This window comes from Centroberyx gerrardi, chromosome 6 (assembly GCF_048128805.1).
Source record: "Centroberyx gerrardi isolate f3 chromosome 6, fCenGer3.hap1.cur.20231027, whole genome shotgun sequence".
Classification (NCBI taxonomy): domain Eukaryota; kingdom Metazoa; phylum Chordata; class Actinopteri; order Beryciformes; family Berycidae; genus Centroberyx; species Centroberyx gerrardi.
This window is the reverse complement of record NC_136002.1, coordinates 19,496,533-19,568,621: the sequence shown is the minus strand read 5'-3', so window position 1 is coordinate 19,568,621 and position 72,089 is coordinate 19,496,533. Positions and strand designations below refer to the sequence as shown.

General features: G+C 42.2%; 5 protein-coding genes and 1 long non-coding RNA gene across 6 annotated transcripts in view; 2 read left to right on the top strand and 4 right to left on the bottom strand.

The window, feature by feature from the left end:
- The window catches only part of dscaml1 (Down syndrome cell adhesion molecule like 1), an 86,826-nt gene extending 75,536 nt beyond the window's left edge, over positions 1-11,290 (bottom strand). Inside the window, exons 1-2 of the mRNA XM_071912151.2 lie at positions 11,248-11,290; positions 1,056-1,376 (exon numbers count right to left, since the gene is read on the bottom strand). Of these exons, the coding sequence (XP_071768252.1) occupies positions 1,056-1,376; positions 11,248-11,290 (364 nt within the window). The remainder of the gene's footprint in view (positions 1-1,055; positions 1,377-11,247) is intronic.
- Positions 11,291-26,336: 15,046 nt separating this feature from the next.
- On the bottom strand, positions 26,337-28,650 carry fxyd6 (FXYD domain containing ion transport regulator 6). The gene is made up of 7 exons (XM_071912163.1): positions 28,602-28,650; positions 27,863-27,886; positions 27,392-27,427; positions 27,160-27,234; positions 26,850-26,886; positions 26,691-26,740; positions 26,337-26,374 (listed from the first exon to the last, which is right to left on the bottom strand). The coding sequence occupies exons 1-7, from the start codon at positions 28,648-28,650 to the stop codon at positions 26,337-26,339; spliced, it is 309 nt and encodes a 102-aa protein (XP_071768264.1).
- A 7,700-nt stretch (positions 28,651-36,350) lies between these two features.
- On the bottom strand, positions 36,351-46,997 carry tmprss13a (transmembrane serine protease 13a). The gene is made up of 13 exons (XM_071912143.2): positions 46,837-46,997; positions 43,842-44,016; positions 43,572-43,682; positions 42,513-42,689; positions 41,776-41,902; positions 41,182-41,277; positions 40,872-40,915; positions 40,352-40,514; positions 39,913-40,091; positions 38,765-38,863; positions 38,245-38,387; positions 37,333-37,488; positions 36,351-37,160 (listed from the first exon to the last, which is right to left on the bottom strand). Exons 1-13 carry the CDS (start codon positions 46,852-46,854, stop codon positions 37,146-37,148), a joined length of 1,503 nt encoding a protein of 500 aa, XP_071768244.1. The 5' UTR covers positions 46,855-46,997; the 3' UTR covers positions 36,351-37,145.
- A 3,655-nt stretch (positions 46,998-50,652) lies between these two features.
- On the top strand, positions 50,653-55,001 carry il10ra (interleukin 10 receptor, alpha). Its single transcript, XM_071912157.2, has 7 exons — positions 50,653-50,966; positions 51,614-51,734; positions 52,039-52,211; positions 52,815-52,960; positions 53,202-53,370; positions 53,538-53,656; positions 53,915-55,001. The coding sequence occupies exons 1-7, from the start codon at positions 50,810-50,812 to the stop codon at positions 54,872-54,874; spliced, it is 1,845 nt and encodes a 614-aa protein (XP_071768258.2). The 5' UTR covers positions 50,653-50,809; the 3' UTR covers positions 54,875-55,001.
- A 3,308-nt stretch (positions 55,002-58,309) lies between these two features.
- On the bottom strand, positions 58,310-61,166 carry LOC144539377 (uncharacterized). The gene is made up of 5 exons (XR_013504920.1): positions 60,921-61,166; positions 59,710-59,844; positions 59,489-59,516; positions 59,264-59,375; positions 58,310-59,185 (listed from the first exon to the last, which is right to left on the bottom strand). It is a non-coding gene; the product is annotated as an uncharacterized LOC144539377 (long non-coding RNA).
- A 10,190-nt stretch (positions 61,167-71,356) lies between these two features.
- LOC139921810 (transmembrane protease serine 4-like) overlaps positions 71,357-72,089 on the top strand; it is a 9,528-nt gene continuing 8,795 nt past the window's right edge. Inside the window, exon 1 of the mRNA XM_078284213.1 lies at positions 71,357-71,525. The gene's annotated coding sequence lies outside the window, so the exon portion shown is untranslated. The remainder of the gene's footprint in view (positions 71,526-72,089) is intronic.

Sequence of the window (72,089 nt, the reverse complement as noted above, 5' to 3'; positions counted from 1 at the left end):
AGCATGTCTTCCACAGAAATGACCTGAAAATCCACTTTTTTTTCAAGATTCGGTTCACATCTTCCCATGTCTGTAGCTGACTCTCCAAAATCCTTCCTGCCAAACACCCTGACAAAGAGCTGGCAACTAAACACCAAGAGCCAGCTTGACGAAAATGGCTCTGTGTGTGTGCGCGCATGTGTGTTTTTTTGTCTGTGTGTGTGTCTGTGTGTGCCTCTGTATATGTGTGTCTGCGTCTGTGTGTGTGTGTGTGTGTGTGTGTGTGTGTGTGTGTGTAGTTAGGGGACTTTCCAGTCCATGGACAGATGGAGAGACTGGGAGACAGGAGGCTTGCTGGCATGAGCTAAGCACAGGCTGGTGTGCATGTAAGTGTGTGTGCGTGTGTGTGTGTGTATGTGTGTGTGTTTGTGCATGCGTGCGTGCATGCATGTACATGCATATGCATGTGCACGTGTGTCCGTGTGTGTGTTGTACACTTGTATCCAGTGTGTGTCAGTATGTGTATATTAGGTCACATGTGTGTGTTTTCGATGTGTTTATGTGGGTGTGAGACAGAGTGGTAATACCTTCCTTCAGTGTGTTCAGCGCCACTCTCCAGCAGTGACCTTGGCAGGGAGTGCGGAGGGGGGGGGGGGGGGGGGGGTCACCACACCAACTGTCTGTGTGGCTGTGTGTCTGTCTTCTAGTGGATTTTTAATACACAGGGTCAAGACGCAGCGCTTTGAGACACTTCACCCCCACTGAGAGGTGTTGTTGGGTTTAGGATGCCAATATGACTGCCGTTTGGGTTAGCGTAGTTACAGATGCTTATGTTGTAGCTAGGTATTGCTGATGCGACCGTTTCATTGTGTGGGTCTGGTGCCAAAGTAAACTGCTCCCAGCTGGGCATTCAGAGTCGTTTTTGGAAAGGACCATGTGAATGAAGTACTTTGGGAAGGGCTAGAAGGTAAGGGGGTATCGTTTTAAGCACAACCAAAGTGCTGTAAAAGATTTTGGTGTGTGCCAATCTTAAAATGCCTGAATAACTTTGGGGCAATAACTCAGTTAACCCTCACCTGCTTTGACATGGATGCTGGGGCTTCGGATCTTGCCGGCCTGGTTCTCAGCAGTACAGAAGTACTCGTTGTCGTGGATGATGCTGTTATAGGCGGAGGGGGAGAAGGGGTAGAGCTGGAGGGTGCCGTTGGCATGCACGTGGCGGATATGGGGCACGTCGTAAATGTCGTCTCCGGCGGCCAGGTACCAGCGCAGGACGGCATGGGGGGCGCCGCCCGCAGGGCAGGGCAGGGACACCCCCACCGAGCTGGAGAAGGTCACCCGCTGCAGGGAGGCGTTCACAAAGTACAGCCGCGTAGAGACAACATCCTCGCTGTTGACTGGTAGGGTGAGAGCAAGAAAGAGAGACAGAGGGGGTTAGTTTGTACATGTACACATTCATACGGACGAACAGACAACACCCTCTCAGTAGACAGGTAGGGAGAGAGGGAGGAGGTAGGATAAGACAGACAGACAGCCAAAGTGCATCGCTGAGTAGCAGATAACATGCTGATCATATGAACACATAACTGCTCCCTGCTCAGAGGACGCTGATAATGAGATGAATTGCTAAAGAAGAAAAAAACAATAGCAAAAATGGGAAAAAATGGAAACACTTTCCAATGGCTCTCCAAAGTTTTGAACGTACACATTAATACTTACGGTGCAGGGATAATCTGCCTAATACATAATGTATTTACAAGCATGTAACAACACAATGTAAGTACAAAGCGTACAAACATTATATACAAGAATAATTACTTACAAAAAGGAGCTCCTGCACTTGGCATAAGTATTGTTCAGTGATGTTTCAATGTTTCCTGCTCTTTGCTTTACTGAAATGATGTTATGTTGTGTCTCATTGAGTGCCAAGGTGATATAACATGAGGTGATATGTTATATTATTTGCCAGCAGAATATCAGTTGGACCAAGTGTTTCAGTGCTATTATTTTCCCAAGTTATCCTGGCACATCAAGTGTGTGATAAAATTTTGGACACTTGCCAACTGGTTGCCCAATATTATTCATCATTCAAGAGTGCTGGAAGTACTTACTTTAGTACATCATATTTGGGACCAAGCGCCATGAACCCGGGCTGATTTAGCTTTACAGAAGACTCATTTTACATCTGAAAAGGTTTGATCAAAATGCACTTATTTATTCAGTAATTGTTAAGTCAATTATAACAATTTCTCGGCCCCTATCATGTAATATACCATCTGAAAGTGCTGAATGCAAATATTACTAAAAAATGAACAAAAAAACTCCCACAATGTTTCCGCTTTGTCCTTACTGTACATTGTATTGTTACATCTGTGTAAGTACAATATGTATTAGGAAGATCTACTTACAATACTTTAACATTGGTTAATTCACAGGTTATTACACTCGAAAATGACTATTATAAAATTGCTGTTGCTGAAAAATCTACATGATCCAATGCATTAACTTGTGCACACACATGCATATACAAACTGGGTCTATGGGTGTCCAGGTCACTTCAACCCAAACAAGTCCCTAGCTGTGTGCCAAACTGCAGCCATCCATCTCATCCCATATGCATTATCCTAATATCTCTAATCTAATATATGCATCTAGAGAGCCTTTTGGAAATCTGCCTCTCAATAGGAGGGAAAATGGGTCACCTAACTCGACCCCCCCCCCCCCCCCCCCCCCCCCGCTCCCCAAACCACCCCTCTTTCTGTTGATATCCTCAGCCATCCAGGAAAACAAACTATTTGAGGAGGTTGTTAGAAAAATAACTGCTGCACAGTTCAGCCATGCTCAAGTCCATCATCGCTATGAAGACTTATCCACAGCCGTATGAGCCTGAGGAGCTGGAGCTGGCCGGCCACCACAGATGTTTGCTCTCAGACAATGGTGCTGCGGCACAGATGAAGAGCTGTTGCCTGATAAGTTGTCTTAAGGGAGATAGACCACCATATATCCTCTCTCTCAAAATCCCCTCCTCCAGGCTTGAGTGGGGTAGGTGAGGTATCTTTTAAGCTCTGTGTGTGTGTGTGTGTGTGGGTGGGGGGTGGGGGGGTGGGGGGGGGTTGGGGGAGTGTAAAGAAGTGCTGAGCTCAGCTTGGCTGGAGGCCAGGCGAAGACGCTGTGCCCCCGAGCCAGAGAATTTTCTTCTCAGACAATGATACTTAATTAATCCCTTTTCCTGGATTGTGTCAACAATGCCTGGATTAGCCCTATCGCTTTAATTCTCACTGTGCTGGGAGAAAATGGGGTGTTGGCTAAGACACATTAATGGAGATATAAAGACACTATCAGATGTCATTTAGACAGTAATTTCTATAGATCCTCTAGCTCAATAGATATTATCAATGAGCAACATTAATGAACCAGCTATAAAATGGAAGACAAAAGCCCACTGGCTTTTTTTTTTCCCATAATTTTGTGACTGAGCCCTTAATACATGGAAAAGAACATGGAATGAATGGCTGGTACAAAAGACTATTTCGATATCTGTTCTGCCTGGTATAAATAGTAACAAGCAATTACATAATGACATTAATAGAATGACATCAACAGGATAAAAAACATGAGAGAAGGCAGAAAAGAGAAAGGCAGAGATTAGGGATAAAACCCACACTGACACAAGGTGATTTTCACTCTCTCCTCCATTGTCTGTCCTTTCATGCATCTATCTCCATCCATCTATCTTATCTTTCTGCGAGTCTCTCGCCCTGCTCTTTCTGTCACCCATCTGCCACCATTCTCTCACCCTTACATACGCAGACACACACACACTTACTCTTTCTTTTCTTGCAACACTAGGGACAGGCTATGTTATGTGATTGGACTTTGTATGCCAGACGCAGAGAGTTAAATCCACATAATCTCCTTTCACATTTAACACACACACAGTCTATCCACTCGGTAATCGCACCGCCGTGGGAGGCCGATCTTCCACTCCCCTGGTTCGCATGCGTGTGTGTGGGTGTGGATCGGAAGGAGAGACCGGGGGGCCACACAGGAGCGCGAGATTGTAGACAGGACACAGGTGGCTGGTTGGGGTAAGGTGCAAAGGTGCAAAGGTGTTCGGATGCAACCAAGTGTGTGTGTGTGCGTGTGTGTGCGCGTGTGTTTGTGTGTTTGCGGCATGTGTTTTTTTGTTTTTCTATAATATGTGGTAAGGCCAAAGGGATAGTGGGGTTAATGTTAAATGACCGGATAAGCTTTTGGTGTCAAACAAAGCCAATAGCAGAGGCTGTGGGGTAATGCAAGACAAATGTGTGATCACTGCTTGTGTGCATGTGCAGGGCATGTGATTGTGTGTGCATGTGTGTGTGTTTGAGAGCGAGATGGGAGAGATAGAGAGAGTCATTGTTCCCCTGCCTACCAACTCAAATTGGAGCAGATCCTCTGTGTTCAAAAATCTGAATTCAGGTCAAGTTCAATCCATCCTGCCATTCGGATCCATGTCAGTCACTCTCACTGGCTGCTAATCTGACTGATCTACACTTTCAGCACCAAGGATAGAGCCACCATGTATTTCCAGGATGAGGAACACATGAGCAAGTAAGTAAGAAACTATTACCAGATAGTGATAGTGATCTGCTACTCTACGAGGACAAATGCTATTTTTAAAGAAATAATACTTTATGACAAAAACAACTTGGATATAAAAGCATTAAAAAAGAATTAAATATCACCGTATCAACCATAAACATTCAGATTATCATCCCTAAACACCGTCACTCAATAATGTTATCCTGTTATCCAAAAGAAAAACAAAACATGCTCTGAAACAAGATAATCTACTCAAAAGTAAACAAACCTAAAACCTTCCTGTGATGTCATCAAAAAGGGCCCCTAACAAAATCAAAACAGCTTGGATGTAACGGCTCAAAGTCAGTGGGAAAAGCTCTAAAAAGCCACGGCTTATGATGCGATGGCTAATCGCTTTGTCCTATGTTATGAATTCAGGTCACTGAGTTCACAAACACACATGCATGTGCTCACAGACACACGGAAGCAAGCCCCAGTCCAGTCCATACAGCGCAGATTACGGCCTCCAGCAGAAAAGACCATCATAGAGATGCTGGCCATATGTATAATATAAAGGTTTTAGAGGGTGACGGACAGCAAGAGGAAAGAGGAAGGGCAAGTGGGAGAGAGTGGGAAAGAGAGGTTAAGTAGGTGGAGCATCTGCCTGAAAACTGTCAACATTTGGCATTTGGCATTAGGGGTTCCCAGGCTGCAGCTGAGGTTCCCCGGAGCCCTGACCTCCTTAATGTTGAGGTGTGTTCATGGGACAGCAGGCAGAGGGACGTTTTAGATGAAAATGTAGTCAGCTGCATCAAGTAGGGTGTAAGGTACAGATGGTTGGCCCAACCCAGACCTACCATGAGTAAAGGAATGAGAACTAAAGGTGATCAAAGGAAAACTAAGGAGACAACGCTATGATTAATAAAATAAGATAATCCACAGTGAACATGTCATGCAAAGCAACATATAAGAACATGGCGTACAATAACCCAGTTTTTTCTTCTTTGTTTGGGCAACATCTAACCTCAGATGGTTAACAGAGTCCTTTCATAGCCCCAGGCTCCCATTCCACCCTTTCCCCGGCAGAGGAGGAAAGGAGCGAAGGAGCACCACTCATCCGTACATTAACTGTATTTTGATTCCCTTCTTCAAGCCTGGATGCATTGATTACAATGAAGAAGGTCAAAGTGATTTGGGTGAAATACCCCGAAACATCATTCCTGTCGGGTGAACCCTACGCACACTTTTTATTATTCTTTCCCTTTTTCCTCTTTTTTTTCTTCCTTTCACTTTCCTCTTCCCTCCGTTTCCTTTTCTGTGTTCCTTTTTACTCAAATCTTTCTTTGCTCTACACTCAAACACATTTGCACTTTTTTTTTCAGTTTTTGCAGTGGGTATGAAAATGGAGTATGAATATGTATGCTGGAGAAGCAAGGATATTGCCTATGGTGAACCGCTATGCATAATGCAGCTTTTTCTGTCTCATCTACATTCATTCAGATACACACACACACACACACACGCACACACACACACACTGAGATTCATACCATCACGTGCATAGAAAAACAGGGCTATAAATCCGTCTCTTTCTCTCTCTCTCTCTCATGCGCTCTCTCTCTCCCTCAATCACACACACACACGCGCACGCACGCACACACACACACACATTTACACACACAGAGTCACACAAATACATTTTATATTGCACATATACATTCATAAGGGCAAATAGATTTGTATGTGCTGAACCATATAGCACTACAGATAACAGCACACCAAACACATTCAGGCCAAATAACAGTCAGTGCATTGAAGTCAGTGGCAATACAATCTTTGTAATGATGCTACAAAAAGCGACACAGCATAAAGAGCAAAAGATATGATCATGTTTGATAGGGGGTGCTACTCATTTACTATACAATGACTCCAGAAAGAGATATGCATTAGCCTGCATGGCACGACAATGGGACTCTGCTTTTGTGCAAAGTCAGAAAGGAAATAATTTCTAACATGATGTCGTCTCATTGGGCGGAACACTGTAGTCAAGAAAGAAAAACAGCATGGCACGGTATTAGGAATGTGAATACACCGACATGTGCACACACCCATATGCATAGGCACACACACGCGTGCACACACACACACACACATACCTACACACACACTGAGAGTAAACAACCCCTATACCCAGTTTATGCAGTGTCAGTAGAATATTAGGCAGCCATTTCAGCATTTGAGAATTCACACTCTCCCACTTCAAAAGGATGATTTCCGCTGTTGAAGTGAGTGTCAGATTTGTAGTGATGTTTTTTTGTTTTTTTTTCTATTCTCCCTCAGAGACAGGGCCATAAATTGTTTGATAGTAAGCAGAACAGGAGAAAGAGGCGGAGTGAAAGAGAGAGTTGATTGTGTGATGTTGAAGTGTGATTGTTTTGTTTTCTTGTTTGTTTTTTCGTCATTCAAGCCATGTCAATCAATCTTTGTCTGTGCGTAATGGAGAGGACCGCAATAAGCTGCTGGTCACCACCGTTCTGCGTCATACCTGTTGAGTGAACGGTCAAATACTTCCTTTTGTAACAACCTGATGCAGTAGCGAATAATATTAAAGCTCACTGCAAGGATATCCCTCTTAACTCAAGTACTGTTGACTTTTAAAATCGTATTTTTCTTAAAACAAGTGAAAAACTGTCAATCAAATTTTCTGTTTTGGTACAAGTGGAGAGATCTGCCCTATCGCGCCTTGTTTAAAGAATGAAACCACATTGGAAGCAATTGAAATTATCTCACCCCACCGGCAGAATTGTTCACTTGTTCTAAGACGAATAAGACTTTCAGACTGAATATGAGACTAAATGACTTGTTAAGATGGACGTGTTTGCACTGCACTATTCAATTGCCAAACGCAGGGCGCAAACACTTGACAATGAAAACAGGCTTTGCTCGCCGGAGCACAACGAGGGAGGCGAGTTAACCTGAGAGTGACATGTAGCTATTATACTGTGGCGCTGTCTCTCTCCAAGAAAACTGACAAGTTGTGCAGGCGCCAGGGGAATAATACATATGATAATGCCGAGAGAGAGACCTTGGCTTTTGAATGATTTGCTTTAATGTTCTCAGTTTTGAAATGAATTGTGCTTTATTCTAGAAATTTGTACATGATTTCCAAACCAAATAATTATTCATCTCAGTATGATTTGAATGTGTAAACTGTTTGTTTTCATGTTGTTTTTTTAAATTGTACGTTTTGTATAGGCTACTGCTCTGTTTTTGGTAAACAGTCATGACAAGTAAATCAATTGAAATTGAATTTGGAGAGAGAGCGAGAGAGAGAGAGAGAGAGAGAGAGAGAGAGAGAGAGAGAGAGAGAGAGAGAGAGAGAGAGTCACTCGAATTGCTGTCATACAACTTCAATCAACCACTAGTAAGGCTCAGTTGTCCAATCCAAACGCAACACCTCTGAGTGTAGCGTGCGTGCGCGCGTGTGTGTAGCCTAGTAGCCACCAGAGTCTGACTCATACCGCAATTACTAGGCACCCCGTCCAACCCACTTCTCCTCTAACAGTCTGCATCTCTGTTGATTCCAAATTTACACACCGCCCATGGTCTGCAACACCGCGACCATGGGCTCAGGCCCGTCTCGAGACTACACGTTACAGGGAGGAAACGGCCCCTTGTAACGGAATGAGGAAATACAGTAAGTTGCTATAATACAATCAAACCAGCCCACATAGTACAGAAATCTGTTGAAAAGATGCTGAAATTCTCGCTTCTGTAGGTTTGGTGAATCCCACTGAAATCAGGAAAACTTGAAAATCATAAAATGGCATGAAATTATATCATTGACAACATTTCATCCCATCAGGTTATATATTCACACACACACACACACACACACACACACACACACACACACACACACACACACGCACACACACACACAGACACTCACACACACTTACTCACACACAGAGACACGCACACTACGGGTCTAAATAAAATTAAAAAACGTCGTGGTCCATCAATTGCTCAAATAAAAAACAAAATGCACGCATAATACAGACGCGTAAATAGCCTATGTGTCATTTAATCCATGCACTCTGCAGGTTCATCCGTTAGTTGCCATGTACAACATAGTCAATATGACTCAGTTTAATGTCGAGTGTGTAGCTATGTGTTGCAGCAGGCCTCTCGACCAAAACTGGCTAAAACCGGAATCACATTAATTGATGAAATAATTATAGCATCTCTCTCTTAGAGCTCTCAGTCTCGATCTCTTCACAGCATTTTTCTTTGAAATCTGTGTAATTGGTGATTTGACTTCCTCAAATTCCAAACTAAAATGATCATCCTTATTTTAAAATTCAATTGAAAATATATTAATTTCAATAATGAATGAAATCTTTATCAGTTCTTCAGGCCCTGCGTTCTGGCCTTATAGGCCTAAAGCCACAGATTTCCACCCAGTCCCCAGCTGATTTTTGTCTCATTACATTTCCATAAAATGACAAGCAACCTCCCAAATCATGACAAAGAAGAATGAGTGTATTCTTCCTCCCTCCTCTCCCTCTATCTCTCCATCTATCCATCCCTCTCCTCTCCCCCTCCTTTACCCCAGTCATGGGTGCAGGTGTGCTGGTATGCAGCCAAACTTAAGAAGCAAATGGTCAATAATAATTGAATGAATGTCGAATTAATGACAGAAAAACGATCAAGAAAAACGTGTCTTTAAATATATAGGCTACGATTTGAAGGATTTTTATCGTACTGATTTAAAAACAAGCAGAGAATTGTGTGCCATTCTGCGAGGCGCGGCCGAGCCAGGAAAATACGCAGTACTAATGCATATGCATGTATGATAATTGGCCCACATTTCCCCCTTAAAATAAAGTTTATAAACAGTGATACATGTCTAAAATATACACCAGACACATAAAACAATAAAACACGATTAATTAGTGCAAAACGAATGGAACATCGCTTTAAAAGACAACGGGAAATGGAAGTTTGTTTTCCACTGCGTTATCTACATCTCTCCCATCTCAAGCACTCTTTCCGCTCCAGTGGCTGCTTGCAACCCCCAACTCTCCCTCCCCTCACCATGAACACACACACACACACACACACACACACACACACACACTAGTGCATCTCGTTCAGTCACGGGACAGGGCGATGTGCAGTGTGTATAATCGAAATAGACCCTGTAATCCAATTACATACAACAAAAACAGCACAGAAGTCCTCGCCGCAGCGGCAGCATGGCAGAGGGCACTGCCAAGGCCAAGGATGGAGACCAGGTCGTTTAAATACATGCTCCATCCGTAATAATAAACAAATAATAAAGATTATTCCAAAAACGTTTTTCTAATAAGGATTATAATAGGGCATCAGTAGAGCTCCGTGTGGAGAAAAAAATGGGAGAAAAGGTTGTCCAAAATTAAAATGTTGGGTCGTGTTTGTCATAATTTGGATGTTGCGAAGTGATGGTAATATATTATAAGTATATGTCATTAAAAAGGGCAGAACATTTTATATTCAAAAGCACACTGAATCATTCTCTCCCATCTCCAGCATTTAGAGCGAAGCCAATCAGTAGAATCTGGTGCCACAGAAAATGGTGGATGAATAATTAGACCAGGGATGATAACAACTGAGTCTGCATACACTGACTCTCCTCTCTCTCCTATTTAAAAAAAAATACAACAACTATGATGTATGGCCGCATCTTTGTCGCTTTGGGAAACGAGGTAAAATATCCAACAGGGGACACATTATCTACAAATAAAAGGCCAACGCTCAATACCTCTAGCATCAGTTCACACGTCTCTCATAAAATGTATTGACCCTTGCTGCTACACACACACACACACACACACACACACACACACACACACACTTTAATGGACGCAATGCAATATTTCACCCCCCCCCCCCCCACCCCCACCCCCCTCCTCTTCCTCTCCAAAATGAGCTGATAGAAGGATACTTCTACACACACACACACACACACACACACACACACACACACACACACACACACCCAACACCTTATTTGTGATGGGACAGGAGAGAAGTCGGCAAATACATTAAAAGTCCTCTACCCCTTTGGACTTTTCCGAGTAAACACCCTACAGCTGTGGGCAGCATCACTGTTCGAGGTCGCCCGTCTATCCGTCTGCGCGCCTGCAGATCCTTATCAGCCTCTCCTCTTATTCAACAGCCTCCATATTCATGACACCTCCACATATTCATCATGCAAAATGCAAATCCCGTTATCTTTTCCATCTTAACGAGCACAGACTGCATTTTAGGGGGCATTGTGGTTGGTAATGCTCATCCAAATAAAGTAAACACTGGTTTTACGCGCATATATTTGCTAATTTTTATCATTATTATCAGCTCATCTAAATAAGACATTGAGAGAGCGTGAGAGGAATCCAAACACCCATTCAGCAGGAAAATGAAGGCTGAGCAGGAAAACATCCTTTCAGAACACCAACAAAAAGTTATCAATCTCCTTCCAAACGTTTTTTAGAAATACATTTGACACCTCTGCCCCTATTCTGTAAATTAAACCAATTCAATCCAACACCATTAATCAAAATGATAAGCTAATAAACATGCACAGGCAACTTCAGCATTGCAATGGAGAGGAGACTGCACACAGTAAGCAACACTTGAAGAGACACATTCCCCACGTACCTTCTTGCAAAGAATACAGCAGAAGTAAAGTTACAAGCCACATGCCATTAATAGCAGTTATATTTCACAGGAATGTTGTGCAGTCCCGAAGAAGAGTGCACGGCGCAGCGGTCGGCCAGGCGAGGCTCCGTGCTGGACTGGTGCTGCTGATGCTCCCCGGCGGTCTCTCCAGCCCTGGTCCCACACTCTCCAGCGCCGCGAAACGAGCCACGGAGAAGGTACCGCCTCCCCTCCCCGTTCCCTCCTCCCCTTACCGGGACAGGCTGCTGTGGCCCCACCCCCGGTATCCTAATGATGCGCCGTGATGGAGAGGTGAGCCACTGCACTATAAGGGGGGGACCGAACGGAAACCACCGGGACCTCCGTTTAGGTGGGACAATTACGCGCGCTGGATAGACACTTTTACCGGAGAGACTGGGCTGGGTAACGGAGTTCCGATGGTACACTGTCGAAATGTCCATCAAACAAGTCATTTAATCTCATATTCAGCCTGAAAATGTTTTTTCTTTACACAAGTGAAAAAAACTGCCAATGGGATGAAATAATTTAACTTTTTTCATGAATCAAGCGTCATTTTCTTGACACTAACGGTCCTTAGTGAAAGTGAAAGTGAAATTCTCTCACCCCATTGGTAGAATTTGTTTTCAAGAAAACAAGATTTTTAGACTCAATACTACAAATAACTTGTTAACGTGAACATTTTACAGTGCGCAGTCGAGCTAAATGAAGGAGCAAATTAACAGCTGCAGCCTCTCTTTCATTCAACGGGAATGTGGGATCGTGCGCTGCGCGCTGCATGCGCACTTGCAGACCGAGTCACTATCAGCACTCCTGGCGCTCAACACACCTCTCCCTAGAGCACGTGTGCTTTTCAATGTTCTCATATAGCTTTACAATGTTGAAACGCACCAGTTGCGTGTTATCTATCAACAGAAAATAAGTTGTGTTGATGCTGTGAATCGAGATCATCGATAAATTCACCTATAGCTTCCTCTCTTTCTGCCCCCCCATCTCTCTCTCTCTCTCTCACACACACACACACACACACACACACACACACACACACACACACACACACACACACACAGCAGAGAGAGAGAGTTCAAAGACGCACTACACAATCAGGGGTCGACCTGCCAGTGTTACCTTGTGCGAAAGACAAAATAAGGGAATGAATGATATGAGACTTGTGTCACTGGTTTCAGCCTCTATGTTTCTGAATTATATATTACTACCAGTAAGCCCATTTCATCAATTCTTTTAATGGTACACTATGGCCTGTTTACACATGGCACTGATCCCAAAGTAAATAAAAGATGTATTAAGACTGTGTCTGGAGAGGACTAACAGAGGTGTGAAGAAGAATTGGAAATTGGAATCAGATTGTTCTAAAGTACTAGCATAGAAAGGTTTTGGAATTACACCTGTCCTTTTAGGTGTCTACACTGGTGTTAAACGCAGCCTGATCAGTATTAGGGTTATTAAAATAGAAGCAAAATGGTGGATGGTTTTTATCCAAAAAAACAGTTTTTAGTAATATAAATTCTTACATTTTAGCATGGGTAGCCCCAGTGGGAGTGGAAGCCCTAACTCTACCCATTGAGCTGAAAAGACCATGGTTGTAATGGAAAGTGTGAATGGTGTCTATATTTCAGCCTCTGTGCATATCTTACAACTGTAATAATTCTTCCCAAACCTACCATCAGCTGCATGATAAACTCATAATAAAATAAATACCAAAGGATGACTGACTGTTGGTCTTCCTTTCCAGACAACCAAAGAAGCTCTACACTTCTGTCCACTCAGACCCGCCGTTTATCTGACATCCATCACCTGCTATTTTTTCCCTTCTAACCGTCTCTCTTGCTCTCTCTGTCTATCCCATTGTTGTGGTATAATATTGTGGTGTTTAAGAGGGAGGAGTGTAGTAACCAAAAGGAGTCCTGGTTGTGGAAGCTGAATCTGAGGCAAGCTGTGGTCTCTCTCACTCCCACTGAAGAGCCCCTGTGGTGCGTCCAGCAAGGCAGTGCACTCTGCCTCCACTCTCTGTTATGTAACAGGTGGAGACACGCACGCCCATGCACTCTCAGAAACACACACACACATACACACACACATACACACACTCATAATCGCCATACAACGAACATGACAGGGACACATACAGAGTGCATGCCCAATCACTTCCATGTATGTGATACACATACTTCCAGATGTGTACTTTTAAATTCTTTCATGCAGTAGATGCACACACTCACACATTTGCAGCATTATGTGCCAAAGCCCATGGTCCACAGCTCTAAAATCAAGAAACAGGAGTGGAGCCTGCAGTGGTGAGAGAGATGGGCACTCTTGTTTTTAAATCTGACAGCCCTGGGAGAATAATCTGTCTCTGCTCCATGTGTACTGCACCTCAACTGTCTTCCTCCTCTCCCCGTGACAAACTGTTCCTACAAACAGGATCTAGACCCTAGATCTTGACACTCAAACCAAGACTCTCGGACACAGAAGCTCCACCCAACAACTGAAGCCCTGCATGGTAACACGTAAAGTCTCTGTCAGGACATCAAAAGGCAGCGTGGCAAGCTGGTTAAGGGGCTGATGTGAGTCGTCCTGACAGCGCCAAGCAGGTTGTACTGTATGTCAGCCAGTGATCATCATGGGGGCTGACAGGCTGAGCCGGGCCAGCCAGGCCAGAGAAAAGGCAAGCAGCTCCCAGACAGCTATAGGGACTGTCACTGTGGACAGGACCCAGGACAGACTGTCACCACCGCCGCCACACCACTAAAAACCACCGTGTCATGTGACTCATCTCCATCACTCTCCCCATCACTCTGCTCCATCGTTGCCTGGAGATAGGGAGGGAGAAAGGAAGGGAGGGAGGGAAGAGAGGAGGAGAGTGAGAGGAAGGGAGTTTGTTGATTGAGGAAGAAAAAGAGTGAGGGCTGGAAAAGGGGGAGCAGGGAGAGAGAAAAAGAGAATGACAAGGAAAAAGAAGGAAAGAGAGAGAGAGAGAGAGAGAGAGACAGAGAGAGAAACAGAGAAAGCAGAGGGAGGGTGGGGGGCAGACAGAGAGAGTGATGAGGCGGGTAAGTTAATGTGGATGTTAATGTTAATGCTCAGACAATCAGAGCTCCCCTCAGGCCCTGACTACATGCTAGGATCATATTAGCGCTAATGTATCTAGTATTAATGCACAGCCCCCAGCCCACTGAAACCTCAGCAAGGTCAGAATTAGGAGGGGGAGAGGGCACACTGCAATACTGCTTAGTTCTTTGCAAGGTTACAGTAATCTAAATGAGGATGGGGAGCGAGCTGCAGGAATAGGGGCGATGGTGGGGTGTGGGGTGTGGGGTCGGATGGGATGGTGGTTGGAGGAGTTGGAGGGGGTGAAAAGGAGGCACATTACACACTAGTGGATCAGCTGGATCTGTGGGGCCTGTGGGGGTTTAAAACTACAACATGGCATTGAAAATGAACATTCGAGGCCTTCACAACCCCAAAGCCCCGTCCTCATGTTCAGTGTCAGTCCCAGCCGTGGTCGATGTGCTGCAGCGCCCCTCTTCCTCAGAGGGGCTCAGTGCGGCCGCCTAGCTGGCTCTGCATGCTGCCGTGTACGGAGGAGCCTCATCTGCATTAGGCTAATATGAATCACACACCACTGTGCTGCAGTACATTAAGAGCAAGGCGCCAACCAATGGTGTGTGTTTGCCTTTAACCAAGCATGCGTGAGTGTTGTGGCAGATGTGTGAGAGTGTATCAGCACATCAGAGGATGTGTGTGCGTGTGTGCATGTGTTTACATGGCAGCAAAGCACAGGACAGATATTTCTGGCTGCTCTCCTACCCTACAGCCAAGTGTGTGTGCACATGTATTTGTGTGTGTGCCTGTGTGTGTTTGCTCGAGTGTGTATGCGCATGTGTATGTGTGTCTTTGCGTGAGTGTGTGTGCGCGTGCGCACGAGACATCAAGGGGTGTTAATTTATTCAAATGAGCTGGGGAGGATAACGAGAGGATGGGGGTGAGGGGCGAAGGAGGTGTGTGTGTGTGGGGGGGTACCTTCTTCTGCTGGATGTTCATCTCTCCATTTCTCTCTCGTTTTCCTCCACTCGTTTTTTCTACATTTGCAAATGAGACAATCTGCATGGCTGAGAAGGAGGGAGGCAAGGGAGATGGGGGAGGCGATGAGATTGAAAAGGCAAAAGGAAAAGCAAGAGATGGGGAATGATGCACATCTGAAGCAGACAGAATGCCCGCAGACAAAAACATACTGTGCCAGGGCGATACCACCACTTCCAAGATGGCTGCCGCTAAAGGCGTCCTCTATGGGACCAACCTAGAGACCCGACGCTCTCGCTCCGCAGTGGGTGACACACAAACACACTTTCTGACTTCAACTATGTCCCTCAACCATAAATAGGAGAGTGGAATTTAAAAAGCTCGGTAGAGGATTAATGTTTATAATCTGAATTTGAATATGGTAAAAACTGAGTCACAGGAATATGGTTATGGCTTGTACAGAGATATTGATCAGAGATATCTAGTGACACCCAGTGGTCACAATTAAAGATGTTATCATTATAAGATAACATCACACTGCTTACTGTATGAGAGGAAAGTCCACATACTGTAGATCTTTGCTGAATTTTCAGAAGGACAAGGTAAAGCTACAGTTGGTGACCTCTGCTCCAGGTCTTAATAGAAGAAGTGGCCATAATGGAGCCTGCAGGCCAAATCTGTCCCTCTCCAAAAGAAATGTGGCTATCCAAAGGGTTCCAGACTTTAAACAGTGCAAATATTCTGGTGTTTTTAAAATATCTACATACATTTTGATTCAATTAAATGATATCAAAGAAGTTCTGTTGACAAAATTGTCTCATTACAAGACATATTAATAATCACTGTGATCTATGAATCTATGAAGCCACTTTTTACTAGTTACATCTCTCAATAATCAGTGTCTAATAGGATTGGCTGCAACTTACTGTTGAATTTTAGGCCTTGGCCCTCCGAACCAAAATTTTTTGGGCCCCACTGTCTTACATGATATCGCACAGTACTTATCCCCAGGTCAGTTAAGAGACTATAGTTGATAAATAAGGGATAAATAAACAAAGATAGCTACTGTTTACACTCAAATCCTTCCAGTTCTGGTCCGTTACATGAGATGAAGTCAACTATAAACCAAGGCAATATCTCTGTTATGACTTCTTCATGCTTCATGCCTCTAACTTTTACCAGTCTATAATTGAATGTTTGTGTAACCGATAAAATGTGCACAACAGATATAGAGAGATGGAAACAGAGAGAGAAAAAGAGAGAGAGAGAGAGAGAGAGAGAGAGAGAGAGAGAGAGCAGGCGTGAGAGGACATGGAGAGCTTTGCTGAGAGTGGACTTTCCATCTTGACCTCTTGTGCTTTGATCTTATCACTTTCCCACGCTTTAACACTGCTGTACCTCTGTTTTACTGGTTAACCTGCTCTATTCCCTACACACACACACACACACATGCACAGAGAGAGAGAGAGAGAGAGAGAGAGAGAGAGAGAGAGAGAGAGAGATAAGAGAGAGAGAAAGAGTGAGAGAGAGAGAGAGAGAGAGAGAGAGAGAGAGATAAGAGAGAGAGAAAGAGTGAGAGAGAGAGAGAGAGAGAGAGAGAGAGAGAGAGAGAGTCAAAACAGTAAATAAGGAGCTTTACTGTCTTGGCATGTTAGTTACCCTCAGCATTTAACTGACAATAGAGAGGAAAATATTTACTTTCCATCTCTCGGCATGCTTTGCTCTTAGATCTTGATGCTGATTTTACTTTGTGAATCTACTGTGCAGTGCAGCCTATTTTGCCTCCGATACTATGTGTGATTTACACAGTAAAAGAACATAAAGATGTTGGAAAAGAACACACACACACACACACACACACACACACATAATGACACAACATAAAAGGTGCTGATGTTGCTCCACCACAGAGAAAAGCTTAATTGTGCCTCAGATTCCTAATAGTTTATAACTGCAATAATCTCAACTTGTAATGAAGGGATGCATCACCGTTCTTCCACAAGAAATTTTGTGTTTTGCTGGTCCGGTGACTATGACAGCTGATGATTTATATTGTTTCCATGCTCATCGAACCATTCAGTGACCAAAGATAACTTAGAAGAGGCCACTCCCACTCTTTTCTGTAATTATCTTTTTGGCATGGAGAGGTTTACAGTAGAGACAAACAGGAAGGATGGGAGAGAGGATGAGTGGATCCAAACCACGCCAGGAAAACACATTCCACCCACTCTCCATATTTCTGTTTGCCTCATTCGCCCAGGTGCTTTTTTTTTTTTACTGGCAGTTACCAGTAGGTTGTTTCTTTCCTCTCTGGCTATGGGAACAGTAACTGATCAGCCCTCTCACACCTGTCCAGCATTCTGTGTGTGTGTGTGTGTGTGTGTGTGTGTGTGTGTGTGTGTGTGTGTGTGTGTGTTGTTCTCCAGACCTCCTCGTGGTGCTGTGATGTTATCAGGGCCAGAGAACTGTGTGATAAATGGCTTCTCATGCTTACCTCAACTGAAGCCCTTATGCAAAACAGCTGATCTGGGCCCTCGGGGATCCAACCGGTAAAACCGCCTGCTTCACCAACCGCACTGTTGGAGTGGGCCTGGCAGTATGGGCTATGTTCACTTTTAGTCAGCACAGTCCCTCATTTTTCCACAAGTTCAGGTGGAAAAACGAGAGAGAGAGAGAGAGAGAGAGAGAGAGAGAGAGAGAGAGAGAGAGAGAGAGAGAGAGAGAGAGAGAGAGAGAGAGAGCAGGGGGTCCTTGGGACTTACCCAGTTGACAGCTCCTGTCTCTGCCTGTAACGACTTATTTATTCAGGGATAATTAATCAGGCGCAGTTTTCTGGCGGTATGATTAATGCGCTTTGTCATCCTGCTGCAGCGGTGGAAATACAGTAGCCTGCGATGCCACTCCTCGGGCTGGCTCTTGTGTAGCTGCAACGACGTGAGCTGTCCTATCTAAAGTATAGTCACAGTCTTCACACGCAAAAAGAAAACTTTCCTTTACTGCGTGACAGGATGTCCTGTAATGTTGAGGGTTTAGCGTGATATATGGCTGCCCTCTATCCAAAAAAAAAAAATCACATTATTCCTACAGTATTCCTATTTATTGTGTGCCTGTACTCAATAGTGATTTTTTTTTAGTAAGCCAATATCGTGTTTTGTTTTTTTGTTTTTTATCTCCTATTATATCTATTCCCTGTAATAGCCTATCCCGGTATAGGGACGTGTTTCTGGGGCTCAATAGTGAATTTCTAGTGAACTTATCCCTACTTTGTAATAGCCTAGAATTTTAGATTGGGCCAATTGTTTACAGTTTTGCTGTGATATTTGTATAGTATCCTGCTAAATGTATTACAGGATTACCAGTTGATTTTTTAGCCTACTTCTTCTGTCCTACAGTATTTGCAACAACTATGGAATCAATTGATTTCCCTGATGGACAGTCTCTTAATTAAGCGGCTGCCACTGTTTTCTTAACATATAAGTTTCCTGAATTTCCCCAAGGGGATCAATAAAGTGCTACCTTATCTTATCTTATCGGACCTTATCTTAAGTTCATAGACTAAGTTTGCCATTGTGGGTCTTCCTGTGGCCATGTTGGTCTTATGATGCCACCCTGTGTTCATGTTTGTTACTGCACATCCAGGGAAGATTCGTTCTTGGATTTTGCATCCGAGTTTTTATTATCTTTTATATATATATATATATATATATTTTTGCGTCCCTTGTTTTTTGTAAAGCACGTGGTGACAAATATGTGTGTTATGTTCTACAAATAGACTTTACTTGACTTAAAAAGGCAGCCTCACCATCTCCCAAATACGCTTATGAAAACGGCATACTGTATAGTAATAAACTGTGGAAGGATACTATACAGATATCACAGCAGAACTATCAGTTATTATAGGAAAATAATAGAATTATGATAGTGCTTGAAAGAGCAGAGCAAAGCACTCCTGACAAAAGCATGACCTTTCTTCTGCTATGATGAAATGAATAACAGGCTCATGAATACATCACACACATGTGATTACTTTGATAAATCACTTTAGGTAGGCTAAATTACGGGCCAGTCCGGAGTTGCCCTTACAAAAAAGAACTATAGTAAGACTATAATAACTGGCAGAAGGATCTTATACAAATATCACAGCAAAACTGTAAGCGCCTGAGGGAATATTATGTATGAATATTATAGTGATGCCACAGGGGATACAAAATAATACCATAAAGTATGATAAGGTCGCTATAAATCCACTATTGAATATTACAGTGATTATTTTGTTAGGGTGGAGTGTAGCGCCACCTGCTGTACAATAGCTTCAGCCCGCCTGTCTTTGATTTAGATGGATTAAAGACTTTGTTTTTCAATCTCAAATTCATTGACAGAAGTCTACCTACAATAAATTAAAGTAGGAACTGTGACAGGTAATTAGGTTGAGTTATAGTGTGATTAAGTAGTTGCAAAGAGATTACTTTCCATCAGCAAGTGCTAACCTTCAAGAATTCATATGTGTAGGACTAAATGATAAAATATCCATAGAAACTTTCTGTTTACTGTCACTGTTTATCATATAGGTCTGTAATACTCCAAAGTGCAGGGAGGGATTTTTTTCTAATCTGTTCATCCATTTTTATAGTATTTTCTAACAATGTTCTAAAATCCAGGTGGGCTTTTAACATCAAACAAACATTAACAGAACATAATCACTGTTGGTCCACACAGTCGACACTTTATTAATACAAAATCATTGTATTCTTACACATAATATAGTCAATAACATCATAGTGCTCAGTTTGGTCTCGCGGGTGTTCTGCTCAGTTAGTCTTCCTCTACGTGCCTTTTCTGAAGAAAAAAAAAAAGAAAGGAGTTGTCATTTTCATCTGCGAATTATAGCTTTTCATCATTTCTCATTTTATCTCACTTTAGCATCAGCTGTGAAAGAATAACCTGACAGGAGTTGTATCACATTTAAAGGGGTCAGAAACACTAAAACATGTTTTTTGAGATGTTAATTGACATCTAGGTGGTGTTTGAGATAGAAGACAATAATACCAGGCATTACCTCCACATATAGATAAAAAAAAAAATCAAAATCAAAAGTAGCTGAACATCACTGGATGTTTTGTAGTGTCTTAGTTAGACTTCAGATAGACTCTCCATAATCAAATTGATTTGATAGCCAACTAGTGGGGTAGGTGAAGAAGGACTGAAAACTGGGGGCGCCACATCACCCTTTAACTTGGTGTGTGGAAATTGAATCCATGACCTTTTTGACATTTTACATATTTAGTTTTGTCCCGTGATCGCCAGCAGATGTCACTAAAGCCATGTTTTACCTCCTATTGGCAAACCACTCCTTTTTAATAGCTGTAGGGAATGGTAGCCTCTACACGGATATCCCAAGTTCAATTCAGTTGCTACATACAGACTCTCTCTCTCTCTCACCTTGGTTTTGCCACAGTTGCGGATCTTGTTGCCTTTAGAGGAAAAAGAGATTGAGTGATTATTGCGAGCACCCAGCTTCCCAGAGCTCAGTGCTATTCTCCATTAACTCAACAAGGCAGCGCTGATAACAACAGCAATTGAAAGAGAGGTGTAAGATGGGAGCAAGAGATACCTTTCAGCCCCCTTCACTCAATGGAAATGCGTTTTTTTTTATCATTATTATCATTTTTCACAGGCATCTTTCTACACATTCAACCAATCTTTCTTGCGGCATATGATAGAAGTTCAACCACATTCTACACACCACACAAATTCACACGCACCTTTCACACCTCACCTTACTTCTCTCTCAGCCTCTCTCTCTTGCTCTGCTCTGGCTTCTTTCTCTCTCTCATACACACATGCAAGCACACACACACACATATGCACACACACACACACACACACACACACACGCAGGATGTGGCTGTTGACTTACCAGCCAGTAGGATGACAGACAGGAACACAATGACCCCAGCGAAGGCCAGACCTCCAACACGTAGTGTGTAGTAGTCTGTAAGTTACACACGTAGGACATTGTCACCACACCACTGTCACCCATGGCAACTGCATTCTCTCTCTCTCTCTCTCTCTCTCTCTCTCTCTCACACATTTTCTTACTGTCTTCCTCTCTCTTTCCCCTCACACCTTTACGCTGTCTTTCTCTGGTTTTCCCTCTCCATGTCTCCGACTGTCTTACCTTTTTTTCTTCCTATGATGTGACTTCTATTAGTCCTCTGTTTTTGTAGTGTGGTGCAGACTGACTACACTAAGGCTATAATCATTCTGTCTCTCTTTCTCTCTCCGTCTGCACCTTCCCACCCTCTTTGCCCTTCTAACTTTTAGCTGTGCTGGCCTTTTCTTTCTTTCTTTGTATTTTTGTAGAAACTCCATTTCTCTTATGTGAACTTTCTACATTCTCTTCCTTTCTTCCTTTCTCTTCCTTTCTGAGCGCTGGCAGAGGTGAAACAAAGTTAAAATAGTCCATCCTAGCAGTTATAATTCTAAGCTGTAGTCACTTACCATATACAAAGTCTGCATCAAGGTCAACACTAGCACCTGGGGAGAGACAGAGGAGGAAGAGCGGTAAAAACCCATTAGAAAACCCCAGTTTCCCTAGGGAGCCCTTACACTTTAGTTGTTAGAGGCTCCAGACATAACCGCTGCAGTCTCAGGCCAGCAGCACACTCATGATCAATGTTCAAAAAATTGTTTTGCTTTCTCTGTGGGTCATGGAGCCCGTAATGGCTGAGATGTCACAGTTTACACAACATTTACACCAATAAACAGTGTTATTAACAAAGTGAGTGTGGTGTCTGCTTTTTATGGTCTTCTGAGTATTTATTGATTTCACCTCTGCTCCTGTTTTTATTTCTTCTTGTGTTAACATTCCACATTACAGTTCAATTCATTGCAATTCAGTGATATCCATCCATAAATCCTACTTTACTGCCTCCTATAATATTGCACTATGCACAATTTAAATGCACCCACCCTGTTTATAGATATCTTGAGGGTTTTAGGAATGACTGAATGATTCCCTGTCTGTGAAAATTAAGAAACTAGGACATAATCAATGTTGGCCCATTCCCTATAGATGTGTTTCAATCAGTCATGATGCTATTTTGGGGAAGTCTGGGAAAATGGTGACAGGTTGGCGATCAGATTTACAACTACAAGGCAATGCAGATGTTATGATATCATTGTTCCTACAAACAATGATACTGTAATGTGTTATTATTCCCCAGTATGGAAACTCTCTCTTTGCTTTCTTGAACGCAGGGTGCTCAACTTGTTGGGTAGTCTCCCTATACTCACTATGGCACCCTACTGCCAGACACTATATTCAGCAATATAGATTTAGTGAACATGATAGGCAGGGGCAGAATGCTGAAAATGTGAGTCGGTTGAGCCAGCGCTGTGAGGCTCCATGACTCCCTGTGGTTTTTGCCCTTTGTCTAGCTAACAGAGGACACTCTCCATGGCCTATATTAAGCCACATGTTGCTATTCATCACCGCCTGGCATTGTCTGCCTAAATTACTTTCGTTAAACAGTTAATCAGTCTACCTTGCTTTAACCCGGAGCACGATTTCCATGTTGTTGTTAGTGTTTCTGACTTTGAATCAGACAGCAAGAATATGCCAATGTTCATTGAAATGGTGCATCGATCAAATGGTTTCATGTTAAAGCGGCTTTTCCAGTCTTCTGTTTGTAGATAGAAATTCAGCTGCTGTGTAACTTACCTCCGGCAGAAGACATGTTGCCTCGTCTGTGTGTGACTGTTCTGATGACAAAACTGTGAGAGAAATGAATAAAGAAAATAAACAAGAAGTCTATGAAAACAGCAGCTGGCAGTTGGTGATCTGCTGCTTTTAGTTTCATCAAAAATTCTTTTGTCTTGACTTTTTGTTTGACAGGTACACCCTGTTTACATCAGCGATGTAACAATGAGAAAAGCATTCACCATCAGGTTTGGTATCTGAAAAACATTGTTTGCTGGGTAAAGAATTTGCATGGATTTAGTTTCAATAATCTCTCCATTTTAATAAAGTTGGAGACTTGTTTGAATCGGCTATTCAGTTTAAATGAGAGGTGGTTGAAAGGCTCGGAAACTCTATACGTCCTGACTAATTGCTTCAGTGGTTTCCCCGCTGCAGTCTTAATAGCAAACTGATTGCCTTGATCTCCATTGAGAACTTTAAGAGGTTAATGGCGATATTGATCCACTTTCCCCCACCCTTCTCTCACCATCTTTTACACACACACACACACACACACACACACATGCACAAGCGTCTCTTCTGATCTAAATCTCCTGACCTACAATCATTAACCAACACAGATTAACAGACTGAAAATTTCCTCTCGCCATTTTGTTCAGGCATGTCAGTGTGAGTTGTGGACTTATGTGCTCTCATCCATTATGTGTCGGGACCTCTCCAGTGCGCCACTGAGCATGAAAGCATACCAGACTGAAAAGACAGTTACTCATTAATATATTACAACTTCCATATTCATTAACCTTGAACCTTCTAGAGTCCAATATAGGATATAGATTGGGTAAGAGTAGCTGTGATGAATAACTGCTTAATAACGTGGAATATAAATATAACCGTACTTTCCCAGAACTGCAGTGCCTTAATATTATTAGGTTTGCTCCATGGGATGACAATTAATATGAACATAGACAACAGAGTGCACTGCCTGTCCTCTAAACATGTCCTCTAAACCCACTTTAAAAACTCACATTAGTTAAGCCCTGTGTGGTTTTTTCCTCATTAAATAGTGGAGCAACTTCATTAGAAAAAGTGTAGCTTTTCATTATTAGAATGGCAAAAAAAAGACAGAACTAAGCATTTTAGACATTAGAGCTAAGCATAACAAGCAACAGTTCACTCCCTTAATATGAATTAACAGTCCTATGATCCGTCAGCAAGAGTTCATATCAATTGTGAAGTATCTGAAGTGCAAACAGTGGATTGATTATGATGACTGACCTGCGCATTTAATGTTGGTTTAGGAAATCAAGCCGTAACTCACCTGAGCTGCAGAGACTCTCTGTATTAGGTCCTCTCAGGTGTGTGTGTGTGTTTGTGTGTGGCCCTGTCTGCGCCAGGGGCAGGTGCAGACCAGACCAAACTCCTACTCCACAGATCCACCCTCTAACACACACACACACACACACACACACACACACACACACAAACCACTTCTCCAGCCTCAAAGCCATTTTTCAGCCCAGCCCCTTCTCAGCTACGCGCTCCTCAGTTACACATTTATGGTCCCATAAAGTTTGGACTTTGATGCCAATAAAGAGTAGATGTAGTAACCTTTGGGATCATAGAGGACAGGAGAGCATATTACTGGCTGTCGTGTCGAGGAACTCATTTTCTGACATAGTTTCATAGTACCAAGTATCAGCGTACAACCTTGGATGACATTGAATGTGAAATTAGCAGATTGATTTCATGTGCTGTTGGAAGGTTCCTCATGAAGTGTGATTTTCCAGGCTGACATGTTTAAGCAAAAGCCCTCAAACATCTGGAGAACCCTGCCATGAGATTTACACTAAAATCGATTACTATTCATCTAAATAAACACAATGAACACATTATACTGTGTGTTTAGACATACTTTTATTTCTTATGCCAAAAGCACAAACTGTTGCTACACAACAAAGCCTCATGCGTAGAATGAACATAGCATTTACTTGTACAGATGTTATCTTTAAAACAGTGACACTCAGAGTTAGACTCCACATTAGTGAATGCCTGACCTGACATAGGATTCACAACAAGGAATGTTCATCTATACTCTCTCTATGATTTGGCTTATATTAGGCTACTATTACTGTAGTCTGGCACATAAAGAATCTGAGTTTTAATCTCTCTCTTTCTCTCTCTCTCTCTCTCTCAAACCCAACACACAGACACACGCACACACACACACACTATCTTAAATTAACTGCATGCACAGTCATTCAAAGCAACTCAACACCAATGGCTGAAAGATTGAATACGCAATAGGGTACTATAAAAAAACATAAATGAAAGAAAAAAAGAAAGAGACACAGATTTGTGGCACTCGTGAGTGGATAGGCATGGGGAAACTGATCGTAGTCTGCCAGAGATTAGTTAATCCCAGCGGAGCCAGTTATTGAGCAGAAGAGTGGAGGTGTGGAGAACAAGGCAGTGAGACAGCTGATGCAAAAGCTCCCCCAACTAAAGTTAGTAAAATACTGCAGTGGGGGAGCTCATACAGATACCTGCGAACCATTCCTGTGCTCGGTCAGTGAACTGTGGCAGTTGTGGCAGATTGTCTTATATAAGGCCCATCACAGTTACATGTAAACAGACACATGCACACACGATGTACACACACACTCATACGCATACAGGATATGCACGCACATGCATACACTCACATAGGCACGCATAAACATGCACGCGCACACGCACACACACACACACACACACAAACACACAGCAACCATTCAGACAAAGACCTAAATGTAGGATATTTAGCTATATTCTTTATGTGGAAGCTATCTATACTAATATATGCAGGTATATATGTTATTATCCAAATGTGAAAAACATTATCAAGGACTATCGACAAACAAAACAGAACAACAAATCCTAAAACCTAAAGGCAATAGAAGTACAAAACAAAGCACAGCGGACCACACAACATTGAAATTTCTCCTAAGGGGATTGGTCTTGAAAGACAATCTTGTGTAGAAGGTGCTACTGGCTAAGACAAAGTACTGGAGAGAGACAGACTGTCACAGAAAGGCACAGGAACAGACGAGAGCACTGAGAGACTGGCACGGTCACAACGGAGCACGGAACAACAGGCTAGAGATTTATCTTCAGGGCACAAGGTCTATATACATATTACACCTCCTCCAAACTTACAGCTCCCTTCTTACCCTGTCATACAGCCAATCAATCATAATAATCATCAATTTCTTCACTGTGGTAGTGGTTTAATATCAAATAAAATTGATCATCATTTTAGTAGGCAGTCCAGCAGTCCGGAGGAATTGCCCTAGTTCTCCGCTGGAGTCTCTTTGGCAGCCGCTGCAGCTGAAAAAAAAAAAACAGTCAAGGACAAGCGATTTAGTTGAAGTCAGTTTCTTTCAAATACAAAACATTACACATGAACACATGCAGTACATTTCTCCCTGGGTACTTTGGTCTCTCATCCATGCACTCACTTGCGCTCTCGCTCTTTTTGCCTGTCACACACACACAACACATACTAACACATGAACACAGCGAGAATACCCCCCTGCACTGAGGGTATTCCCATGGGAAACTCAATTATGGATGTGTGTCAGGGGTGAGCCAGAGGTGAGGGGAGCTGACGGAGGACTGAGGAGAGTTAAACTGTGCATCTCACCCTTGGAGACAATCAGGTTCTCCTCCTGTGCCTCCTCGTCTCCAGGGGCCCTGGAGAGAGAATCCACAGGTTGTCATGGTGACCAAATAATGTATTGTGACAAAAAAAAGCCCTTACACAACCCAGCCATCTGCCAATCAGAGAGGGACGCTGACATACCTGGGCTTCTGGTTGATACTGCAGCGGCATCGCCGACCTAGAAACACAAGAAATCATTAGTACTGACTAGATGACTTGATTAGATGTACTGTCTGTAACACATACAGGTGAAACGACTAAGCACATAAGATGGTGTAATAACATAGGGTGGAAATTGAATAATGATTCATTATTTAATGATTCATCATTTTTAATTTGATTGTAATATCTGATTACATTGCATGCATGTACACATAATGAAATTATACACAAGCACACACACAGACACTCGTACAGGTGCGCGCACACACACAGACGGAGGTAAACTTACTGAGGATGAGAAGAATGCCCAGTGTGAACAACACCACAGCAAATGCCAGTCCTCCAATCCTCAGGCTCTCATAGTCTAAAGAAAGGGTTGATAAGACAAAGACAGAAAGGAGAGAGGAACAGGAGAGAGAAATTATCATCAGTAAGCCATTTAAGGCAATAGGTTCTCTGTGTTAAAACAATGTTGCGATGATGGCGAGTAACAGAAAATTCACTGATTTTTCCAGACTTACCATAGACAAATGGATCTTCAACTTTCTCCTTGCCATCTGTGAACACATGGTAGAAAACGTGTAATGAGAACTAGTGAGTTTATCGTCAATATTTTATCAATGCCATTCAGCACATACTTAAAATGCTGAAAATAAGCAAGCTAAAGTGTAGTGTTGTTCTGCACTCTATTCATTTCCATGCTCTGCATCTTAGGTTTAATTATGTGTCCATACAGGTACAATTGCTCTTCTTTCTTGTCTAACCATCACTCTCATCTGTCCAGTATTGATCTCGCTCTGTACAAAATCTCTTTCTATTCAAGACACAGTTGGGTCTGGCTATCCTTACTCTTAATCCATCCACCCGCAAAATGTTCGCTGTAGTGAGGAAATCCACTAGGCTCTGACCTGATCTGGAAACCAATAGACCCATCTATTTGGCTGTTAGGACTGAGGTATAACCCCATTATGGATTACATCAAGGGTACTCACCCTGTGCACTGAGCTCTGCTACAGCTGAGAGACAGGGAAGAAGGGAAATGGTTCGAGTCAGAGGGTGAGAAGAAGAGAGAGAGGGATAAAAGACAGGGATATCAAGTATCTATCTATCTATAGTGTGTTTTTTGTGTGTGTGTGTGTGTGTGTGTGTGTGTGTGTGTTTTTGTTTTTATTTTGTGAAAAGGCACTGGCTTGTGCTTCCTTCGGCACCCGCCTGCACACACACACACACAAACACACACACACAAACAAACACACACACACGCAAACACGCTAACACACACTTTCCCATAATCTTTCTGTTTTCCTCACATCAGCTTCAAGTGTCAATTAACTTGTAACAGTCACATCAACATAACAACAGCCCATCGCATAGCACCACACCCTCTTATCTATTTCAGGTGAGTGTGAGTGTGTCTGTGTGTGGTCATATGTGCATGTGTGTGTGTGTCTTGCATTTAATCATATGAACAGACCTCACACACTCTCACTCCACCTAGTCAGTCTGTCAAGCCCACACACAAAGCCCTCAAGGCAGTAATTGATGTTTAGCTAGAAGCCCACACCTAGTGCCGTTTCATGTAACGTCACTACCTGCCGCTATACTGCCTCCCTATGGACTATTGGTGTGTGTGCGTGTATGTGTGTAGGTGTGTGTGTGTATGTATGTGTGTGTGAGTGTTTATGTACGCATGCCTGTGTGTGTGTGTTTGGTGAGTAGGGGGGCACTTACCAGCTACACAAACCAGGAGGGAAGAGAGGAAGAGCAAAATAGTTTCCATGGCAACTGTTGAAATAGAGAGTTAGAAAGAGGGAGGGTGAGAGAGAGAGAGAGAGAGAGAGAGAGAGAAAGAAAGAAAGAAATAGAGCGAGAGAGATCTGTATTAGTAAGCTACAGTACTCCAGCACATCCATGCCACTTCAATTTGGGCCGTGCACAATTTTGAGTATGACAATTAACACATGCACACGCACACACACACACACACACACCACCAACACACACGGTAGTTGTTGCTGACAGGTGCATCACATCACAACCTTGGCTCCATGCAATCCCCGGGTGTTGAACTGTTGAACATGGCCTGAGGATGAAGTCTTCTCCTTATGTAACTGTCCATGTTTAGAGCCTGCATACATGTTCTCTTTTCCTGACAGAGATTGTTCCCGCCTCCCTACGGACGCCACACAACCTTGGCCTATTTCCACGTGTGTTATATGCACACACACACACACACACACACACACACACACACACACACACTCAATAATAGTTCCAATTATGAAAGCAAAACAGAACTCCCATTACCACTGAAAAGTCATTTTAAAGCTATACACTTTACTTGATTTAAGCTTAGAAATGTCTTCACTTTCTTCTGTTCAGTGCCATTTCATCACCAATGTGCCCTTTTTACAGTGCAGGTAGAAGGAGTAAATGTCTAAGCTTCTCTCAAGGCTGTCTTCACTTTTGAAAAACTCCCACAGCGTCGGGCCTGAAAGGTCGGCTAATCTATTGCTTTCTCTTTCTGACATTGTTATGAAGTAATGGCCAGAGCACTTATGGTTTTCTGAATGCAGACCGAGTGGCAACAAGAAGTCATGAATCAATATCTATGAGGAGTCTAATTCTCCATCAAATTCTCCAGTGCAAACAAAGTGTCTGGTAATGTATTATACATCAAGCTTCAGGAACCATCAAACAAGCTAACAGAGAGTAATGAGAGCAACAGTTCAACAGTACAGACAAGCGCAGCCAGCGTTGGGGCGTAGGTATTGGCTCCATTGGGTGAATCGGTCTGGCTGTATTTTATAAGCGGAGGCTGTTTGGAAAGACAGGTTTAACCCTGGCTGGACATTAAGAAAGAAGGCCCTGAAGGAAAGGCTTAAGAAGTGTGCCAAACTCCCACACTGAAAGAAACAGAGGATGACAAGTCTTCAGTATACAGCTCTTCTCTTCTCCACACAGACCATGAAAGCCTTCTGGGTTCCAAGTGCTTTATGTTACTCAGGCTTTGTTTCTCTCATTCTGAGTTTGAGAGTGTTGCCTGGCTGTCTACCTGCCTGCCTACATGTCTTTCTGTCCATCTGACTAGCTTTGTCAATTTTTATACACCTGTCTCTGGCTGTACGGCCCGTTACATGCATTAGCAGGAGTACTTAGCATTCCAGTCCAGTTGCTGTCTGTGTTTGTTGGTGCTCCTTATATTTTAATTTTGAGCCCTCATACAGATCCAAGCAACACAGACATCACTGGGATAATGTGACACAAGATGGCAATTGAGTAACAGAAGGCCAAATGGCTTCCATTAGACTAATGGCATGGCATGTTCATTAAAAGGGAAAATCCACCCTAAAACAGAATGCATGTTATTGCTGTGACCTTGGTCGGACAAATATTTAGTTGAATGAATTGTGTTGTATTGCAGTGTACTGGAATTCCTTCGCATTTTATTTATAGGATTTGTTTTGACGCAGCTGCATGAAGTGGGTTTGGATGTGCATTTTTTTTCCCTGTCACTCAAAAATCATTATTTGCGAACAGATCTTTCCCAAACCTATAATCTACAGACAAGAGACAATTTTTGGAGCTTCAACACTGACAGTGAGTGGGAGGCTGGTAGTGCAGGTTCAAGAATGTTTGTTTGATCTTTTAGATCCAAATAAACTTTATATCCTATTGGTGCTTACAGTGAATCAGAAAATACACCCACATCATCCTGGGTACTGTGTAATGAGTGTGTTTACATGCATGCCAGTATCCTGTTATTATTCAGAATACTAAATTACCACATGTAAACATCATATCCTACGCAAACTGGTTGAGATTATATTAAATTATACCCATGATACTGAGCCATGTATACCCTTATACCCACTATTCTTTTTTACTTTTCAAAGACATTAGTTAATAAGGTATATACAAAGCATATGGATATAAAACCATATATCAAATAAGATCTTAACCAGAATATGAGCTGTTTCTGGCACACTGTATATATATTAACACACAAAGTGTTCAATTAGTTGCACATATAACCTAGATACTGTATCTCCTCTTGTCAATATATCAAATTTTACTTGATAACATGATCATGGCTCTCATTTCTAGCTTTGGGGCAGTCTTGTTCATGTACACATATGGAGGCTAAATGACTAACATAAGGATCACATATGAATACTGTTTTACAAGTTGACATTTTTGCAGCCTAGTTAAGACCAAAAACAGAGATGAAAGATGAGAAATGAAGATATCGTTTACTTTGAAGGCATGTCTGTCACCATGTTCACATCTTGAAAGAGACATCTATCTTTCACTTCAGAGGTGATGATTGATGGCCCCAAACTATACTTCTCTCACACTCACTTCAGACAGATTAATAAACACTGATCCATGCTCAACTACCACAGTAAGGCAAACCAGTCAGGCTAAAGCAGGAGCGCCCTTTCAAAACCTAACTCTACACTATAATTATATTATATTATATATTTCTACTATATACTGTTATATTTTTTTGCTCAGCACAAGTGAAAAAAAATCTGCCAATGGGGTGAGATAATTTCACTTTATTTCCTCACCATGTGACATCACCCACTACTACCAGTGTTAAAGTGGAAGAAACTCTGCTCACACTGTAATCTGTCTTTGATAGAGGAGTCAACACAGTAAAATCAAGTCTGATGGAATAAACATAAATGATCTGTTTCCACGTACTACACACTACAATCTTTACTGCTTTAGAGTACTTGAGGCCAAATTTTTTACTGACTGGCTGATTTACTGTCTTTGCTAATTTGACACTTAAATCTTGACACCATTGCTTGTAATTAGCTGTGACAGTTTTCACAAAATGAAAGCTGATAGCAGAGACATGAAACCTTAAATAGGGGTATGACTGTGCTTTGCATCCAAGTCTGTCACCTCTTTTCACACACACACACACACACACACACACACACACACACACACACAGATAAATGCTTTTCTAGACCATAAAGCATTAATCTTCAGGGTGATAGAGGCTCAGCCATGACTAAAACCACCATGAAGAGCTGGCTACCATGAGCCATTGTTGGTGAGATTTGACCATGAACGATGCTATCCAATCACTTTTCAATAGCAATTTTTGCCTTATCTCTCTTTTTTCTCCTTTTCTTCAACTCCCTCCTCCTCATTCAATCATCACACGCTGCCCATCTGGTGTGAAAACCGCTACATATCTGGGTTGGAGTGGGTTAAATATAGAGAGACGGGTGGAGAGATGGAAGGAGGGATGGAGGGAAAGTGGGTTAGATGGTGGATGGAGGGAGGTGTAATAAACAGGTCTGAGGCCCGATTGTCTCATCCCTAGCATTCTGGTTAATGGAGTAGATATGACAGTAAGTGTTTGGGGTTAAGTGGCACCTTGAACGACCTCCACTGGTTCTGGAAGAAACAAAGATAGTCTGGGGTTGGAGGCCAAGCAATTAGTCAGACTCAAAATACTGGATGTCCATTCACACCAGAACACTTGTCCCTTTTTCAAGGACAAATAAAGGAAGCAGACCTTTGTGTGACAAAATTCACTTTGAACAAAGTAGGGGTAAACGCATGTCTGCATTGATTCTTGATAGTGATTATTGAACTTTATTTCTTCTAAGAATTATCGCAATTGAGTTTGTGCACATGGTCTAGATATTGGGTTGAAAGCCAGAATGGCCAGGAGGACGTTGACACATATATGACATCAACACCTAGAAGACATCGAGAGCAACAATATTGAAAGACTGGCATTCGTGTTTAATGGAAATGTATCGAAGCATCTCATCTTTCCGGATCACAAAACACTATATTATCCAGACTTCACTGCATGCCCCTGCTCAGCAGCACGTTTCTTTGGTTTTCATTGTTGAGTGGCCTATCCATCTTGATTTCATATTTTGGACATGTCATATCTGATCAAACATATTTCTGACCCTTGTGAATATGCTGAATAACGCAAGGGATAGAGTGGAGTGATTGGATCATAGCGAATAATAGAACTTTTGTTTGGGTGTAATTTGAATCTCTGTTGGGGGAGAGCATTTTTTACAGTTAACCCGGGCAGCATCATGTTTGTCCCATGAGAATCCCTCAGGGTGTTTGGCAGCTTGGCACTGCCCAATGCATCAAGCGGCCATTCAATGCCAGCCTTTCTCTCCCTAGGAACTGATACATGGCACCCGAGCGCTTGCCTCTCCTCCTCTTCTTGACCCACCTTATCTCTGCTATTGTTTGGCAATATCAAGTTCCAGACCCTTGGCAAAGCCAGTCTCTCCTTTGTCTGAGGGGAGAGCACAAGGAGAGGGCAGGCAGGGAGACCGTGTCTGCATGGAGAGGACAAGGAGAGGGCAGGCAGGGAGACCTTGCCTATAAGGAGAGGACAAGGAAAGGGCAGGCAGGGAGACCGTGTCTGCATGGAGAGAACAGGGGAAGAGCAGGCAGGGGGAGACATTGTCTGACTGGAGAGGACAGGGCAAGGGCAGGCAGAGGAGAGATGGTGTCTGAGGGGAGAGGAGAGAGGAAGGGCAAGCCGTTGTATGACAGTGGCATTTTCAGTATAAAATACACACAGTATGAAAGGGAAAGGTCAGAAGATGTGGTAAGGCAAATGTAGCGCAGAGGGAGAGGAAGAAGGGAAGGCGATCAAAGAGACAACGAATGAGTCAGAGGCAATGGGAGCAGTAAGGCGATGAATTAGGCAAGGGCAGTAGAAAGCTCAACAGCCACAGAGACATGAAACAAAAACGTTCTAGTCTTTGACATCAAATTATTTGCCAAATGTGCCTCGCTGCAAAAGTCTCAGACAAGCTTAAGAGTGGTACCAAGCACTTCTGCAACACAAACATCTAAAAAAAAAAAAAAAGCAGTGTAGCCTTGTAGCTGTGTTTCCAACCAAACAGCTAACTGATGAATTATGGACATGGATCTGGCAGACAAGGTCATGAAACAATAACGACCTACAACAAATGCCTGTGTGTGTGTCTTCAGTACCCCATGGGTGTTATGTTGAATGTGTGTTTTTACACATGTGAGACCACGCCCCACTCACCCCACTGTCCTACTCCCCAGTGTGTATCTCAGGATGCTATCTTTGCACCATCATGCAGAGATTAGGTTGCGTGTGATTTAGAGGCTGTTTTTCCTGGTTGCTTTGTTGTACACATGTTTCATTGTCAGACTGACACTGATTATTATCACCCTGGGAAGCACAGCCTCACGTGAGATATTGCCTTTTTTGAGTGTGTGAGTGTGTGTGTGTGTGTGTGTGAGAGAGAGAGAGAGAGAGAGAGAGAGAGAGAGAGAGAGAGAGAGAGAGAGAGAGAGAGAGAGAGAGAGAATGTGTGCACCTGTGTGGTCGCATATTTGTGTGTTGTGTGTTTGTATGCAGGTCTGAGAGTACAAAGTTGACTGGCAATAATTGTGCTAAATCTTCCCTTTTCAGTCCTCCCTTGAGGGTGTGCAGGTGTCTATTAGGGCATCAGTTTGGTGACTACTTACACTAGGTGTCTTTCTAATAAATCAAATACTAAATACAGAAATGTCTCTCCCAGTGCCAATTAAAATTAGATTTTCCATATTTCAACACCAACAAAAATGTAGGACAGCTAAATAGGCCATAGCACAGGTCATCACAACCTTTGTGGAAAAAAGACCTTGGGCGCCATATCTCGTCTATCAAAATGATGTTACATCACCATGACAACAACGTGCGTCGTTCCATAGTATCCAGTTATCTCCATGGTAACTGTTTCCAACTACTCAGGGTACCAAATTCTGGTGCCTACCGGTAAATGGGTTAAGATGATGGGCTGATATCAAGAAAACACAACGACAACGGGAGTCCAGTCAGTGACACGAGGCAAGGGGTGTGGCACGCAGCTTTCAAGTCAGAATTCCGATTCTGGTTCGCGCATGACAAAAAAACATCACGCATCCATTTATAAACGAATATTTAAAATATAGACTCGATATAAAATGATTGTAGAATCAGTTGCTTTCAGCTACCTGTAGAAGTTGCGCGACTACAACAAAGACGAGCTCCGCGCACCTACCTCTCCAGAATGAAGTAAACGCATACATGGCACTGCCAGGTTTTACGCTAACGTGTCGAGTAACATATACTTTAGAATAAACGAATGCCACATTACATCCCAGAATCTCATGTGTGACGTCTGCACATTTTCCCACTTTTGCGTGCCTCAACCTGTGGATCTTCCGACTGAAGAGAAAAGCGAAACCACGACCACCATTCCCTTGGATTTCCCCTTTCAGTTGAAGCAAATAATGAACCGTTAAATAATGATGGTAATGGCAGTGACATCATACACGACATTTGATATTGACAAACCAATTTTGATCTCACTATTACAAGACTTAGGAGGACAGTTATGTCTGAGAAAGTGAATTGGTTATCCTCATCCTGAGGGTTTGAGCCATGTTTGCAAATATTAAGCTATTTTTGCCGCGCACCCAGTGAAGGTTATGGTGATCAGTAGAGTGCCAGTAGACACACCCTCATGGTATAAGAGCACTGATAAAAAATCAAACAGCGTTACAAATGGCTTTTATTCCAGGTTAATAAGATGTAAATGTTGCAAACATCATTATTTTTTTAGGTAAAATAGAACTTATGGTGATTCCTTGGATAAGCTTCTAACTGTATGATTTGTTTAGATTGGGCTGTGCACTCAAAATAAAAACAATTGAAAAGAAGTGATGAGAAAAATCTCTAGTCAGCCCTACCCATCCATTTGACTTGACTATTAAGAGCCCTACCGACTCTCAAAGATATTTCCCGATTAAATGCCAACAATACCATCAAATTGATACATCAAATATGCGCGCTTGTCAACTTACCTCTTGATTCCCACAGCTGATCGTTGCACAACAAACTGATATCCACCAGCAAAAATCAATCACCAGCTTGTCTCACAAGGCTTTTGTTCCAAATACTCTCATCTGTCAATACTCTGCTCGCTGCTCACATCTAGTTCTCCTGCAAAATAAATGTGACGGATAACAATGTGACTGTTGGAGTGACTGCTTATTCAGTCCCTTCTGAACCCTCTCTCTCTCTCTCTCTCTCTCTCTCTCTCTCTCTCTCTCTCTCTCTCTCTCTCTCTCTCTCTCTCTTTCTCTCTCTCTCTCTCTCTCTCTCTCTCTCTGTTTTTCCCCTCTCTCATTCACACATCCACGCACCTATACCGTCGACCCTTCAGCATTACGCGCCGTCGCCAGTGCCCACCCCATGGGTGATAGAACGCTTGTGATGGTGGTGTTTATTTATATATTTAATAAACTTCATAATGGGGATGTGAAAGAGAGATATTTTCCCTTGACCGTTTGTTCAGCTTATTTATTGATAAATCTCAATACCCCCATACATAATAGTATTAGACAAATAGACGGACTATTAGATAACATAGCCAATGCACATAAATAACACACATACAGTAGGCAAAATGACATGTGAGAAGAACAATTTATGAGGAATTTCACAGTGTGAGTATAAGGGGAGGTTATGTTAGGTCCACATATAGAGCGCCAGTTCAATAAAGGTAGCAAAAGTCACACTTTCTTTTTTTTTTTCCTAAAATGGATACATACAGTTTCTTTTTTTCTTAAACTTTCAGATGGTCAACAACAGTCAACACTGATAATGTCCCCTGAGATGTGTCCCTGAGAAAAACACACCTCTACAATGGATGTAGATAATTTGTAAAGGAGCCTTACTCACAAGAGAGTGGATTGCGTTTCAATGGCACAGAAAAAAAGATAAGAGAAGGGCCAGCCATCTTTAAAGCTCCTTACACTTGTAGGTAAACATTATAAATATACTGTATGACTGACAGAGCAAGAGATGGCAGTATAAAATCATTCAAGAATGAAACACTGAAGTCAGTGCCCAGATTGGTGTGTAATAATCAGATTCAGATAATACACATAACAGCCGTATGGGAAAGTCAGCACATGGCATTCAATGTGATTATGGCTGAATAAAGATAAAGGCGGAACACCGGGACAGCAGTCCAGTGTTAAAGTGCAGTTTGTCTTCCTACTATTCCCCCAAGCCAGCGTTCAACCTCTCGTCCGTCTGTCTTTCTCTCTCTGTCTTCATCCATTCATCCCTCTGTCTGTAAATCCACGCGTGCCTCTAAGACGACTTCATAGTGCAAGGTTCATTGGGGAAGGGGGAAAGCAGGCCGCCAGCGGTCTTTGGAGAAAGGATGTGCTGATGCCACGAGAGAGGAAGTGACATCACGGCCTCTCTTGCTGTAGAAGGCACAGGAATTGTTAAGATAGTGAAAAACCTGTTGCCTAACACACATTTATGCTCATTCTCACTGCATCTTTCCTCTAATATTGCAAAGGAGGATACAATGATATGGATGTCAAACACACACACAGCCCTATTTTACCCACTTCTCCTCCCTCCCTTCCTTACCTGCATCTTGCTGTAGATCCAGGGCAGTAAGCTGTTGACCCTGGTGTAAACCCCCGGCTTGTTTCTCCGGCCGCAGCCGGCTCCCCAGCTGGTGATCCCCACCAGGTTCCAGCGGTCATCCCTTGCTTGACACACCAGAGGTCCTCCACTGTCACCCTGGAAAGAGCAGTTTGTAGTTACTTTAGTTACTTTAGCTTAACCTTTCCTGCAAATAGACATTTTAAAACAATATATACAATATATGTCTATAAACCTTCCTTTTTAATAAGGCCTTTCCTTTCTGTTGCTTTTAATGATCTTTGTTTGTTTTATCTGTTTTTATGCACTTACATTATTTATTCTGTAGCACTTTGAGATTTACTTGTAATGAAAAGTGCCTTACAAATAAAATGTATTATTATTATTATTACAAAAGCACAAAAAATATACAAAGGCATGTAATCTGTCCACTGTATGTATTCTGATTACTGTAAACCTGTTCCATGTAATTCATTGCTTTGTAACCGCGGTCATAGTGAATCTACACTACCAGTCAAATGTTTGGACACACGCATTTTTCTTATTTTTTTTCTAATTTCACATTTTAGAATAATAGTTAAGACATCAAAACTATGAAATAACACAAATGGAATTAAGTAGTGACCAAAAAGTGTTAAACAAATCAAAACTATCTTATATGATAGAGTAGCCACCGTTTACCTTGATGGAAAGGCAAAGGCTTTGGAAAGAAATTCATACATAGGCATCAACTTCACTATTTGTATTTGTCTAAAAAACGAATTTCAAGTGTTTAAGCATAAACCTTTAGATCAAAATGGCTTTAGGATAATGAAAAACATAGTACATTCAATCAGGTGTGTCCAAACTTTTGACTGGTAGTGTAGGAAGAGGGATGGAGAGCTGGAAGCCCACCTGACAGGAGTCTCTGCCTCCATCCAGGTCCCCAGCACACAGCATGTTCTTGGACACACTGCCCCCATACACACGACTGCTGTTACACTCGCGCACGTCAATGATGTCCACAGTCACCTCCATCAGGTCCCTTGAGCCCCTGGCTGTACGGGAGAAAAAAGGCCGACAATAGGACAAAATAGTGGTTGATCAGATATAGATCAATCAATTCAGTCATTTATTCATTAGCCTATAAGTAGATTGATGTTACCAAATGATTCAAATAAACTGTAGCCCCAGGTATTCTCCTCCAAACAAAGCATATTCATGCAGGGGAAACAAATTGCCTCTCTAAAAGGAAAACCTCAATTTCTAAATGAATTGAATCATCTGCACCACAAAAGAGAGATCATGAATGATGCATGTGTGCTTCTGATGTGACCTTTTTTTTTTTTTTTAAATCATCCTATATGCATGCACGGTATATAGTCATTTATTATATGCATATTATTGTACTCCATGGCTCCATATCTCAGCCTACCTGCTCCTGCGTCAGTGGTGCCAAAGCCGGAAGTCCAGCATACGGTTCCATGGGGGAATCTCTGGTCAAAGGCTGGCAGACAGGCCGGCTGAACTGCATCTGAATAACAAACACACAAAGACTTACAGACTTTTGCAAACACACAAACAAACGTGTGTGTGTGTGTGTGTGTGTGTGTGTGTGTGTTTGTCAATAGTATCATCCTCTGTGTGTGTGAGTGTCCAAACTAGATTACCATTCTGACTGTGGATGCAGCACAGATTTTAAAAGCTCAGACAAAGGACTCCACAGCAGCAGCAAAACGTTTCCATTACAATCACTTTCCAGCTTATCTTATAAACAACATGTTTTTTTGTTGGTGTTTTTTTTTTTTCTGATTGTTGCTTACGTATGAAGGCAAACGCCCTGCCTTCAAGTTTCAGGTATCAATACGTTCTTCAAACAAACTTAAGGGCATTTAGCAATGTAACAATTAGTGAGTAACTGTTAATAATAATGTGATAATTGATCCCTGTAGAGAAATTATCTTTTTATTGATCCCTATAGAGAAATTATCTTTTTGCTTGCCCCCCTCCAGAATCAGCTACAGAACAACACCATCAGAGCTGGTAGGAATTCAATATCTGGTTCAAGGACATTTTAGCACTTTAGCAGGGTGGATGCTTGCTGAAACAGGGGCTTGAAGCTGGGTTGCACCCTGGCCTCTCTGCTTATCCCTCCCTCCTGAACGGCCTCAAGATAGTGCTCTCATTCATTTGCTGTATCAGACAAGGCTATTTATTAGATTTATTTCATCCGCACATCACTCTCATTTCGAAATGTGGTCTCCCTTTGGAAGCGGTCTGTCTCTCAGACATTTGAAGTGGATTTTAACCACAAAATCAAGCTTTTGAGTGCCCATTGTCACTTATATCTGTTTTGTATATCCTCAAGGAGGAAGCTATCATATCAGAACCCTTCTTCAACCAGCCACTTCTGGTATGTGCTGAAGTTTTGTTTCAACTGTGTTAACTGAAATGTAGAATCTACTGCAATATAAAAAATGGAAATACACATCTACATGCCGAGGACCAAATTCTGCCTTCAGCCTCAGGTATAAAAGTAAGATAAACACAATATTATTTAAATAAACTGAAGAAGCGACTGACTGTTGAATTCAACCGGTGCAGTGAGCTTGAGCAGGGCGATGTCCTGGTCATTGGTCCTGTTGTTGTAGTTCTCGTTGAGGAGGATCTTCTTCACCAGATAGGGCTGAGGTAGACTGTCCTGGGACACCACTCCGCCATACACACGCCATTTCTCTGCATTCAGAGCTGAAGGGGTGGACCTGCAACATCGAGAGAGCAGAGGTAAATGTTGGTGATGTGCAATAGAAGGACAGAGAGTAGATATGAAAGTATCCTGAATCCTCTATTAGTATCACAGCAGCCACTGCAACCTTTTCAAAATGTTGGAAAGTAGAACTGAACTGTCCAGTTGAGACACAAAACTCACATCTTTACAACAACTTCCCTGCTGAAAAGAGCACAATATTCTTAAATTTTGTGATTTTTTTTTAAAGACAGATTTCCTCAGTCATTCAATCACCTTGGAAAGCAGTGGGCAGCGGTCACCACAAAATCAGGAGAGATCAGGACCCCTCCGCAGGTGTGGAATCCTCTGTAGTGGAGGGACAGCTGCCAAGGCCACTGGCCCGGCTTGGCTACGCTGCCCCCTATGATCCGGGATGTAGACCGCTGTCGACCACAGTCTGGAATGAGGAGGGATATGGTGAGATACAACATCCAAGGTCCAGTGTTCTGCTCAAATCAGATACAGCTAAAATCCCTCATATGACATGAACTGTACAAAGCTTACCTGAATTTAATTTGAATTCAAAGCAGGCATGGGCGCAATTACATTGTGATTTGAATCAAATACTTGTTATGTTTTGTGTTTGTTTCTGCAGATGGTTGGGTGTGCAGACATAGCTGTAGTGTGTGTGTGTGTGTGTGTGTGTGTGTGTGTGTGTGTGTGTGTGTGTGTGCGTGCGTGCGTGCGTGTGTGTGCGTGTGTGTGTGTGTTTGTTTGTGAGACACGACTGTGGGAACAGATGGAGGCTCCTTACCCACACACTGTAGGGAGACAGTCTTCTGGTCTGGGCAGGAAGAGCTACACAACACCACCACAAGAAAAAAAACAGTCATTAAACTAAAACTATACCAATATGCACCTTACCAGTGGTTTTCACAGTATTCTTAGCACTTGGAAAAGCAGTATCATCAGTTGATCCCTATTTTAACTAATTCAAAAACACTGATTAGGCTTTGATATAATGAGCACAAAATCTGTAAAATGAGATTAGAAGGAGCTTGAATGAGATGAAGTGTGATTATGCTGTGTATCAAACAGGGAAATGATAGGTACAGATTATTTACCTGACATTGACCAGACCTTGAATAGGCAAAGATGATCTGCTGGTCAATGTTAGACCAATGGACTGCTGGGAATTCATTTCTTTGGTGTCATAGGACCTGTAGAGATAAAGAAAGAGAGCGAGGGAAGCAGAGGAGATAAACTTCCACAGACAGAGACCATTTTGGCTAAAACAATGCCTGAATGGGTCTGGAAACTCATTTTGGTTCTGTCACACTGAGGCACCCGGGAGAGACCCGTGGAGAATCAATTCAACCCTAAACACATAACAGCAGCAGGTGAGGAGAAATGAGATGGATCTCAGTGGATAAATTACAGGTGGGAGATAGAAACCTGCATGCTTTCTGGCTAGTGTTGAAATTTGGCTTAGCTAAATCACTCCTTCATGAAGCCTGAACTAGTTTCTCTGAAACACAATGGAGAATGGTAATAAATATATGGATGTACACAGCCTGACTGACATCACAGGCCTATATTCAGTGAACCCAGAATTCAGCACAACCTTTTTTTGGATATGATATTGTTTGTTTTAGCACACAACAGATCAGTGTAGCTTATAGGCTGAATTAGTGTGAGTTGAAGCGGTGATTCTTTACTTTCTGAAGCCGAGCTGAGCGCAGGTCTGGTCGGCGTAGCTCCGGTCCCAGCCTTGGTAGCACACTGGAAGGAAACGGCCGTCCTGAGACGTCCTGACCTGCAGAGCACCGTCCCCACCAAACCTCACTGGGGCAGACAGAGGGGGAGGAACAAGAAGGAAGGAAATCTTAATTGACATTTCTTCAGTGGGTTCAGTGGAATCGCATGTCTTTCTTAACACAATGTGATAGACGTGGATTTTTAGGCCTGTGTGGTGCCGCTCGTACAGCTACAAACCATTACTGTTAAAGCAAAAATCAATGGTAAAATAAATTAAAGCTACACTAGGCAAACACGAGCATGCTGTGTGCAGTTTTCTGACGTCACGTTACATAAATGTCAGGGTATCGAAGTTCAAATTTTTCTTCTTTTTCTTGCTGCCATCTGGAGCAGCAGGTTTTGTCAGTTGTTAATACTTAAACTAAATACAAGTGTCTTCCATAGCTCATATCACCATTACCAAGTCAATATGTGAGAATTCAACACCCAACTAACAAAACACACAAAGATCTTGTAGTAGCCTGTTTTTCTTTGTGATGGTCTAGATATCCTTTTGGCTGTCCGGGTGTCTACCCATCCCTTTCTACCATCTGTCTTTGTATTAGTCTGGTTCAGGTCTATGAGCGTGTGTTTGCGTGTGTGGGTGTGGGTGTGTGTGGGTGTGTGTATGTGTGTGTGCGCCTGTGTGCCTACTCACCACAGTTTGTTTCGTCGGTGCCCAGTTGGCACTCTCTGATCGCATCACATTGGACGGTAGTGTTGGAGCAGGTGTCATGCTTCGGCACACTAGGCTGGTTTTCATTTCTCCCCACATCGTCGTTCTCGCTGGCATTGTAGAGGATGGCTGTTGTTGCCAACCTGGCACCGTAGCGCACTGCCATTGGAGGAGGGTGAGTTGTAGTGAGTGTGAGGGTGTAGTAGGGCAGTGTTTAGACCAAGGTTATTATAGTTGACTAAAACTACATCTAGACATGAAAACAACATTTTAGTAAACTGAAATAAAATTAAAATAGAGCACAAAAAAATGCAAAGCCAACAAACGCAAGATGCAACTAACATGGATATATAATCATGGATATATAATAAAAAATAATATTTTAAACATATTTTAAACACTTACAAGCTTTGGTACATGTTATGCACAATGTACTTTATTTTGAACACGTAAAACAAACATTCTGCTACCAGTTAAAATATGCTAAATTTAAACTGAAATGACATCAAATAAAAACTAAAATGCAACATTCCTTTAAAAGATACTGATGTTAAACTACCAAACCTCATCTGAAAACTAACAGAAACTTAATAGAGATATATACAATACAATAGATACATACACATTTTGATCTAAAGGCTTATGCTTAAATGCTTGAAATTAGTTTTTTAGACAAATATAAATAGTGAAGTTGATGCCTATGTGTGAATTTCTTTCCAAAGCTTTTGACTTTCCATCAAGGCAAAGGCTGGCTACTTTAAAGAATCTAAAATATAAGATAGTTTTGATTTGTTTAACACTTTTTTGGTCACTGCATGATTACATTTGTGTTGTTTCATAATTTTGATGTCTTTACTATTATTCTAAAATAGTAGAAAATAGTGGAAAATGGTAAAAATAATGTGTGAAAAATGCGTGTGTCCAAACTTTTGACTGGTAGAGCAGATAGATACAATACAATAGCCATGAATGAATTAGAGCAGCAAATGAATATCAATGATAATCTCTAGTGGTCTGTATGAATAAATAGAGTAGGTATACCTCCGAGCCAGACGGCCAGTCCCAGTAGGACGAGCAACAGTATGGTGCCCCCTGACCCTCCATAAAACTGAGAATTGCTCTGACAGCATCTCCTCCTCTTAGTACTGGGGGCTGGACAGACAACACACACACACACACACACATTTCATTATCTGTTAAGCAAATCTCACACAAATCGCCATTTCTCTTGCTACTTGTTGACACGCTTTCACTGCTGTACCCATTGTATTTCTAGGAAAACATGGAGAGATGGCTGCTGTAGCTACTCACGTATGCTTGGCTGTGTGACGCGGGAAGCTGCCACAGGTGGAGGATACTGGGGGATGTATTGCAGCTGGCCGGAGGGGTTCACGCCTGGACCCCCTCCATACACCACCTCCTCATAGGGTGTGAGGGGGGGCTGGGCGTGCACCACAACAGAGTAGTATGGAGGAGGGGGCTCGTTCTAACGGGAGGGGCACCAAGGGAAAAGAAAGAGGGAGACAGAATGATTGAGAGGGAGAGGTTATTATATCCACTGAAACCCCTTTCTCTAGTAAAACCTGATGTGATGTGAAGTCTTAGTCCTTTGTTGTGTCAGGCTTTACCCCTGGAAACAAGACACCATATCTTTAACAGGTATAATAAGAGAAGATAGACAATCAGAGGGAAATCACATGCATTTTGGTGGCTGTTAACACTAGGCACGTAACCCATTGTCTGCCATATAATCCTACCACCGTTATCAAGCCTGTGTTTAAGAAGTCAACACCTGAGTAACAACCTTTCACACAAAGACCCTGATGTGTCCCAGCAACAGCGTCCGAAAGATCAATACCCTGAGGGTTTCAACCCTTCATTTCCTCATATTTCTATTCACGCTATCTCATCCAGTTTTTTTTTTTCCGCAGCTCCCAGTAGCCCTATCAAGCATTTCAGACAAAAGGCTTAATCAGTAGCTGAGGCCTGGGAAAGCTAACATCCCCTCACAAATGGGGACTATTGTCACCAGGGAGATGGAGCGTGGCTAAAACAGCAGGGTTTTAATAGGAAGTGCTGGTAACTGTGGTCTCGCCTAGCCAATGGCTCACTGTGGGCGACTTGTGACACACATACACAGGCAGGTTAGTCAGATTGAGCGTACTAGGACTCCCCCTGGCAAGACAATAGCTTCCAAAACTGGCAGTGAAACCTTTAGGAGTCCTCTCTGTTTCTCTCTCTCTCTCTCTCTCTGTGTGTGTGTGTGTGTGTGTGTGTGTGTGTGTGTCTCTCTCTCTCCTGTTACTGGCAAAGTAGCAATGACTTGCATTTAAAAGTACATTCCACACTGTTCCATTGTTTAAATGATCACCAACTCCAGCCTCCTTGACCAGTTCTTCAGGTGTGACTAACATGTCTGTGGTTAAGCTAACCGAGATGTTGTCACGGAAAATTCCATGGTATAAACAAACAGGGTAGAATAAACCTGTCTATGTCTGTATGTCATACACACACATATACATTCTGATAGTACAAAAGGTTGCAATTTGAGTAAAATAAGCTAGTGAATTCATGTATCTTTCCTGTATGTACTTTATGCTGTGTTATTTGGCTGCTAAGCACTTTTTGTTAAGTTCTGTGGTATGTGGAATGTAAAGGATGTGACTTGGGAAGACTGAAGCTGAGACAAGAAAGTTCTCTGGCGCAAACTGTGATGTGACTAAACCTGCTTGGTAGAATGCATGTTTACTTCCTGATCACCTGTTGACAGTGTTGCTCACTGTGTCCATATCCTGCATGAAAACAAGTGAAACTAATTGAGGAGATAGGTTTGGCTACATGTCACTGGTTCATTGTGAACACTTGCAAATGCTAGGATTTGCTAGACACCACAGTCTCTCCTGATATTCCCACAAGGCCCAAATTTAGTTCAGTTGGGGTAAGAGCTAGCAAAAAGCAAAAGCTCCATAACAGTACAGGTTTGACTATACCTTCCATAAAGAAAGGCTTATGGGGCTACAAAAATAAGAACAGAATTAGAACAGCCTGGTCTGTAATCTCACCAAATCAGTCCCTACTGCTCAGGCTGTGTCTGTTAGGAGTTACTTCCCAACAACCAATGACCACAGCTTGGCCTAGCTGTTGTGACCCTTCACCATTCATCAGTGTGGTTACACCATCACAAAAAAGAGGGGACAAAAAGCATCTGTCGAAAAAGAAAGGAACTGATCTGTCCGGGTGACACAGAGAGGACTGTGGGTTGACTCAGTAACAAAGGTGTTTCATAAGACCAATTCTATTGCCTTGCGATCAAGTTTCAAAATGTGCCTATAGGCAGCAAACACCCAACTCAGATGAACTAAATGGCTGAGCTGAAATAGGTGGAGGAGCAGGTTTGTCTTATTTCCCAGACGAGTCCACTTAGATCATATTTGTCACTGTTTGTCCCCTGGGCCACTACCATGGAAAATTACTGTAAAATTATAAGATTAGGGGTTCATATGACATTTAAAAGGTCACTAGACGAGAATAATATAAAGTTACAAAGCTACTCAACATGAATTGTGAAGCATAAAGTGTCCCTTTATGCTTAGTTGCCCAACCTCTATTGCTGAAGATAAACTGACTGGATTTAAATAGGTAGATACTCCAAGTGTATCAGGCCACTACATCTCTGTAGAACTGTTGTGAGCTCAAATACAACCAAAGTCTCTATTCAACACTTTCGGCTGCATATAGGTCAAACTATAGACTATACAATCACAGCACAAGGAAGTATACAGAATAAAGACCCAGTCCACTGAGTTTTATGAATGTCAGCCAAGTACATGCTACAGATCACAATACATTATGTGTAGGTATATACTGTAATATCATTAGCTCTAGAAACTAAGTCAAGGCAGAAACCCTCCAAGCGGAAACTGTCTTCTCTTAGCAGTTCATCTGGTTAAACCTCCGGTCTAACTCCCTTGCGGCAGGTAAAATAGAACTAGTAAAGCCTATGGTAGTAAGCAAGAGACCTATAGTAAACAACATACTTCATCCTGCTGGAGGCCACATTGGTTTACAGACAACACACAGAAACTCAAACAGAGCAAACAGACAGAGAGCGGAGCTGTGGTGAGAAGCAGACAGACAGACAGAGAAAATCATCATTGAAAGCAGTCTTTGCGGAGAAGAAAATGTCAAAAAAAAAGAAGTATTGATTAAGGAAGAAGGTGGCTGAAGTCAGAGGAGAGGACATATTATAGCAGTACAGAAGGAGCACATCCCAGAAGAGAAGGAGGAGGACAAAGAGGGAACCTACCGGGTCATGCTTTGCCATCGGACTCAGGGGGGCACAGAGAGGAGAGTGGAGGTGAGAGCAGGTGGGAGGAGCTTTTCACATCCAGGCATTCACTCGGTCGCAGAGCAGTGGTTGGAGCATGCTGGCGTCACATGAAACACCTTTCTCTCCTCTCTTCTTTTCTTCCCCGTTCCTCTCTATTCTGTGTTTTTCCCCTTCATCCAAGCCCTCACAGGTAGGTGCCCTCTCCCTCCTTCCCCACCCTCCTTTCCCCTCCCTTAACACCTCCCACCCTCAACCTCCATCGTTCTCTCAATCCCTCATTCTTCTCCTCACAGAGACAGGCGTGCCCAGTGCACTAGTTTCCCACCTGCCAGACCGGTTTCATGGTAACCAGGGACTGTCAAGGCTTCACAGTGTGAAGCTCCATTATGGCTCAAATGACACCAGCTGAGCAGTCAGGGCCCTGAACCAAAATGGCTTCCTCTTCACAGAGAGAAATGGCCTTTTTGCACAAAGAAAGAAAGATTTTTATCTTCCATATTTTTACCACCTTTTACCACATATTTCCACCTTCAATGTGAAGTTTGTACATTTGTTTGTCAAATGAAATGCATTACATTTGTAAATTACACGGAAAATGGCATATCATACACAACCACACTCATAAGCAGTTCAATAAGACAAAGAACAAAGAGTGCTGTCACTGAAGTCCTTGTAGTGAAGACAATGGGTTATGTGTGTGTGTGTGAGTGTGTGTATATTTTATTCTTTTAGACAAACAGACAGCTGAACACACACAAGACAGAGTGAGAGAGAGAGAGAGAGAGAGAGAGAAACAAATACACACAGACAAGCAAAGAGACCGACAGTAATGACATATTGCAATTGCGGTGTTAATATGTGGTTCACTGAGTCAATGAGTATAAAAAGAGTTATGTACACAGAAATACACGAATGTATATAACAACATACAATTATATCTGAACTGTCTGTGAGTTTATTAGATACATATTACACACACACACACACACACACACACACACACACACAAGCAAACAAACACACACACACGTACACACCACACTGGGCTTGCATGGGAAGATCTCACCATGAATACTTAACTTTCAGTGGGCCTCAAAGCAAACGTTTAGCAGACCGAGCACAAGCACTCAGCATCTGAATAGATGATGAAATACAGTGTAATATCAGAGTGCTTCATCACCGGTCTGAACTGCAAGACCTTTGATGTTCAGATGAATATAGAAAGAGATATCGTCTTTCTGTCAGTCTATCCAAACTGTATCTGAAGCAGAGCCAGAACATTGAATGATGCATTTGTGAAGAGCATTACAGGTATTAGGAGCGTTCCCTTTCAGCACCACTAGAGGGTGATGTTGTATACTGTCTCTTCCTCCATGCATGCATGGCGCTACAGGCACGTGACACCTGTGAAACTCCCCCCTTTGAACTACAGTAGAGGACCTCTGTCAGTTAGGTGGCCCCCCAGAGTTCAGGATTAATCATCTATTGTCACCTATCCATCTGCAAGAGAGAAACCAAAAGGGCCACAAGCAGACAGACACGTGTTCTACAGTATGATCTTTTCCTGTGGTGTAGTGCGTTTTCTTTAACCAGGAACTAAAACTGCAACAGAGACAAGTTAAGAGACACACTGTAGGTCACAGAGAGAGAGAAAAGGGGATGCGAGGCATTCGGCTAAATGGGAGAGCTAACCGCTTTCTCAGAATCAAAAATGTGATTTGGTTTTAAAATTGAAAGCGAAAAAAGGTATTGGTTGTTGATACACCCCCCAAAAATACCCAAAAGTCCAGCAGGTAAATTTCTCTCTTTCCCTTGTGACAGTGCAGATGTTGAGGGGTGTAATGTGTGTATAAACTGTAAATGCAACTTTAGTAGCGCTAAACATAAACATTAGGTTAGATTTCAAACAGTGACATTTAAGTCTGGTGAGGAGGAAACAAGTGTCCAACAGAGGGTATATAGGTGCTCTGTTTGGTCACTAAACTACGTCATGGAAATACTTGGGCTAAGACAGACTGCTGCCAAACAATGGTTGGTTCAACTGTAAACGTCCTGCTGTGTCATTAGTCTGTTCCATTAGTTTTTATGGCAGATGTATAATAAAGCCATCTATTTATTGTGCCATTTATTATGAGAGCAGTATCCAGAAGAGAGGAGTATCCAGATTTGGAATGTAAAAGTTTTTTTGGGGGGGTTTTCTGTCTGTTCTAACTGTTGCCAATGTTGTAGGCCTTGTATGTACAGTACACTAAGCCTGAGTTGTACAATGGAAACTTTGGCTAACATTGTCAAACTGCCTACTAAAGATGAAATACTCTATTGCCATTCACTCAATATAACTGGAGGTTAGTAAGTGCCTGAACTGACTTGATTTGTGATAAAATTGACAGTGATAAAAAAAAAAGTCACATTTCCTATGACTTACTTTAGTTACAATTACTTACTTGCTTACAATTCAACAAATAAACATTTTCTCAGATAATGATCCATGGCCAAATGCTTGTCTATTGGTGATCCTTGGTATGAAAATGTTTGACAACACACATTCTAGAAGAGTAATATAATAACTACCTCCTTGATGAGATGCAAAAAACTGTTTTGTCACATTTCCACCCATAATCCATTCCATTCAGTGGAAAGCAGTGATAACTGACAATCTGTCGAGGTGGTGTGCAAGTTACGCCTGTGAGTGAGATGAGGTATGGAGATGTGGCTTCACACAAACTGTGGTTTGTCAGAACCACAGAAACTAAGCCAGGATCCCTTAACTGATGACTTTATGAACAGGTCATCGATCATTTGATGTTCATGAATTTGACATTGCAGCACACTATGAATTCCACAGCTTACAGTACATTTGATGCCTTATAAACAAAAGAAATAGTTCCAGTGGCAGATGCATTACTTATAATAGTGTAATAACCTGGTTATATAAGATTCATAATGGATTATAGTGTATTATGACATTTCATATATATGATACATGACATGATATAATTATACCGTGCTTATGATGTGCGTATGATGACTTATGTCTTATAACCAACAATTCAAGTAAAGTGTTATCCTATGAACACACAAACACACACTCAAAACACGCAAAAGACAGCAAAAATGGACAGGTATTTTGAGTTTCCCCCATCCCCCTCCCAGCCATCACTATTGGTCCTCTTTGGAAAAACCACCTGCAGCTCAGACAACTGCAACACAGGTTTTATTAACATTGAGTATCATAGGAAAAGACAGAAAGGCAGATATAAGTCAAATGGGCTTGCACACAGACAACACACAGCGGCAAACTGAGAGAAAAATGAGTGTGCTCTTTGTGTGAGTGATTCAATATTTTACATTATAAGAGAAAATGAGAAAGTCTTATTTATGTCTGCTTCTCTAAACAAGCGATGATCAGATTGCCTCAATTTCTCAGTGGCTAGGATGTATCACCGAAGAAACTGGAGAATTTTCCGTGAAAGTGAAAGGGGAATTCCTAGAGCCTTCCCCTTTCTTCTGTCTCTCACCCCTGTACAGTCCAACAGTCCAGGGTTGCTGTTCGTCATAAAAAGGTATGGAAAGGGGAAAAGAAAAGGCAAAAGAGGAAGGAAAGAGTCAGCCGAGACAAGAGCGAGAGATGAAGCGAGAGCAGCATCGCTGACGTCAGAGCAGGAAGTGTGCTAGCTGACAGGGAGGGGAATTGAGCAAGAGAGGAAGAGATTGGGGGAGAAGTGTGTAAATAATGTCACAAGGGGAAAACATGCTGCCTTCTCACTTCTTCCACAGATCAACAGATACCACAGAGAGAACATCAGCTTGGCTCCGTCGATATTTATCAACACTTTAATTCTATTCACTGCCATTACACAGAAGACCCAATAGTGGATTAAGGGGACATGTTTTTTTTAATTCAATTTGCTCCGCTGCCACTTGGAATGAGGGATCGCAGGAGTGATGAATGAAGGACAGCTTGAGCGATACAGTATTGCTGGCTACTGTGTGGATTATGGCACTCTGTGACGGCATGAGGATATCTGTCCAAATACCAGAAATGGATAGGAGCTTCAAGATACTGATTCTTGTCTTTTTGATCACCTATACAAACTGTGTGTCAGGTAATGAACAGCTTTTATCATATCATTAGAGTCTGATGTTTGTTTTTTCAGTTTAGATTATCCATGTCTCACAGATATTTTCCAATGTAATGCTAAAATTGTTACACTCAAACGTAATAATAAACAGTAGGAGTTTATTTGTATTTTGTATTGTATCTTTGACAAATTCTGGAAAGTGTTCTGAAATGTTGAGATCTAATCTAATTTCCCAACATGTTAGTTTTCCCAACATGATGAACACTGAAAAAAAAAAAAAACCTATGTCATTTTTATGGAGAATTCCCCTGTTCCATTCTGGTAAATTGTTCCCACAAACAGAGTCAAAATGGTTAAAACTCTGTTCCTTTTGGAAAACCCATCAAGTATCATTCTAGAGTAATAAGCGTTCCCATAAATGTTTTGCAAGCTCTCTTCGCCTTGTTCTCGAGAACACTACTTCTCTTCCTGACCACATCCTCTGCAAAACATGTTTGCGAAAATAGCACTTTTTTCAGCATTTTCATCACGTTTTCACATTATGGTCTGAAATGAAAATAGAACAAAGTACTGTGTTCCCACAATCATAAACTACAAAAACTATACTTTACGTGGAGAAATTTTGATACTTTTGTGACGTTTAACATAACTCCCCTACTTCTCTGTGGCAGTCCTGGACGTCCCTCAGCCTGACAACCTGCTGATGAATATGTGGGATGGGGAGGTGATGGCAGTCTGGGACCCTCCTATGGACGCCCCACCGAAGTCACACTACAATGTACAGATGGCAAAGTACGTTTCACTTCACAGTCCTTGCCACTCTCATTAATAAATTTAATGTTCCTATAATTTCCTTCAGAGTTACAGTATCCTGTTCATCTTTAAGTTCCTATCCTATATTTTTTCAGTTTTCTCTATTTTTCCTTTCCCTCTGATCTGTTTAACTCAGTTTCCCTGTTTTCCATGCTGTTTTTGTCCACCGATGCAAATTATTAACCAAGGGTAACTGTTAATAAATAGCGAACTCCCACTTCATGTTGTATCATCCACATTTCTACTCCTTTGAGTGGATCATCAGTGCGTTTTCTCTCGTCAGGTATGGTCATGACTGGGCCAAGGTGTCCAGCTGCACAAGGATCACAGTGACCTACTGTGATCTCAGCCACCTCATCCACAACTACGCCGCCGCCTACAAGGTCAGAGTTCAGCTGGTCACAGGAGACGACGTGTCAGTGTGGAGAACCACTAACAAGTTTTACCCAAATAAGAGTAAGCATATTTTGATTGCATTTTGTTATGCAACCAATGTAGCATGATTAAAATAATGTCTTTTGGCTGGTTAATTCACGGTTTGGCACAATGAAGAAAATAAAGCGTACTCTTTTCTGTATCCTGTCAAACTTTTGTAAATACACTACCAGTCAAAGGTTTGGACACACCACATTATAATTTATTTCTGCTATTTTCCACATTTTAGAATTATAGTAAAGACATCAAAACTTTGAAATAACACAAATGGAATTATGCAGTGACCAAAAAAATCAAAACTATTTTATATTTGAGATTCTTTAAAGTAGCCGCCCTTTGTTTTGATGGAGAGGCAAAGGCTTTGGAAAGAAATTCATACATAGGCATCAACTTCTCTATTTATATTTGTCTAAGAAACAAATTTCAAGCGTTTAAGCAACAGCCTTTAGATCAAAATGGCTTTAAGAAAATGAAGAACATAGCACATTCAATCAGATGTGTCCAAACTTTTTACTGGTAGTGGTTGGATTGTGCCGTCCTTTCAAGAGCGCAGGCTGCATCATATACACACAAGTATGGCATAGCATTCTTACATTCCTTTCATTCCTTTCTCTGTTCCTATAGGTGAATTGCTGGCTCCTTCCTTCACTCTATTGGCTACGTCCAGCAGTCTGATAGTCAAAGTTCACAAAAAGCCCATTCTGACAAAGCTCTTTCCCTATGACATGACCTACACCATCTACCTGGACGAAAAAGGGAGAGACAATAAGGTGGGTATCAGAATTAGGTGTAAAATCTGATAAAAGTCTCCATGGCTGAAACAACTTTACTTGAACATTTTGCTAAATCGTTCCCATCTTCCCGAATTCATTTCTGAAAATGTCTTACCCCTCCTCCCGAACAAAACATTCCCTCAGTAATATTTCCAAAGCAGCATGTGAGAGTGTGTGTAGCAAGGCCTGTAATGTTCAATGTACTGACCTCAATGCCATTTTGATTTTTGCCCTGCAGACTACAATAGCATACCTGAATGATGGAGTGGAGGAATATCAGGGGACTAAGACATTTTATTCGCTCCACTGGGGGAGAGAGTACTGTGTCAGCCTCAGGGTGGAGGGCAACGGAGCTCTCTCCAGGAGCGATGTGTCCGCTGAACAGTGTCTGGTGCTACCTGAGCAAGGTGAGAGAAACATTACAATGGTGACTTAACAGTGGGAATTGAGAGAAGCTGGCCAGCAAGCAAAAGGTTACATGTTCAAATCTAGCGCTAGGGGAAAGCCTTCCATCGCCTATACAGTCAAGTTATTGGCACCTGGTGAACTGTTTCCTATTTTCTGTTCCCTCTAGAGTGGTTCATAATTGCTGTGTCATCCCTGTCCATTCTGGGTATGATGGCCATCGTTGCTGTGCTGCTCACCATCCTGTTCTGTTACCTGCAACGTCCAGAGAAAATACCTGTTGCATTGGTAAGTACATATGAATTGCAGCAAATCAGGAACAAATACAGTTATGAAACCTTGGACTGTCTACTATGTGAAAAAAGGAACCAATTTACAAAAGGAGACCAGGAGTTTAACAATCATTTTCAGCTTCAGTTCTCATTTCTTAATAGACGGAGTCGACAATAGTAAATACAGCTGTTCTCATTCCGCATTGTAGATATCCTTACCAACATATTTAGATAATAACTCGCGGTTCTTTGCCCTCTTCTTCCTCATTTACAGAAATCCCCCAGAAGTGGCTGGCTCCCGCTCCCTGTCAGAGAGGGCCCTATGGAGGTTGTCACGGACAAAGGCTGGTTCCTGACCATCTCCAGAACAGAAGTTAAAAGCCGTGTTGCCAAAGAGCCAGTGACGCCACACGCTATGGTATCAAAGGTGGACGCGCAGGAGGGCAGGAGGACAAGCATGGACAGCGGGGTGAGCATGGAGTCAAACTCTGCCACAGCGAACAGAGGAAGTGCTCCAATGAGGCAAGAAGATAGCGGCTGTGGAAGCATGGGAGGATCAGAGAGCTCCACCAGCTGCAGCAGTAGTCCAGGAGAGCACCCCCTGCAGGAAGGGAGGAGTAACACAGCCAGGCAGAGGGAGGATAGCGGAGTGGGTCTGGGCTGCCAGCTGGATTGCTCCATGAGTCTGGATGGACAGGACAGCGGACCTGTAGCAGAGCCTGTCGCGGGGGATAATTATCGCAGCCAGAGCCCCTCAGCTGTGCAGATCCATGTTTGTGATGGTGAGGAGATTTTTAAACAGATACTTACAGATCCAGACACAGTGTTGGCTGATGTGGTCACAGGCTACAGAGCCGTGCATCAATCATGTATCTGCTCAGGAGCAGGTCAGTGCGCTTGGTGCAATAAAACAGAACATTATGGAACTGAAGACATCAGACAATACAGAGCTACATGTATTGAAAACGGACTGCTGAATAGCAAAAATCATTTTGTGGACACTTGCAAAGAGGAACTTACATTCTCAAGTTACTGCAGAAAAACACACATTCACACGGACACTGTGGTCATGATGGATGACTCCGAGACATGGCCTAACCTGCCTCTTGTACAGCTGGAGGCTTTCCCACTCTTAACAGCTCTTTCCACACTGCCCATAGTGGAGGGAGGACAGGACTTTGGTATGAACAATATGTCCCTCTCTTTATGTGACGTAGAACTGCAAACTGACTGATGACTTCTGATGCACAGTAATGCTTGCTACACTGTGGAATGCAACAAGACCTTTTATACTGACATGTTGTTGTAAAATATCTGACTGATCTATTCCAATAATACACTCCCTTTTGCCATACCACACACACATATGGAGTTGTTTTTTTTCAGGCACCGCTCAAGACTTTTTAAGTTATGAAATAGGAGAACTATTTAGTATTTTGGAAGAAGAAATTATGCAGAATTAAACTCTTTCTGAGGGGGGAAAAAAGCAGAACACCCATTCTTAATGTGTTTAACAGGCTGTTATTTAGCATAGGAAGGAAATAGAGGTTTAAGATCTCTGCTAAACAATACACAGCTGCTGGCTGGTAACTGTTGGTTTCGCAGGAGTGTATAGAGACAAAGTCTATAAGGTGAAAATCCCCATTCTGCCCTGCTACATTGGGGTATATTTACAACTGACTAAAATGCATTATGCCCGGAAGCGAAACTAGTGTGGGTAGAAAATGCAGAGAAACAGTTCAACAGTTTAATGGATATGAATGTTTTGTGAAGATCTTCTCATTGCCCCCTCACTTCCACTCACAACCACATCCTATCTCAATAATTCACCCCAAAAAGTCATGAAAATAGTTATCTGTTGTATCTATTCAAATATGAGTCAAAGTAAATGGATTTTAGAGATTTTAAAAAGAGATGTATAACCGTGCAATCAACAAAAGGTCATGAACGTTTGTCTGACTAATTTCTTCAAATATTATCGCTCCATAAACCTTCAGATGGTGTCAGTAAGGCCTAATCTCCATTGATGTAATATATGATATTTTGTTTTCATTACCATACACTGACTCAGCAAGTGACCTTTCTCTGCCTAAGAACTTAAACTGTGGGCCTAACTGTGCTGCCTATACTTCCCAGTCATGGCAGTTTATCAGAATTCTAAATGTGAAAGAAACTATTTATTCATTAAGAATTACTGCAAATGTACGAAAGATTGAAAGACATGTTCTCCCCGAAATAGTCTGTAAATTTTGAATGTTGACAAAACAACACAAATGAAAACAAATGTTTGCTGAGTTTCTATTTGATGTGGGTTTCATAAATAGAGAAACCATGACTCAAATAAATCCAAAAAAGCAAGGAATACACCTATACACCAAAGTGACACCTATTGAAAAATAAATATCACCTCACTTAACTGTAACAGGGATTCCCGCATGCAAATTCAAAGTATAGGAACCTCTGAACCAGGGCAGCGGTTTGGTGGCATCTAAATTAAGGTACAAACACTTCCTCTTTCAGACTCCCTCTTGTTTTCTCAAAATCAAGAAGTTCAACTGAGAAAAGTCCCGCATCAAACTGACAGCAAATAAACTAAATATTGCCATCATTGCTTAATTTTCAGAGATATTCAACATTTATCTCATTAAAATGAATTACAGTGTTTTGCTTTAGGCTACAAAGAAGAACTAAAGCTAAAACTAAGACGAAACTACGAAACTAGACAAACTACTAAACTGAACTGAAATAAAATAAAAACTAGACTTGTACTTTGTACAAAAACTAAATATAACTTTTCTACTAAAACCAGTTAAAATACAATCAAAATAGAGGAGAATTTAGTTTTAGTGTTTTTGTTTATGTTTAGGGTAATTCATGTGTGCACCATGAATGCAGCATAATAATAAAACTAGAACTGAAACTAAATAAAAGACAGACAGAAAAACTAAAACCACTACCAAACCATGTTATATGAAGATAGGGTCCTTTAAGGAGAGAAACATAGATACAATTCATGTTTTTCTGAAAATATAATTTTTGTTTTTTTGTTTATATTAGTGGTTGTGTTGTCTTGTGTTGCCAAATTGAATACAGTGAAAGCTTCTTGCATATGAAATGCTTCTTCTCAGAGATGAGGAGGAGCAAAAACCCCATGTGTTTTCCACTCTGTCGGTGGAACACACAAACTAGGTAGCTGCCTAGGGTTTTTTCTAGCTGTTCCCATGACCTGTGCTCTGCTGCCGCTGACCTTACAGCCTGTGGCTGGCTCAGAGGCACGTCGGCAGCACTGCCTTACCTCTCACTCTCTACCACAGGAGCGCTAAATTGAGGGGTGGGGGAGGGGCGGCTGTGCAGGCCAGGACTGCTCAAACAACCAAAAGCACATAGACAGAAGTGCACATATGCTGGTTCCCAGGTTAATAGATAATACAGTTACAAATTGGCGATTTGCTCAAAGCGTGACATAAAAATTTTGTTACCCATGATGATTAATTATTTGATCATTTCTTTTGGGACATGACTTTTTGTGTTACACTTATGGGGGGATGGGTGGTCACTGGTAAACAATCCACATTACAGAAAAACAGATTACATTATAATTGAGCCTTCACAGCATCATGAAGAGGTCAGGGCCATCAGGTGCACAGTTCAGAAAAAAAGAACCAACTATTTTATATATTTTATATTCTGTTATGTGAAATAAGATATAACGCGCTCAACTCACGATAATACCATAACAACTGGGTGCTGGATCCTTAAAGTAGTTGATAATGAGAAAGGAAAACTAGGACAGCACTCCAAATTGACTTTTTATTTGCCACACGGACGCCCTAAGGGCGTCTTGCCCGAAACGTCCGTGTGGCAAATAAATTTGTGCTGTCCTAGTTTTCCTTTCTCATATTCTGTTATGTAGCATTTTTGACTTGTAAAATCAAGTGGGTAGCTGCACTAGAGATAGCTAGCTAACTAGCTTCAATGTTACAAATGCAGTAGCCTCAACGGTCTCAAGAAGTTGCTGTCATTCATTTGCATTTACTTGCATTTTGAGTCCAAAGGTGCCCTATGCAAATCCTTGGCGGAAATCTTGACCACTGGCAGGAAACGTCTAGTCAAAAACAGGTTTGAATACAATGGCTGTGCCTTTGAGCATGTACAAAACACATATATGTGAAAAATGGAAATCCAAAGTTCAATTTTGTTGTTAAAATCAAATTAGAAGATCTCAGACACTCAGAAAACTCAACAATTTGCCTTACTGCAAAAGCTCCATTCTCTGCATCTGTGTGGTGTGTGACTGTGCTGTCTGACACACTGAGACAAAATCTAAAAACTGCATTGCATGAGAGCACCAACAGTGTCAGGAGTAGCACTGAACAGAAACATGTTTTTTTTTTTTACTGAACATTGCTTCTCTGAAATTTCCCCAGTAGCTCATCATGTCACTCTGGTGACTAATTGTTATTTTGGGAAAGATGTGTGCAAATACTAATCGGATAGTGAAATATTTTGCCATAGCTTGTTTGACCTGTGGAACTATGGTTTGATGCTCTGGGTTTTTTCTGAATTCAAGAAATGGATCATGGGAGTTTCGTGAAGGTGTGATGATTCATAGTTAATGCTTAGTTAATAGTTACATTCAACAATTCATAGTTACATTAGCACAATAATACAATGTTTACTTTATTTTATTGAAGTAGATATTGCTCAATATAGAACAGACATGATTTGTAAAAAAAAAAAAACTCATTGTATTTTTGTTTAATTTATAGTTAATAAAGTTTTTGACTGAAGACAAAGACACAGAGAAAGAAGCGGTAGTTTTGTTACAGTAATCAAAAAAACATATGAGACCTAAAACTCAGCCAACCTTAGAAAGTATCGAACCGGTAGTAGATTGTGTGTATTTGAAGGGAAGTCTCCTGCAGCTTACAAGAAAACCTATTGCTGTGGTTGAGCTGTTGATATTCTGCCTTCGCCCCAAAAGTTCTTCTCATCAGCAGCAGTGTTTGCATTTGTTTCCGTGTGATTTGGTGTGTGTGTGTGTGTGTGTGTGTGTGTGTGTGTGTGTGTGTGTGTCTGTCTTTGGCTGTCTGGCTGTGTGTGAGTGTGTGTGTGCTTACTCAAAACTGAACCACTAGAAGCCCCATATCTTGACACCACAACATGACAAAGTGTGACAGTTTTCATGACAAATAGTGAAACTGGCAAATAGTGGAATCATAAGAAATTCAGATTTAAATATGTATGTAAAATGTATATTTTGCATTTCATTTTTTATTCAATTTTTATAATTTTAAAATGTACATTCAAATGATATAATAACACACTGTTTTTCGCAGACACAGTGGTATGTGATACTCAATTTGGAGAAAGAGGGCATTTGTTGTGGAATATGTAGGGTGTTTACATGGAGATGCAATCCTAATACCCTAAAGGTAACATGGTAGATTCCCTCCTTCATATACAAGTTAAAACATCAAGATACATTACAGCAGCAAGACACAGGAACAGATAATATGCATGTTGAAACCAAGATGTGAGATAACTGAGGAATGATATAGCAGACTTTGCCAACTAATTGTGGACATAATTGTTACGCAGTGTGTGGAAAAGTGACAGACACAGGGACTGTCCTCTGTTATAGTTGTTGACAGTTTCCTGTGTGACCGAACTGGTGTCATTTCATGATGCTGCTGATGGAGAAGGGAGGAGGAGACTTCTTTAAGCCCACCTTGCTGTAGATAGAAAGATCAAACACATCAACTTTACCCGGACAACCTCACAAGCAATTGCAGAGAGGGAGAAAGGAGTCTGCATTTGAAAGAACTTTACTGAGAAAAACACTTACGTGAGCACTTTGTCTTTCATTGAGGGCTCTGCAGAGACATAGAGTAAGAAAGAGAAAAAAGAGAGAAGCAGAGACAGAGTGAAGATGAAATTCTAATTGATCATGGCATGACAGATTCACCATGCCCTAGTCATAATGTTGGCTGATGTTGTCTAATGTCTAGCATGTAAGCAGTTGTATGCCAGTAATAGAATGTGAGGAGATCTTATAACTCCACTCACCCTTTTTCTTGCAGCAATTTTTGCACTTTTTGCATTTGTACTTGCAGCAGAATTGTACAATGCCGATGGTGAAGAGGATAGCCAGGATCGTAAAGCCCACAGCGATCCCCACTGCCACTGAGTTTACATGGCTCCCTGTAAACACAGAGAGGAGAGGAGAGGAGAGGAGAGGAGAGGAGAGGAGAGGAGAGGAGAGGAGAGGAGAGAAGAGAAGTGGAGAGGAGAGGAGAGGAGAAATGGATCATAGTCATAGATTAACACATTTTCACAGATAGCCTTATGAGCATTTGAAGAGCAATAAACAAGCCAATTGAATGATGAAAAGGTTTTTTATCCTTGGTAGGGAAGACGTGATCGTATTCCTTACATAATGATTGCAAATTGAAAAAGCTGTCTGCCAGGCTACATGGGCATAATCGGATCAATTTTTTATTCATTCATTATCTGTCACATTGATTGAATATTCACTCTCTGATGAAGTGAGATTGGAAAATCAATCTCTGGGAATGATGCTGGCCTGGCTTCATTAGCAGTCTTCGGAGAGACACTGAAACGATGAGTGCGGAGGGAATTTAAGAGACCAAAATACAGGCATCAGCTGGCATATATAGCAAACAGGTGAGGAATTAATCACATTGTCATCTCATTGTCTCTTAACTGCAAACTCGTCAGCAGCACCAGATGGAGAACACTTTACAATTTTATATTTTCAACTTTGTTAACTTGCTGTTGTCTCCCAGCATCTTCATAACAACAGCTATACAAACTACAGTGGTGGCATTTACAATAACTGATCAAGCAGATTTAATTAGCTCTGTAGTGTAGTTCATAGGTTACCAGCCAACACAGATATGAGATAGACAGAGCCTGTATGGCTGTGTGAACTGTAGCACCAACAACCCAACAAAAGCATTAAAAGACCATGAATCAAAAGAAGCACAGTAAAAGTAAATCAATAAATGAGCTAATTTCATCACCTCGGTTGGATACCAAGGATTTACTTCCCTGACATAGGTATATTACATATAAGGTATATTATGTATGTATAACACATGAAATTCAGCAACAATGCCAAGACTGTGAAAGTAAAACACTTGAGTAAAAAAGGTGTTACAGCATCACTGCACAGCAAAATTTTCAGGATTCCTTTTTTGCATTGCAGGCACTGTATACAGAAATGCAATAAAACTTCTCAGTTGAAAAACTCTTACCACTGTTCCCCATACCGGACTAGCCAGGAGTGACTGACCCCTTTTCTTTGTTTTCCTCGCCTCTCCTTTTAGTGGTGGGTTGTGTCAGTCACTCCCTGTGACTTTATATCAATCTTTATCAAATGATTAGTCTCAACTGTTTAGCACCAAAACAGTCTATGTTCTCTTCTTCCTTCTTATAAGTTTGTCTACGTCTTTCTGTCCATGTCCCCATACCTGGCATTCCTTTAAAACTGGTCCATCTTCTTCCTCTCTCCCGCCCATTTTTAACAGTGATTTAACAGTGATATTTATAGCAAAGTGCCTCTGACGTCAAGGACAGTCTTGATTGTCCTTTCTTACTGTAAATAGCTTTTGTCATGGCATTGCCCCTTTTATATGACTTCATTGAGATCCTACAGGCAATTAACAAAACCAGAAACTTTAGGTTGTAGCGCTGTCACCAACATTCTCACCAGGGACAACATTATAGTCTAGTCTCGTGGGGTCCGGGGACCACCACGGGTCCTTGAGAGGGTTCCAGGGGGTTCCCAACAAATTGATAAATTGTTAAACTTCACCATTATTTCCATTTACAAGAATTTAACGCAATTTGAGAATGTAGAAGAATGTTTTTTATCATAGTTCTCTCTACCTACAATACAGATAGTCATGGAATTCTGGACAAAATCATATCTAACAATAAAAATATTCTCAGATTTGGGTCCGAGAGACAAAATCTCATCATATGGGGGTCTGTGGCCCTAATATGGACTAAATTAGGGGTCCTTGATATGAAAAAGGTTGAGAATCACTGGTCTAGTCAATTCGCAGGAAAACTAACTTAAAACTACAGCTACTATGTGACAACATTAAGTGTCTTTTACTGATTAAATCTGTCCTCCTTTCCTACCTCAGGATCATATCACAACTACACTGTATAGCAGCCCTTCATCCTTTCCTCTATTACAAGTGAGATAGGTAGGATAGATAGGTAACTAAACCTGATTCAGGTAGTGTATGGGGACTTCTGGTGGATGACTGATTTATTGCACCGCTTGATCTTGAGACAAGAGAAAACTAGCTTCAAGCTAGTTTTAAGCTCACCACATTGGTTTCAATAGCCACCTGTTTATTGCAACACACAGATAAGAAGATGTGCACAATATTACGGAGCTCGGGTGGCCACCAGCACGACCCTAAGAAGGAGGGGGGGCAGGTGAACTGGGTAACCAACACAGCTACAGCAGCAGCTAGTGTGGTTATGCCATAGACTGTAAAAACTATTATGCACACACACAAAGCCCAAAACAGAAAGCAGGTGATGTTGAAAAGATATGGTGCTGGCTTGTCTGTGCCGGTAGTGCAGACTATCCAGGGAGCGTGAGCGCAATCCACCATCGCTAACTACAAAGCAAATTGACTGGGCTTTCTGAAGTGGTCGGGGGAGAGAGACATTGACCCACTAAACTATTCAATTGGACCTGTTCTCTCTTGGCGGACTGGTGCATTCTACTAAGTGTATGTGTCAACAACCCCCTCTTGTCATGAGGGGTTTGGTGAGAGGTCCTTTTTGGCCATCACCTCATGAAACATTTTCTGCTGGGGGCTAAGAGGAAACGGATGTATTCCACTGCCCCCCAGTGGGAATTGCTGTTGGTTCTGGAGGCCCTGTCGAAGGAACCTTTGAGCCCATTCGTCAGATGTCTCTCAAGCTGTCTACTAAGACAGCACTGCTGCTTGCCTTGACCTCGGCTAAGAGAGTGATTTGTGTGCTCTGTCGGTCCACCCCAGCTGTTGCGGATTCGTGGGGACCTGAGCAGTGCCACACTCAGGCAGAATCCATCCTTTACACCTAAGACCATTAATAGTTCTTTCAGGTTGATGAAGATTCAGTTGACGGCCTTCCATCCACCTCCTTACCAGGAGGAGCGGGAGAAGAGGCTGCACCGCTTGTGCCCGGTGCGTGCGCTGGTGTGTTATGTAGACTGCACAGCTATATTGAGGCCAGAGCATGTGAGCGGAGCGGAGCGAGAGCGAGAGCGAGCGGGTAGCAGGAGCGGGAGGATTTTGGGTGGAGCGGTGAGCGGATTTTTTAAAAAGCTGGAGAGGTGCCTTATCTCCCGCTCCATCCCGCTCCAATTTCACTCCGGTACCGCTCATACCATGTCAAAGCATGCCCGAGTCCGACCCAGAAATGCATCTGCGCAGAATTTGTCTGGCAATGCCAGGCTAGTGTTTAAGCTATAATTAAAATACAACGCAGCTTTTTTCTTTTTTGGAGCGGAGCGGTGAGCGATTGGAGCGGAGCGGGCTGAAATCTGTGTTGAGCGTGGAGCGGTATGGAGCCGAGCAGCCGTGAGCGGAGGAGCGGAGAGAACTGACAGCTCCGTGAGCGAGGAGCGGAAATTCTCACCACTCTGCTCCGCTCACATGCTCTTTGATTGAGGCGCTCACAACAGTTGTTTGTGTGCTATGTGGATAGAGAGGCTGGCAAGCCCCTGTCGAAACAGAGCCTCGCCCACTGGCTCTGTGATGGCATTTCACAAGCTTATGTGTTGGCGGGCAGAGATCCTCCCACTGCCATTCATGCACACTCTACATGCAGTGTAGCAGCGTCCGTCATGGTCGACGCCTTGTCCATTCATCAGATTTTATCTGTTGGATGTGTCTGGGTCTTTCTCGGGCTCAGTGCACTGGAACACGAGACCTTGGGTGAGAGACCTTTTGTGCTGGAGTCTCAACATGCAAAAAAAAAAGGGGGGGGCAAGTTTTGAGAGTGAAGAAAGAAAGAAGAGAGGGTGGTGAGGTACGGGAGAAGGCAGTATTATTATAGTCAATTCAGGCTATAAGCACAGCATTTGTTGTCATGTTGTGACGCGACAGAGAGTGAAGTCATTGGGCTTCGCCCCCTAAGCATAAGAGCCCCATTGTGTGAAATAGAGCGATAGTTACATTGTAACTGTAGTTCTATGATCACAGGCGGAGCCCTCTAACAAGTCCCCCTGACACTCCACAAGTCACTGAAGACTTGGTGGATGGCGAGCGAGGGGCCACTCGTTATTTATAGAGCAATTCTCCATAGGTTTGAATAGGCTCATCCTGCAGACTGATCTCACAGAAAAACATGAAATGAACACGATATGTTAACAGCAAATTACGTGTTGGTGGAACATAAAGTGTTAAATTTATGTTTTCCCAGCACGAAACAGTTACGTGAAGGAGACACGACTATAAACAGGAAGTAGTGTGACATTGAAGTAGCACAGTGGCCAGTAAGGGTGTTGTGGTCGGGGTGGTGGATGGGACGGCTTTTTGGCTAATGTTTCTTGTCATGTATATGTAAGGCAAACTGAAAGAGACAAACTGCGACAAACTGCCTAAACTGAACCGCTAGGTGGTGCTCTTGTCTTATGTTTTTCTTTTGTACTGTGCAGTACACTGTGATTCTCAATTAAGTTCCTTGCAGGACACCATAGTTCTCAAATCCGTTTTTCCTATCCTGCATTGTAAGCCGTGTTAAAGGGCAGAATCAAATATCAAATATCAGAACTAAAACAACTCACCCACTTTATCTGTTCATACCGTTTTGTTGTTGAATGTGTTTGGCTAGATATGGATGTCGGTGCGAGCAGCAGATTTATTTATCAATGCTGAAAAAATAGTAATTGTTGTTGCCATCATTTTGGCTAGCGTGTAGCACTTGTCAATGTAAACGATGCAGGGTGCTGCAGTAGTCTAATTTCTACTTAGTTATTTCTTTGTGTATTATTATATCTAGAAGGCGGTATATGATTTTATTTTAATGGAAGAAATACTGAACGAACCATCTTATTTTGCAAGTAACCTGCAAGTTCAAAAATCCGTTTTTACTATCCTGCAAGGTTGCCGTACCTGATGACTGATACAGAAGAGTCCATGACAAGAAAATAAAAGTCTCACTGCAATCATAGAACCACAACTCTGTTTCTCTCCTGCAAGACACTCATCCATCACCACACAACGCAGAGACTAACTCCAACCGGGTGTGCGGGAGAGGTGCCTGCCGACTAGGGGGCACAGAGCTAGTCATCATTGGGTTACATCTGGTGCCGTGACCCGGATTGCGGCTTCTTGAGATTTTGGAGTAGTCATCAGTAGTGTTCCGCCACCTGTTTATTCAACGGCAACAGTGTCACCAATTTGACTGTGTGATAAACTGCATTATCATCAGCAAGAGGGCATCAGAACCGCCATCAGTCGGACTTTCCTGCATCCATCTTTTGGTTTGTACACTGGGAGAAGCCTGCCCAATTTATTGGACTGTTCATTCGCTGAGCTACATCCACTATCCATGGGACTGTGCACTTCTGAGATAAGCCCATCTCCATTAGGGTATCCTTTAAGCACTCTGTTTATTTTATTTTATTTTTTTCTATGCTCTTACAAATGGTCTGTAACCTGTCTGGTGCTAAGAGAGTCAAATTCTTGGTTAAATGGTAAAAGTTGAATGGTGGAGGATTGACTACTTTAGTGTTTTCTGTTTCTCTCTGGCAATTTTGTCACAAGGGAGGCTAAGAGCAGTGTAAGGTTGGACTACGTTTACTTGATGTTTATTGCAAAGTTTGGTTGAAAGATTCATAGTCTTTTAACATATTCATAGTCAGCAAGTTGATCATATGTAACCTCATCATAATATTGCATTAACCATTTTTATGCACACCTACTTACCTGCAATTCACATTCATTACACAAATATACTTCACTGTGAAAGAAAATGTGGAACGACTATGCAGACACTCCACTTGGAGGGCCCTTTTAAGGTCAAATCTCCATCCCCATTCCGGGCCAACAGTAAACCAAGACTACAGCTTATCATCTGAGAATAGGTCAAGGCGGCCCATTAGTGATATAGAGGGGGCGAATGCAGGCACTCTTGGCCAGCAGCTGTCAGTGAGGCCAAAGCTTCCTAACAACAAACTTCAACATCACACTCAAGACCATCAGGTCGATATGCAGTCCCCAGCCAATGGACACTTATCCTCTGGCCCTAAGCCCGCTCTACACCATACCCCACTACCCTTTGTACTGCCCCCTTATGACAACAGGTGTACCATGCCAGGCCAGGCACCCATGGTACAAGATCAGTGCAGTTTAACACCCCTCCAGCAACGGTACGGAGCTACCAAACAACCGGTTTTGACCCCAGCCTGCCTGGTGATGACTCTTCAGTGTCCATCCGTATGCCCCATCCTCCAGTGAAAAGTCTGGCCAACTCTGCCCCTCCCCCGCAAACCCCCATGCAAGGCCCTCAAGCCTCAGTGCCCCATCATAGCAACACCAACCCCATACCGCAAGCAACCCTGTCTGCACCCCAACCTGCAATGGGCCATCCAGTTGTCCCTGCTCCCATCTCCCAAGCCACCAAGCCTGGCCCCCAGGCCCACGACCTAATGCTCAACTATTCATACCCCACTCCTGAGCCCATGTTAGGGTTCCAGGCGTTACAGCTTCCACCCATGACCATTATGAGTAGTGACTCACATCCTGTCCAGGCCCCTCGAGGCCTAGAGCAGGCATCTCCAGCCTCCATTTATTACCCCCAAGCTTCCTCTCATGGTGTGACAGCCCCCATGCCCCTTTCTACTACTGGTGGGTGGGTCCCTAACAAAACTATGCCCGGCTCTTCCAGTATGTCAGGCACAGTTCCAAGCCAAAGAGCCCCTGTTCATATCTACACCCCAGTGCATCCCCAGATGGCTGTAGCTAACCCCCAAGCCACCATGTATTCTGGTGAGAGTCCACAGACCAAACCTCTCCCTCCAGGCGTAGCCACACCCATGTATTCATACATCCCTGCTGTGCCCCACCAAACCACAGACCTAAGTGACCTATGGCGGCTTCACACAGACCCACCAGGTCAAGAATGTTCAGGTTTTTAGTGGTAATGCTGATTGCAAATTGCTGGTTGATGATTGGATACGTGATATGCAGTATCTCCTGGAGGCCATCGGGCTGCCCATGCACCTTTGCTTTTCTACTGTAGTGCGGCACCTGAGTAGTGAGGCCAGGAGACTAGTCCTAAATTTACCCCTGCACGAGCAGACCCCTGAGAGAGCGTTTGAAGAACTGAGGGCTGAATATAGTGACATGCAGGGCTCGTTAGATCCATTGGCTGACTTTTATGAGCGTACCCAGCGGCCAGGAGAATCTGCCTGTTCGTATGCCATTGCTTATTTTGCAAGTAACCTGCAAGTTCAAAAATCCGTTTTTACTATCCTGCAAAGTTGCCGTACCTGATGACTGATACAGAAGAGTCCATGACAAGAAAATAAAAGTCTCACCGCAATCATAGAACGACGACTGTTTCTCTCCTGCAAGACACTCATCCATCACCACACAACGCAGAGACTAAGGTCTTTGCACACCAAGTCCGTATTTTTCGTATGTGTTTTTTGAATCCATCATCCGATAAAAATCGTTACGCACAGAAACCTTGCACACTGAGTCCGATGCGTTTTATTATTCTATTCTTTACAAAAATTTGCAATAGGAGACAAAATGAAGTCATCAAGCAGTGAGGATGATTTTGTGGTCCTCTCACTTCTTAGTAGAAAAAGAAAAAGAAAATATTGGGTCCATCCGATCCTGAGAAGGCGTCAAGAGCAAGGAGAGTTTCACCTGCTGATAAAGGAGCTGCGGAATTATCCCGATCGTTTCCAGGTCTATTTCAGGATGTCAGTGGTGGTCCAGTTAGTTTACAGACAAGATCATGGTCAATAGTTGTCCTGTGATCAGTCTGTTTATGGACTGCAAATGGTAAATGGACTGCATTTATATAGCGCTTTTCTAGTCTACCGACCACTCATAGCGCTTTACAACAATGCCTACATTCACCCATTCACACACACACACACACACCGATGGCGGCAAGCTACCATGTAGGGTGCGGGCGCAACCATCGGGAGCAATTTGGGGTTCAGTATCTTGCCCAAGGACACAGGCTGTGCCGGAGATCCCAGTAGATCCAGTCGTGCGTAATGGTAATTACCTCCGCCAAGGAGGTTATGTTTTGTTTGTTTATTTGTTTGTTTGTCTGTCTGTCAGCAGGATTACGGAAAAACTACTGGCCCGATTTTCATGACACTTTGTGGAAGAGTGTAGCATAGGCCAAGGAAGTACCCATTAAATTTTGGAGCGGATCCGGGTCCGACTCACGAACAAGCCTCACGAACAAGCAATTGGCCTTGGCGGAGGTCTGCGCTCTCCGAGTGCCCTTCTAGTTGGTAATGTAATTGGTAATTGGTAATGGTAATGGCAATTCCAAGCTGTTCTGAAATCACCTGCCACAATCTATCTTTAAATTCCGCATCTCTGTATTCTTTACTTTGTTTGTCGTAAAGTGCTTTGTGCTGGGAGACGAAGTGAATCAGCTTATCAGATGCCATTTTGGATGATGAATAACAACAGTACGGTGGCTCTGAGTGGTCAAACAACTCTCTAAAGGCTTTTGATGGATGCGAAAAAACGCAGAAAATCGAACCTGTTCCGAAAAGTTTAATGACGGACGAAAGTTTTGGACTCGGTGTGTAAACGTGATTGACACAATGTGAGGTCGTATTTATTTTTAAACGTGCGACAATTTCGGACGAAAAATACGGACTTGGTGTGCAAAGGCCTTAATAACTCCAACCGGGTGTGCAGGAGAGGTGCCTGCCGACTAGGGGCACAGAGCTAGCCATCATTGGGTTACATATAAATTTGAGGATTTAATGTTACAGTTAGTTAACGTTTCCTCCACATGCTTGTAGGCCTACAGGTTTGATACAGATGCCAACCAAATCTGTACTCTGTAATGGACGTGATTTAAAATGCAGTGAAGTATAATACATAGGTCAAGAAACATTTTTTTTTTGCACACCTAAAGGTCTTAAGATGACAGGTGTGTAGGACCACAACCAAAAAGATAGATTCTAAGAGAGGAATAGAATCCTGCACACTGTACTTGCATAATTGAATATGACGTTTCGGTCATGTTTGCCTGATGAAGGTCCGATGACCGAAACGTCGTATTAAATTATCTTGCAAGTACAGACAGTGTGCGGGATTCTATTTCTCTCTTAGTAAGAACAAAATTATCGACTGAGAAGCTACTCAATAACAGTAATGAGAGTAAATGTAATCTGTTATTTCCACCTTTGCATTTAACATATAGTTTAGAATGTTACAAATCAATTGAATGAAATGATAAGGAAATTTGGTGATTTTCAGTCAGTTTCCATACAATCATAACGTATGATCCATGTCTTTTTCTATTTGTAGTATATGGGAGGAATTGTATGTAAAACTACATCTGTCTTATGAGCCTAAATCATAAAATGGGGCAGCAATAGAGAAGAGTTTCCCATCCCACCCAAATTGAGGCCCTGTAGAATCACCCAAATGAAATTTTGGCGTCAGGACTGAGAGGAAATGTTCCCACAGGAAGTGACAAATCCAAGTGAGTGCTCAGTCAGGAGACAACTGGACTCACCAATGTTAGATCTTTGGCTGCTCATGTCCTTGCAACTAACAGCAAATATAGGTGTTGTTAATTAAACCATTGAGCAAATGTTAAATAAAAACTTGGCTGATAAAGGGATTTAGCAGTTGGGTTTTTGCAATGTATGTGTGTGTGTGTGTGTGTGTGTGTGTGTGTGTGTGTGAGAGAGGGAGAGGCGGGAAAGGCCCCCCTTTTCCCGCCTCTCTCAGCTGAACAACAGAGACACGTGTCTGGGGGTATGTCTGCATGAGAGATGCACCTTGTGATAACGGTGAACAGGACAGATTTTTTTCTCAGGAAATCTTTCACGATTTCTTGGTAATATGGCAGTAGCTGCCAGGAAGGAATTTCATATTAATTTCATATTACCATTATGTAACAAAGGAGAGTGTCACTGATAACCTCTTTACAATGATGATGCCGATAACAAGTATTGACCTAGCCTTCTATATAATATCATCTTGCTTCATATATCACTATGTTAGTTAAAAACCCATTTACACATTTAAGACATTTCTTACCATTTGAATACTTTTGAAATGTGTAAGACAAAGATGAGTACGCCATTATATCACATTTCCACAGCCATAGCAGAAATGACAGTGTAGTTCAGCAGACTCATTAATGTCACACTATCAGTTATTGAGAAAGTAATGAGGAGTGTTGAATGAATGAATTTCATAGGTTACATCATGTGACCTAGTTTAGTTGTATAAAGTAATTGCATTTGCATTTCTCAGCAGACAGCAGAAATTCTTCCTTATACTTCCTTCCGTGTGATACCCTTAATCAGGAGCAGTGGGCGGTGGCTAACACAATAAAGAAGTGTTGTGTGTTCCCCAGGGTGGTGACACACACACTCTAAGAGGCATATTATGTAAGATTTCTTTTCGGTAACAATTTCTATGAAGCCAGTGTCTATAATACATTATAATTATACTTATAACACATTATAATGCCATCATAATGCATTATAAGTATAGTTATAATCATGCATAGACAGTTATAATGTTTTATAACATTATAAACACATTACTTACAATGTTATAAAGCTTTTTCATTACCACTTAAATGAAAAAGCTTTATAACAGATTATGAGTAATTTTATAAAACATTATAACTGTCTATGCATGATTATAACTATACTTATAATGCATTATGATGGCATTATAATGTGTTATAAGTATGATTATAATGTATTATAGACACAGGCTTCATTCTTTCTTTTTGCTACAGATTACTCTTTGATCATTTTTTGTCATGCAAGTGTATTCATACCTCAGTAGAATCATGTCAGCTTGCAAACAAAAGTTATTTTTGTTCACTCTTGTCTGATGAATATGAACGTAATAAAAATGTTGTCACAAAAACATATGTTGTTATTAACAAATGTTGTCCCAGTCTAGTCTGGGACAACACACGTTTGACTAAACCACTTTCTTTAGTGCAGGCAGCATGACATTTTTGAGAAGCACTCTACATTTCCCTCCTTTTCTCCACACATTGTCCAGGTTTTACAAAATGCACACCTGTCTGGACAAAAGAGAGCTTGGCAAAGCTTTGTTGTTGAGGTCGACTGGGTGTGTGGATGGTTGTGACGGTAGTGGCGGCTAACAGTGTAGTGGCTTTGATGGTAGATTGAGGAAGTGTGTGTGTGTGTGTGAGAGAGAGAGTGGCGGGAAGGGGGGGCAGACATAGAGAGATGTGAGTGGCTGTGGAAGTGGGATGTATGAACTCTGAAGGGTGTTCCCTGTTTAAATAAGGCAAAGGAAGCAACTCATCAGAGGAAAAGAGGGAGAGAGGCAGATTAATTGGGAAGAGGAATGTTTGCTGCAGTCAAGATCGTTACCCTGTCTGCATTGTCATCGCACTGCAAAAAAATGTCAGACAGTCACGACAGTCAGATCTCTCAAGTCTTTATTCACAGATACACACTCCCAGGACATACAGTGTAATTTACAGGTGTTGCCAGCTCTTGACCAGCAGCTACACAAGGACTGAAAACATCTCAAAAAGTCATCTGGACACCAGGAAGGGACACTTTTCTCTACCAGTTTACATACCAGTCGACATCTGACAAGGAGTGACCGCTAAGCACTTTACAGGTGAGGAAGAGTAGAGAGTGGTGTGAAGAGGGACGTATGTGGAAATGTGATTATGATCACTTTTGTTTTAATTTAAACCGTTCAAACATGGAACCTTGATAGTTAATGTTTATATTACTGTCATCCAGCAATAAAATGTGTGTGTATGAAAGAGAGAATGAATGTCATATAAGTGGTAGATGATGGTAGATGAGGGGTGTTTTACAAAGCACGCCAAATCAGAACAGAACTTTTTCTTAAGAATATTTTTTTTTAGCCTTTTCACTTTTATTTGACAGTTCGAAGTAGAGAGATACAGGAAAGACTGGGAGAGAAGTGATGACATGCGACAAAGGTCTTGGGCCAGATTCGAACCAAGGACATCACGGTTACATGGTACGCGCCTTAGACCACTGAGCCACCAAGACACCATGGTGACCGCAATTACTTTTTTCTCAGAATTCTCACTTTAAACTCAGAACTCAAATACGTTTTTCACATGTGGCCCTAATCCTCTTCCGTACCTCTGGACTGTGGCTACTCATTACAGAGTATTCTCTAGTCTCACATACACTCACTTTGAAG

Coding starts and splice junctions, on each gene's coding strand:
- il10ra (XM_071912157.2), top strand. CDS start 50,810: ATGAAGGACAGCTTGAGCGATACAGTATTGCTGGCTACTGTGTGGATT. Junction 50,967..51,613: donor CTATACAAACTGTGTGTCAG/GTAATGAACAGC, acceptor TCTCTGTGGCAG/TCCTGGACGTCCCTCAGCCT. Junction 51,735..52,038: donor TACAATGTACAGATGGCAAA/GTACGTTTCACT, acceptor TTCTCTCGTCAG/GTATGGTCATGACTGGGCCA.
- fxyd6 (XM_071912163.1), bottom strand. CDS start 28,650: ATGGAAACTATTTTGCTCTTCCTCTCTTCCCTCCTGGTTTGTGTAGCT. Junction 26,887..27,159: donor GGGCATTCTTCTCATCCTCA/GTAAGTTTACCT, acceptor TTGTGTTTCTAG/GTCGGCGATGCCGCTGCAGT. Junction 26,741..26,849: donor AGTATCAACCAGAAGCCCAG/GTATGTCAGCGT, acceptor TTCTCTCTCCAG/GGCCCCTGGAGACGAGGAGG.
- tmprss13a (XM_071912143.2), bottom strand. Junction 41,278..41,775: donor GCTCAGCTCGGCTTCAGAAA/GTAAAGAATCAC, acceptor TTATCTCTACAG/GTCCTATGACACCAAAGAAA. Junction 38,388..38,764: donor CACCACTGACGCAGGAGCAG/GTAGGCTGAGAT, acceptor TCTCCCGTACAG/CCAGGGGCTCAAGGGACCTG.